This window comes from Tursiops truncatus, chromosome 1 (assembly GCF_011762595.2).
Source record: "Tursiops truncatus isolate mTurTru1 chromosome 1, mTurTru1.mat.Y, whole genome shotgun sequence".
Taxonomy (NCBI): Eukaryota; Metazoa; Chordata; class Mammalia; order Artiodactyla; family Delphinidae; genus Tursiops; species Tursiops truncatus.
The window spans coordinates 95,045,341-95,110,121 of NC_047034.1; the positions used below are offsets into that span (position 1 = coordinate 95,045,341).

General features: G+C 36.8%; 1 protein-coding gene and 1 long non-coding RNA gene across 6 annotated transcripts; one reads left to right on the top strand and one right to left on the bottom strand.

Annotated features, from left to right (window-relative positions):
- Positions 1–8,648: 8,648 nt before the first annotated feature.
- On the top strand, positions 8,649–60,084 carry DPH5 (diphthamide biosynthesis 5). Of its 3 annotated transcripts, XM_073810260.1 has the most exons (9): positions 8,649–8,787; positions 9,920–10,002; positions 23,587–23,744; positions 31,048–31,172; positions 37,946–38,054; positions 50,549–50,669; positions 55,561–55,600; positions 57,082–57,185; positions 59,160–60,084. In XM_073810260.1, exons 1-9 carry the CDS (start codon positions 8,732–8,734, stop codon positions 59,381–59,383), a joined length of 1,020 nt encoding a protein of 339 aa, XP_073666361.1. In that variant the 5' UTR covers positions 8,649–8,731; the 3' UTR covers positions 59,384–60,084. The 3 variants fall into 3 exon arrangements, with proteins under 3 accessions (XP_073666361.1, XP_033718727.1, XP_019775607.1); XM_033862836.2 differs by lacking the exons at positions 8,649–8,787; positions 9,920–10,002 and adding an exon at positions 22,615–22,822; XM_019920048.3 differs by lacking the exons at positions 8,649–8,787; positions 9,920–10,002 and adding an exon at positions 23,225–23,361.
- LOC109547435 (uncharacterized) lies at positions 8,778–23,196 on the bottom strand. 3 transcript variants are annotated; one of them, XR_002173238.2, is made up of 4 exons: positions 23,095–23,196; positions 22,757–22,804; positions 10,509–10,551; positions 8,778–9,700 (listed from the first exon to the last, which is right to left on the bottom strand). It is a non-coding gene; the product is annotated as an uncharacterized lncRNA (long non-coding RNA). The 3 variants fall into 3 exon arrangements; XR_004528053.2 differs by lacking the exon at positions 23,095–23,196 and having other exon boundaries at positions 8,778–9,673; positions 22,757–23,086; XR_012334308.1 differs by lacking the exon at positions 23,095–23,196 and having other exon boundaries at positions 22,757–23,086.
- Positions 60,085–64,781: the final 4,697 nt, after the last annotated feature.

A 64,781-nucleotide genomic window follows, 5' to 3' on the forward strand; every position in this document is an offset into this window, starting at 1 on the left:
CTTTAGGTGTAAGGTTAGAGTGTTTATTTGAGATTTTTCTTGTTTCTTGAGGTGGGCTTGTATAGCTATAAACTTCCCTCTTAGAACTGCTTTTGCTGCATCCCATAGGTTTTGGATCATTGTGTTTTCATTTTCATTTGTCTCTAGGTATTTTTTGATTTCCTCTTTGATTTCTTCAGTGATCTCTTGGTTATTTAGTAATGTATTGTTTAGCCTCCATGTGTTTGTGATGGGTTTTTTTCCCCTCTAATTGATATGTAATCTCATAGTGTTGTGGTCAGAAAAGATGCTTGATATGATTTCAATTTTCTTAAATTTACTGAGGCTTGATTTGTGACCCGAGGTGTGATCTATCCTGGAGAATGTTCTGTGAGCACTTGAGAAGGAAGTGTAATCTGCTGTTTTTGGATGGAATGTCCTATATATATCAATTAACTCTATCTGGTCTATTGTGTCAATTAAAGCTTCTATTTCCTTATTTATTTTATGTTTGGATGATCTGTCCATTGGTGTAAGTGAGGTTTTAATGTCCCCCACTATTATTGTGTTACTGTTGATTTCCTCTTTTAAAGCTGTTAGCAGTTGCCTTATGTATTGAGATGCTCCTATGTTGGGTGCATATATATTTATAATTGTTATATCTTCTTCTTGGATTGATCCCTTGATCATTATGTAGGTCCTTCATTGTGTCTTGTAACATTCTTTATTTCAAAGTCTATTTTATCTGATATGAGTATTACTACTCCAGCTTTCTTTTGATTTCCATTCGCATGGAATATCTTTTTTCATCCCCTCACTTTCAGTCTGAATGTTTCCCTAGGTCTGAAGTGGGTCTCTTGCAGACAGCATATATATAGGTCTTGTTTCTGTATCCATTCAGCAAGCCTGTGTCTTTTGGTTGGAGCATTTAATCCATTCACGTTTAAGGTAATTATAGATATGTATGTTCCTATTACCGTTTTCTTAATTGTTTTGGGTTTGTTTTTGTAGGTCCTTTTCTTCTCTTGTTTTTCCCACTTAGTGGGTTCCTTTAGCATTTGTTGTAGAGCTAGTTTGGTCGTGCTGAATTCTCTTAGCTTTTGCTTGTCTGTAAAGGTTTTAATTTCTCCATCGAATCTGAATGAGATCCTTGCTGGGTAGAGTAATCTTGATTGTAGGTTCTTCCCTTTCATCACTTTAAGTCTATCATGCCACTCCCTTCTGGCTTGTAGAGTTTCTGCTGAGAAATCAGCTGTTAACCTTATGGGAGTTCCCTTTCATGTTGTCATTTTTCCCTTGCTGCTTTCAATAATTTTTCTTTTTGTTTAATTTTTGCCAATTTGATTACTATGTGTCTCAGCATGTTTCTCCTTGGGTTTATCCTGTATGGGACTCTCTGCCCTTCCTGGACTTGGGTGGCTATTTCCTTTCCCATGTTAGGGAAGTTTTCGACTATAATCTCTTCAAATATTTTCTCGGGTCTTTTCTCTCTGTCTTCTCCTTCTGGGACCCCTATTATGCAAATGTTGTTGCATTTAATGTTGTCCCTGAGGTCTCTTAGGCTGTCTTCATTTCTTTTCATTCTTCTTTCTTTATTCTGTTCTGCAGCAGTGAATTCCACCATTCTGTCTTCCAGGTCACTTATCCGTTCTTCTGCCTCAGTTATTCTGCTATTGATTCTTTCTAGTGTAGTTTTCATTTCAGTTATTGTGTTGTTCATCTCTGTTTGTTCTTTAATTCTTCTAGATCTTTGTTAAACATTTCTTGCATCTTCTCGATCTTTGCCTCCATTCTTTTTCCAAGGTGCTGGATCACCTTCACTATCATTATTCTGAATTCTTTTTCTGGAAGGTTGCCTATCTCCACTTCATTTAGTTGTTATTCTGGGATTTTATCTTGTTCCTTCATCTGGCACATAGTCCTCTGCCTTTTCATCTTATCTGTCTTTCTGTGAATGTGTTTTTCCCCCCACAGGCTGCAGGACTGTAGTTCTTCTTGCTTCTGCTCAGTAGTTCATTTTTAATTGCTTATGGTATTGTATTCCAGTGTATGACTATCTCAATTTTTAAAAGTCCACTTGTCTTTTTATGGACATTTGGGTTGTTTCCAATTTGTAGCTATTAGGAATAAAATTGCTACAAAAACTCTTGTACAAGTCTTTTTGTGGGCATATGTAACCATTTCTCTTGGATACATACTGGAAGTCAAGTGGGTTATGTTGTAGAGTAGGTGCTTGTTTAACTGCCAAACAGGTGTCCAAAGTCCTTTTACCATTTTACATGCTACTAGCAATGTATGAGAATTCAGGTGCTCCACATCCTTGCCAACATTTGGTAGTGTTAGTTTTTAATGTTTTAGCCATTCTAATGGGTGTAAAGTTATATCTCATTGTTAATATTAATTTGCGTTTCTCTAATAACTAATTATTCTGAGTACTTTTTCCTGTGCTTACTAGCCATCAATAAATCTTCTCTGGTGAAGTATTATTCAAGTCATTTTTAAAAATTGGATTGTCTTGTTTTTGAACGGTAGCATGAAATAATAAAATACATGTTATATACATATAATGTATATTTTGATCTCTGCCCCTAGTTCCTGACACAGAGCTCTTAAAACCCTTGTAAATAGGGGTACTAGAAGAATCTTTTTTTCTAATATTTAGTCTCTGACCAGAGTTCCTGACAAAGACATACTACGAAGTTGGTAATTTCCTGAGTGATAGGAATATCTTGTTCTAATAAGGACCCTTGGTGGGCTTCTGGATGGGGACTGGTCACCAAAGATCAAGTCATAATCTTGGAACCATCAGCCCCACCCCACTCCCTTCTCTTGAATGTAATCATCAACCATGCCTATGTAATAGAGCCTCCATAAAGATCCAAAGGGAGGAGATTTGGAGAGGGTCTGGAAATGGAGTTAACAATCAGTCATGCCTATGTGTTGAGGCTCCAAAGAAACTCCAGTGGTATGAGCTTCGGAGAGTTTCTGAGTAGGTGAACACAGCTATGTGCCAGGAGGGTGGTACACACCAATTCCACAGGGATAGAAGCTCTTGTGCTTAGGACACTTCCAGACCATCTATGTATCTCTTCATATGGCTGTTCATATTTATCCTTTAACATATCTCTTATTATACAATAAGCCGGTAAACATAAGTGTTTCCCTGAGTCCTGTGAGTTGTTCTAGCAAATGATCAAATCCAAGAAGGGGGTCATGTGAACATTTGATTTGCAGCTAAGCCAGACAGACTTTGTGGATAATGCTGTGATACTGTGCTTTACAATAAGAAATACATAATTGACCTTTGTCCATTGTTCCTGGCACATTGCTTGTAAAACCTTGCAATTCCCTGTATAAGATCTGTAGGGGCATCTTTTGCTATAATATTTGGCCTTTTGTCATCGGTTCCTGAAATAGCTCCAGAGCCATAAAGGTGAAAGAAGTGTCTTGTTATTCACAAGCCCCTTTCAACTTCATCTGAATTTGTGTTAATTAGGTGACTTTTGGAAATCCCCTAAGGATGGGGACTAGTTGTGAGGGGAACTAACCATAATTAGGCAGTTGGAAGTTTCAATCCTACTGCCTGAGCTCTGGAGAGGGCAGAGGGGCTGGACTTTGGATCAATCACCAATGGCCAATGATATAATCAATTGTGCCTGTTTAATGGAGTCTCTCAGAAACTCCGCAAGCCAAGAGCATGGAAGCTCAGTACCCTTCCCGCATACCTTGCCCTATGCCTCTCTTCTTTCTGGCTGTTCCTGGGTTATATCCTTTTGTAATAATCCAGTAATCTAGTAAGTTCTATGAGCTACTCTAGCAAATTAATCAAGCCCAAAGACAAGGTGGTGATACTCTCCAACCTACAGCCACTTGGCCAGCAGCACAGGTAACAACCTGGACTTATGATTGGCATCTGAAGTGGGGGCAGTCTTGTGGGACTGAGCCCTTAACCTGTGGGTTCTGACACTATCTCCAGGTAGATAATGTCAGAACTGAGTTAAATTTGTGGGACACCTGGTAAGTATCTGCTGAGAAATGGAGAATTGTTTGGTGTTGGAAAAAACACACCAAACAGTAACCTGGAGACCTACTACTTGTCATTGGCATCTGAAGTTGGGGGCAGTCTCATGAGACTGAGCCCTTAACCTGTGGAGTCTGTGCTAACTCTGGTTAGTTTCAGAATTGAATTGAATTGTACAACACTGAGCTGGTGTTGGAGAATTTGTTGCTGTGGGAAAACTCCACACGTCTAGTGACAGAAGTAGTGTGGTTGTATTGTAAGAGCAAAGTAGAAACAGGGAGTTTCACCTCTTTGCAGGATTTATTTATCCAGATGTATGTATTTTGAATGTCTTCTCTCAATCTGTGACTTCACTTTTCATTTTCTTAATGATGTCTTTGGATGAGCAGAAGATTTTAATTTTGAAGTTTACATTTATTAATTGCTTTTAGGTTAGGGTTAGTGCTTTGGGGGACTTTTATAAGAAATTATTTTCCTGATTTGTTCTTTAGTTTAAAAAATTAACAGTTAATAAATGAGAATATATTTCAATTTTAAAGATACTAAAATTCAGTAAGATATTATTTCTCATAGTTTGCACAGTTTCATTAAGTTTCAAATGTGAACCAAAGTGGTCACAAAAAATGGCAGAGCTGAAGTAATTTAAGTTCTATTTCTTTGACTTCAAATCACTATTTCTTTTAATTCTGTTATTTAAAGGACTATGTAGTATCACATGGGTTATGAGTTGCACCTGAAGAAAGCTCGAATGATTTCTAATCAGAAATCCTAAACCAAGGGTTGACAAGCTTTTTCTGTAAAACTCCAGATAGTAAATACTTTAGGCTTTGCAGGCCATGCATAGTCTCTACTGCAATTGCTTAACTCAGCTGTCCCAGTGCAAAAGCAGCCACAGACAATATGTACATGAATGAGCATGGCTGTGTTCCAATAAAACTTTATAGACACTGAAATTTGAATTTCATGTATAATTTTCACATCATGAAATATGGTTCTCCTTTTGATTTTTTTCAACCATTTAAAAATATAAAAATCATTCTTTGCTCACAGGCTATACAAAAACAGGCAGCAGGCAGATTTGTCTTGAGATATACAGTTTGCTGATCCCTAACCAAGGGAATTAATATTCCTTGCTGTTCCCTTTTGTGGGACAGGTTTACATCTAGGCTCACCCTTACACTGAAGGTATAGCCCTTTGAGGACAGCTCTGTTTACAGCAGAGGTTTCTTATTGCTTTACTTTGGTAGGCTGCAGAGTTTGTCTCCTGCACTCAATAGTCCGAGTTGTGTAGATGAAGCTCAGGGTCAAAATGCTTTTGCATAAATCCCTGGGACAAAAGGTAGCTTGAGCACTACTTTAGCTCTCTGGGCTTCTGTATTCATTTTGCTTTTGTCCTGTGAATTTTTAAAATTTGTCAACTCAGTTATACATTTACCAATCATGTATTGCTGTTATCAGTAGGAGGGCTAGTCAGAATATTTTGCCATTCTGCAGAAACAGAGATCCTCTTCCTAGGGGTTATACTTCACTCCAGGCTAACAGCTCTTAAGAAAGAGTGTCAATACTGGTAAAATAGATTTAATGTTGTTTGGTTACTTAAGGTATCTCTAATGTAGGCAGAAACCTTAATCAAGATTTAATTCCTGTTTATAAACAAAATTTTGATGTATTATATATGGTAAAAATATTAAATTCAATCAGTAAGAAATACCAAATGGAGGAAATAAATCTTTTTCAGGGAAGATTTCTTTGTCTATTCTATCTAGTTTGTTTGATGCAGAACCTAACAAGATTTCACAGACCATCAGCTTTATAAGAAGGATCATTCAAGTTTTATTCTCTTTATACGCTCTTAACGTACACATTAGCACAATTTCTGAAACATATTCTCTAAACAAGGTGTAATCTAATTACACCTTGTGTAATCTAATTCAGAAGTAGCTCCTAATTCTGATAAATTTTTCTTGTATGGACAGCTTCTAACAGACTTTGCCAAATAGAAATTTATGCTATCACTTCAGTTTTTAAGTGACATTAAGACTTTTAACCTGTACATGAATGCCAAATTCCTTGCCCCACCCCCTTTTAAAGAACATTTAAGTTTACTCTCTTAGCAAATTTTAATTATACAATACAGTGTTATCAACTATAGTCGCCATGTTATATATTAGATCCTCAGATGTTATTATCTTATAGCTGAAAGTTTGTAACCTTTTACAACCTCTCCCTATTTCCTGCCATCCCCAGACCCTGGAAACCACTTTTCTACTCTGTTTCTATGAGTATAACTTTTTAAAAGATTATACATAAATGATACCATGTAGTATCTGTCTGTCTCCATCTGACTTATTTCATGTAGCCTAATGCCCTCAAGGTCCATCAATGTTGTCACAAATGGCAGGATTTCCTTCTTTCTCATGCCTCAATAATATTCCATTGTGTGGAATATATTCATATACACGCACACACATACACTGCATCTTCTTTATCCATTCATCTGTTGATGGACACTTAGGTTGTTTCCATATCTTGGCTATTATGAATAATGTTACAATAAACACAGGAGTGCAAATATCTGTTCAGTATTCTGTTTTCATTTCCTTCAGACCATGGTCCTTTCCTGGTATGATTAAAAGGACAGATGAATACAAATTCTAGATTATCAATATAATTTAGGTTTTGCACAAGCTTCATTTCTGGTGGCCAGACTTGTTTTAATTTTAGATGGTCTAAGACTATTGGCTAGAGAATGTGGCTGGCCTTTGTCCCCAGTTTCTGTGAGGTAGCCTCTAAATCCTTGGAATTTTTGATTGGAGTGGCTTTCTTATTCACGGTGGCTTCTAGAGTTTATACTAATGAGATGACTCAGGATGGGAGAGAGACATGCTAGAAAGAGCAATCATGTGATTAGAAAACTGGGACCTTGAGCCATATAATATCAGCACAACCTCTGGGAAGGGGTGGGGGGGATGGAGACTGAGTTCAACCTTATAGCCAACGATTTAGTCAATCATGCTCACGTAATGAAACTCCAGTAAAAACTCTGGACACTGAAGCTCAGATGCACTTCCCTGGTTAGTGATACACTAAGCATTGTCACACATCAGTGTAAGGTGGGTAGCTAACTCCATGGGGAAAGGACACAGAAACTTCACACTTTGGGCCCTCCCAGACATCACCTTATGAGTCTCTTCTTTTGGCTGGTTCTGGTTTGAATCTTCTTTGCTATAATAAAACTATAATTTACATTTAGTGCCTTCCTGAATTCTGTGAATTGTTCTAGTGAATAATCAAACCTGAGCAGGTCATGTGAACCTCCCAAATTTGTAATCAGCTGGTCAGAAGTGAGGGTAGCTGTGGGAGTTCACAAGCTTGCAGCTGGTGAATGAAATGAGGGCAGTCTTGTGGAAGATTGTGCCCTTAACCTATGAAATTTGGCCTAACTATGGGTAGAGTCAGAATTGCATTGCAAAGGCTCTACCATATTTATTGCCACTTGTATTCCTGAGCTACTTTCCCTTATCTCTAAGTTCTTTGGTTCAGAGAGGAACTGTGACCATTTTTAAAGAGTAAACTTGTTATGCATTATGTAATTTTTAAAAAAAGAACTGTAATTGTAGATAGCAGTGATTATTTCTGAAGTAAATCAGACATCAGACATTTTTATCCAACAAGCTTTTATTAAGTATATTCCATAGGTACATTCTAGTTAGCAGGATACAAAGATAATACATAATTCCTGCTGCTAGGGAGTGTAGGTCTAGGAAAGACTCAGACAAACCATTACAGTAGAATTAATCAGTGTGATAAAAGAAACATGAATAGGGAACATGGCAATGCCAAATGAGTAGGTGAGAAAGAAAAGCAGAGGCCTGGAAGAAGTGCTGTTAGGATTGAAGTTTGAGAGCTGGGCAGGGAATGGCCAGAAGGAAGGGTAAAAAGGGGAAAGAGGACAGCGTGGAAGGTGGAGAGTGGAGTGACCTCTGGGACCGGACACAAAGTTGAACTGCACATAGCAGAGGTAAGAGTTGCAGCTAGAGAGAAACACTGGGCCCAGAACATAAAATGCCTTATATGTACTACGCTAAGAAGTTTGGAGTTTATCTTAAATGTAATGGGGAAGCACTGAAGGATTTCAAGAAGGGGAATAAAATAATAAAAGATGTGTTTCAGAAAAAAAAAATTGAAGCAGTGTTATAAATAGAATAAATATCAGATGAGATTGGAATCAGTCTTAAGAAGTGATGAGGTAATTCTGGCCAAAAACAGTAGGCTTTGGAATTAGGATAGAAAGATGGAATTAGAATCAAGAGACAGTAAGCAGGTAAACTTGGCTTAGCCTCATTTGATTTTGAGGGGGGAAGCACTTAGGGAGGCATCAGGGTTTGGTCTGGATGGTGCTTCTCTTCATTAAAGGGAATCCAGGAAGAAAAGCATCCATGGTGGGAAGAGTAGGGTTCAGTTCTGTACATACTGAGATACTGTGAAACAAGTAAGTATAGCAGATATATGGCTGAATATATGAGATGGCAGCTCAGGAAGGTTACTGCAAGTGAAAATACAACCACTGTTAAAGGTTATAACTTTAACAATGATTTTGGAACTACAGGAATGAATAAGATCATCAAATTGGAGTCTGTAGAGCAAGGAAAGAATAAGATCAAGATAAGAATCCCAAGAACACCAACATTTGAGGAGTAGATGGAATCAGAATATAGAAATTGAAGAGAAATGGTGTCACAAACCAAGGAAGGATCAACAGAGCTACAGAGATCCAGCAGCAGAAGGTAACACAGGTCATTAAAGACCATGGTTTCATTGTAGAAGGGATGAAAAATCAGATAAAATGGATTAAGAAAATAGCAGGAATGAGGAATTTGAGATGACCTCTGGCTATTTTTTCAAAACATGGTGTGTGAAGGGAAGAAGTATTGGATAATAGCTAGATGGGGCAACAATTAGAGGAAGGTTGTTCTGATTATTTTTAAGATGGGTACACTCTAATATGCTGAAGGGAAAAAGCAAGCAGTGAAATTAGGAAAGAGCATAATGGATGAAGCAAGGGCTCTGTGAATGTGGGAGAAGAGATTAAGAGAAGGGGTAGAGGGATACATGTTCAACAAACAATATGAGGAATACTGTATTGAGTAGGAAAAAAAAAACAATGGTAGGGATGGCACTACAAAGAGAAAACTTAAGTTACAACTCAAACTACTTACAAGGACAGGAAATTCACTAACAATGGCTCCTATTGAGCCTGCTAATCTTTCAAAATGATACAAAATAGGCAACAATTTACATACATTCTCTACAGAGGAATGCTATGCATAATATCAGGCTCAAAGAATAAGAAGTATGTTGTGCCATGTTTCATTTTCTTGAGGAAGCCAGGAATTAACTATTTTTTAATTAATTAATTTTTGGCTGTGTTGGGTTTTGTTGCTGCGCACAGGCTTTCTCTAGCTGCAGTGAGCTGGGGCTACTCCTCGTTGCTGTGCGTGGGCTTCTCATTGTGGTGGCTTCTCTTGCTGCAGAGCACGGGCTCTAGGCGCACGGGCTTCAGTAGTTGTGGCTCACAGTCTCTAGAGCACAGGCTCAGTAGTTGTGGTGCATGGTCTTAGTTGCTCCGCAGCATGTGGGATCTTCCCGGACCAGGGCTCGAACCCGTGTCCCCTGTATTGGCAGGTGGATTTTTAACCACTGTGCCACCAGGGAAGCCCAGGAATTAACTATTGAAATAGATACATAAGTGGATATTCTGTTTCTGCTGAGTATGCAGAATGCATGGCCATATTGTTGAGGTGTATTTACAACACTTTAAACTAGTAATCACTAGTACTCATTTTTCTATGAAAAGATTCATAAAAATAGCCCACAAAAACTGACTGAACTCATCCTATAACTGAAATTTTTCAATAGGACTTTGGCAGTTTTCATGCAAACAACAACAACAAAACACTCTGAAATGATGGTGGTACTTAGCTGTTTGGAATCCTCACAAGGTGAGTCACTCATTTCTGCATACCAACCCCTCAGGGCAACTGATTCAAATTTATGTCCTGGAAACAGGCTTCAGACTGGGAACTTACAAAAATGGGACTCACAAGAATCCCATTATGCCTGTATACTGTGTGGAAGATTGCTACTTCCTTACGTCTTCCCGGAATCTAGGTAATAATACTCACTTTCCTGTATGGATTGTATGGTCATCAAGTAATCTTCAAGATGGTATCCAAAAGAAGGAATGTCCAAATTAGGAATATACATCCCCTACCTCTCCCCAAACACTAACAAAGTTGACAAAATGACACCCATATTTTTGTATGTCCGAAACAGATAAATGTAGTTAGTTTTAGCCCACTGCTAAGAAACTGGTATTCTGGGTAACCTGGAAAATCCAGTTAATATGTTTGCAAGGCTGAAGTTCATCTGCAACTAGCTGGGCTCCCTGGACAACACCCACCAATACAGTCTCCCCGAAACTGTGACATAAATAAACTCTGCTTACCTGGAGACCAGTCAAGGATCCAGAAAGAGCTTCCTTGTGTTACCTAGATATTATAAAAAGAACAGAATTAGACCAAGCTATTAGAGCAGTATCCAGTTTAATTAATCCCTTCTTCCCTCTGTTCTCCCACTGTACACTGCCTGTGCCTTTATTATAGCATGTGTATCACTGCCTATTATCATGTTATCACTATGGAACATAGCTATTTATGCTGTTTTTCCCACCTGAATATAATTTCTAGAGAGCATAGATAGTAACTTATGCTTTTCTTTTTCCCTAAGAATACAGGACACATAGCCTTACACACAACAGACACTCAATAAATATTTGCTATATTGAACCAGGCACAATTAAGGTCAGTTAGGTATTATAGGGCTTCAAATTAGTTGTGAAAGGAATTAAGCTAAATCTCTGCATGTGATGGACACTCATGAATGTGCAAGAATCTGTCAAAAATGTGATCCTCCAGATATGAGTAAGTCTAGCTCTTGGGGGCTTTTGGGGAGAAAGGCATAAAAGTATTCCAAATAATTTGCCAAAATGAGTAATAATCTCAACTCTCACTATGCCTATTTATTTCTGTGTCCAGCTGGTTACAAGTGGGAAAAAAAATCCCACAGCACATTCTGGTTTTGTTGAATTTCACAAAAAACTGGATTTCATATTTAAAATAATCAAATGTTAAGACAGCCTTAGAAAGATTAAACAAAAGTTTTTTAAGGATACATTTCTCGGTGGTTTTAACCATTACTAAAGTGAATGCAGAGTACTGTTAACTTAGATCTGAATTTATTTTTATTCTCCTGACATCTGACATAAACTTCTAAACATAAGAAACAGGTTCCAATTTGCATCAACAACAGATTTTAATCAATCCCTGTCCTCCCCTCCCCCATTTAATTATGTTCATGGTCATCCACATTGATTTATATAATCAGTGCATCTCAACTTATTTTGCCATTGAGTAGACTCAAGATTGATTATCACCTCACATACAAATCACTACAAGAGTTTACCAAATCACTTCCCTGCTTCTAGCCTCTCCCCTCAGTTCCATTAAGCATATCTACTTGATGGCTCTTGTTAAGTGGCAGTCTCACCAAGACACTCTACAAATATTCATTGAGCACCTGTTATGAGCAAAGCACTGATATAGGTGTTATAGAGCAGATAAAGACCAGTAAAACACTGTGCTTGCCCTTCAAATCTACAGTCTAACTAGAGAAGTAACATGCAATCGTAATAAAACATTAAAGGAAATCAGAAGAGGAAGAAAGGAAAAATTGCAGCTCAGGTGAGATACTATAGATGAGCAGCTTCTAAACTACAATTTAAAGGATGAGATTCCTATGGGATAAAGGAGAGGAGTGTTCCAGGTGGATGCAACAGCACTGAGCAATGAGTGGCTGTGAAAGTTGAGGCAAGTTAACCAGAAGCAATATACAAAGCAGATGAGATCAAATAATTAAAGACTACAAACACTGGGCAGGAAAATCAGCACATGCTATCTAATGAAGACCACTCTTTAAAAGTGCTATTCTATCTAGTACATAATGATATGGCATATAATATTACTTTAAAACAAAAACAAACAAAGAAATCACATAATGCAAGATTCAGGGTACCTACCCAGGCAGGGGCATAGCAGGTGAACAATAGTTTAAGAAATAGAAAACTGGTCACTGGGCCACCATGTGCAGTTGTACAGTTGTATGTAGTCTATGTGAATGGCACTTTCTAAAGTTGTTCAGTGCACGACCTGTTCAAAAGTACTCAGTAACCCTGATGGTTTCAGACAGGTGAGTAATTAACTTTGCCAGAGTCTAGCTTTGCAAAAGGGAACTCATTAATGTAGAGATGGGTCAGAGGGCAAGAAATCAAGTCTCTCAGAAGACTGAAATCAGTTGTACGGTTCAAAGTCTTGAAACAACAAGATAGAGATGCAGGTCCTTATACCTTAGGAACAAGATATAAGCAATGTATCAAGACAGTATGACTCTGAGTGTAATTTCTACGTAAGAATTCTTATAGCTTCTTTAAGAAAAGGATTGGCTCCAGAGTCTCGCACCACAATACCCCCAAACACCCCCAACTTACTGATGGAGTTTAATTGGCCATAGAACAAAGTTATTAGGAAGGAAAATATGTCATCACATCATTATTTAAGAAAAAAATGTTTAAGCCTTTATTTATTTTTATGGTTATTAATACCATGTTTGCTTCCTTTCATTACAAATCATATTTCAGCTATGTTATAATTTTTAAAAACTTTGAGCTTTAGCCTAGAAATCTGTATGTTTTCAGAGTACAAATATATTAATGGCACATTCACTTTTTGGGTGGGGGGAGGGGAGAGAACGGTCCTAAAGTGCAGTTTTACTTGGACACATAGAAACTGTGTAAAATCGGGCTTCCCTGGTGGCACAGTGGTTAAGAATCTGCCCGCCAGTGCAGAGGACACGGGTTCGAGCCCTGGTCCACGAAGATCCCACATGCCACGGAGCAACTAAACCCGTGCACCACAACTACTGAGCCTACACTCTAGGGTTTGCGAGCCACAACTACTGGGCCTGCGTGCCACAACTACTGAAGCCCACGCGCCTAGAGCCTGTGCTCCCCAACAAGAGAAGCCACCACAATGAGAAGCCCATGCACCGCAACGAAGAGTAGCCCCCACTCTAGTAGTCTAGTAGTCTAGTAGTCTCACTTCAAAGCCCAAGCTCTTTCTTACTCACAGCTTTCTACTGCTTCTACAACTGGTATTCAAGGAGTAAATAATATCTTTGATACTACTGTTAGAATTTCATCAAGTGCATATTATTTAATGAATGTCCAAAGAGGAGCAACAACCAGAAGCAAAGATAAGATTAAAATAGATCTTACTTGAGTCTGGATCCCAATAAGCAAATTATTTTCAGAAAATTTAATGGGCTTTGATAGTGAGGTGATGAAATTGCTGAAAAGAAACAATGATACTCAGCTACAGCAGAAAACTACTGTAAAACAAGCAAAAAAAACAAATAAAATAAAGTAAAATGCAAGGAAATAAGATTAGGGTGAATCATATCCCATGCCTGCCTAGGATCTAAAAAATGCAAACCAAATCTATTCCAAGAAAATTAATTTTGTGGAAATTCTGCAACGTGATATAGACAGGGGTTTAATTTTGTTTTTTTTTTCTTTTTGTTTATTTTGCGGTACGCGGGCCTCTCACTGCCGTGGCCTCTCCCGTTGCCGAGCACAGGGTCAGGACGCACAGGCTCAGCGGCCATGGCTCACGGGCCCAGCCGCTCCGTGGCATGTGGGATCTTCCCAGACCGGCACACGAACCCGTGTCCCCTGCATCGGCAGGCAGACTCCCAACCACTGCGCCACCAGGGAAGCCCAGGGGTTTAATTTTGGTTTAAAAAGTTTCTAGATTTATCATAGGAAAAAAAAACACTCTAAGTATCATAAGTGACCGTATTACTAAATCTGAATAACTCAATGTCTACACAGTTTATTAGTGTACACATTTAATAACAACTTATACGGTTTTTAAAAAATTTATATTCTGGTTATGCTAATTTCCAGGCTTAAGGAATTACTGCATTGCTCACTGTTTTATATCAGAATCTGTTAAAGGAGGGAAGGTAGGAAAAGAGTACGATGACAAAGAAACTTACTGGGGTTTAGAACCATGAAATGAAGCAAAGGCCCACAGGTGCAGAGCCCAGGTTGATTCCTGGTCTAGTATTCTTTCCATTCTAACCTGCTTATTCTACAGAACGAAGTTTCTGAATCCTGGAGTGTGTCTTAGAAATCATCTAGCTAAAAACATCAATTTCACTGAGAGCAAAACCAGTCCAGGGCTTCCCTGGTGGCGCAGTGGTTGAGAGTCCACCTGCCGATGCAGGGGACACAGGTTCGTGCCCCGGTCCGGGAGGATCCCACATGCCGCGGAGTGGCTGGGCCTGTGGGCCATGGCCGCTGAGTCTGTGCGTCCGGAGCCTGTGCTCCACAACGGGAGAGGCCACAACAGTGAGAGGCCCACGTACCGCAAAAAAAAAAAAAAAAACAGTCCAAACTCACATAGTGACTGGCAACAGAGCCAGAGTGAATGGGCATCCTGACCACAGGTATTCTCTCTGGGAATAATTATATTTAGGCACGCACAGTCATTGGTGCACACATATTCCCACTGAAAAAAAGTATCTTAGTTTATAATTGGCTTACTTACTTACAAGTACAGATTCACCACTTAAATAACATTGTGATGGGGGAAATAAATACTTATGCTTTAAAACAACAAGTAAATTTATTGTACACAAATTTACACAATGTTATATCTCAACTATACCTCAATGAGCTAGAAAAAATATTGCTTGTTTAAGTATAGCAAGGAGATTAAAAAAATGACAGTGTTTATCTTTAAAAATAAATAAACTTGCTTAGAAATGTTTTCAATTAATACTGTCTTTAAAAATACTTTCATCCAAGGTGAATTCCACACTGAGTCTTCAAGGGTAGGTAGGAGTTAGCCAGGTGAGGGAGAGAGGAAGTGGGAGTCTCAGGGGAGGACAAGAGAGGAAGCTGTTCCAGGCAAGTGTTCAGTATAAGCCAATGACAGCAAAGAAAGAAACAATATAGTGTGCATGGAGGACTTCTTACCAAGTTTGGTATCACTAGAGACTAATGTTCAGCACAAGAGATGAGGCTGGAAAATTGACTATTTAAAAGCTGAAGGTGAAATATATAAACTATAAAGGGGATCTATTTTGATTTGTAATACAATGTTCCTCCTTTCTCTTTCAAGATCACATTTTCTATTTTGTCATGAGCAAACTATATTTACCTACTTCAGTTTTTAAATCAGCTTTTTACTGAAGTATAATTTACATACAATAAAACTGATCAATTTTCAGTATACAATTCAATGAGTTTTGACAAATATACAACCACCACCACAATCAAGATATAGAGTATTTTCATCACTTCAAAAAGTTCCCTCATGCCTCTTGCAGTCAATCCTTTCTCCCATCTTTGGCCCACTGATCTTTCTGCCACTAACCTTTTACCTCTTATAGAATTTTATATAAATGGAATCATATAGTAAACAAACAAAAAACCACTTTCATCCAATACAAAAATTGATACTGTTTTAATATTAAAGAATAAACAGGGAAACAGGGACTTGCCTGGTGGTACACCTGCCAATGCAGGGGACACAGGTTTGATCCCTGGTCTGGGAAGATCCCACATGCCATGGAGCAACTAAGCCCGTGTGCCACAACTACTGAGCCTGCACTCTAGAGCCCACAAGCCACAACTACTGAGCCCATGTGCCACATCTACTGAAGCCTGCACACCTAGAGTCCATGCTCCACAACAAGAGAAGCCACTGCAATGAGAAGCCCGCGCACCACAACGAAGAGTAGCCCCTGCTCACTGCAACTAGAGAAAGCCTGTGCTCAGCAACGAAGACCCAATGCAGCCAAAAATAAATAAATAAATACATTTATTTAAAACTATTAAAGAATAAAGAAATTAAAGAATGACTCAAGAAAAAAATTACATATGAGGTGATAAACATCTTAATTATCAAGGAACTGCACACTAAAACCACAATGAGATAACAATACACACTCACCAAAATTCGAAGGACTCACCATACCAAGTATTGGCAAGGAAATGGGGGAACAGGAACTCTCATCTCTTGCTGGTGAGAATGTAAATTGTACAAACACTTTGGAAAACTGTTTGGCACCATCTACTGAAGTAAAAACACATGCATCCTATAACCTAGCAATTCCAATTCCTGGGTATATACCAAGAGAAATGAGTGCTTATGTCCAACAGAAGTCAGATACAATGATCAGAGCAGACTTATCAAACAGTACACTTAAGATTTTGTGGACTTTGCTGTATGTAAGCTATATCCCATTTCCAAGGTACTCTTTTACTTATCCATGTTGAGATCCTGAGATTCATCCATGTTGTTTTATGTAACAGTAGTTCATTTTTTTCATTGCTGTATAGTATTGTATTGTATGAATGTACCACAATTACTTTTTTAATTGTTGTTGAGTATCTAAAATTTTTAAAAATTGTTTCAAACCCAAGTGAACATCTTCTCTGCTCACCAGTAGATTTTGTTTACTATAATACTAAGAAACAAAGTCCATCTGCATGCTAGCCATCTTCTATTTTAAGTATTAACATATTGCCAAGCAACATTTATTTGGTGCCAATCAAGTTTACAGTGCTAAACTCAATTAAATGATAGAAACAAAGTTTTTCTCAGAAAGCACCTCAGAGTATAATAATAATGTTTGCTTAAGATGACCCTTTGTGAATCAATAAAATAGTCCATCTAGAGGACTGGTCTATAATGAACTATGTAATGATTTCAGAGAACTATTGTGAATGAGGAAAAGAATGAGAACCAATCTAGGTGGGAGATAAGGGCTGATTCTCATAATCTGATGGACACTGTAGATTACTATAAAATTAATTTCAAACTCCATATCTGCCAGTGTTGATTGAATCTTTACTAATTGCCTGACACTATGCTAAGTCCTTAATATGTATTCTTTCATTTATCTTCACAATAATCCTATGAGGGATGGTATTATTATCACTATTTCCACAGATGAGAAAACTGAGGTTTAGAAAGGGAATGAACTACTGAAACCACATACAAGCCCCTGTGTCCCTGTCCTTTGAAGTAAAAGGCTTTTGCTTTAGTTTCCCAGGCCTCCCTTGAGTCTCAAAAGGCTGACTCAAGAGTTAATGATTAGGAAATGTGAAGATGTGGAGACAAATAGCCATTGGGCTGGGAAACTGGTAACAGTTTAGACTATAAATCTGTCACATGGCAGAATCACCGAACTCCAAGTTCCCTAAAATATATAAAGGCCTGACACACATTCCTAAGTTGTTTTTAGAGGAAGCAGACCCCCATCAGATGTAAAAACACTGACCACACGCACATAGACCCTAGACCCATTGAAACCCAAAGGTTGATGATGCTTGAAACTTTACCTTGATGCCAACAAATCTGAGAACTATGCATGAGCTGATCATGTACCCTGCAGTCCCCTCCCTCACAGTGCCTTTAAACCCCTTCCTTGAAAGCCATTGGGGAGTTTGGGTCTTTTGAGCATGAGCTGCCTGTTCTCCTTGCTTGGCACCCTGCAATAAATGCTGCACTTCCCATCACCACAATTCATTGTCAGTAGATTGTCTTTATCGTGCGCAGGTAAGCAGATCCAAGTTTGGTTCAGTAACACTACTGAACAGAAAACACCTAAACTTAAACCAAGGTCTGAGTGACACGAAAACCTGAGTTCTTAATAATTATGCAAACTTCTCTCTGCACAGTTCTTCCCTTATGAATAAAAAATGTATTTATAATATATTACCATATGTAGATATGCACTCATTCATTCTACATACATCTATTGAGCATATGTGCCAAACACTGTTCTAGGTATTTCCTTCACATTAGTAAATCAAATGGAACAACAAATCCCTGCCCTTGTGGTGCTTATATTCTAGGACAACATGGACAATAAACGTAATAAGTAAGTAAATTATACAGTTATGTTAGAAGATGAACATGTGCTCTGGGGGAAAAGAGCAGATGAAGTGATTGGAAGTATCAGTTTTATACAGATTAGGCCTCACTGAGGAGGTAAATTTGGGGCAAAGACTTCAAGGAAGTGGAGCCAGAGCCACACAGATATCTGTGGAGGGGATGGTGGTGGTGGTAGGGAGAATAGCAGGAAGTGAGGTCAGAGAAATACAAGAGTAGTAGAGTGAGGGTGTGTGGGGGGGTTGATAGACTACTTTTAAGAACTTTGGCTTTTGAGTGAAGGGGAAACCACCCTCCTTCTCCCACCAAATCTTGGCTAATTGAGATATGTTTCCCTAAATAAATCTTAAAAGGGCAGGATGTAGTTTTTTAAGCGTAGAAAGAGTGAAACTATGTATCCCTGATTCTACCTTTTTAGCAATATTCTTTGGAGGAAGGAATTGCCAAGTATAAAAATGGGTTAGAAACGAAGAAAAAAAGTTTACACACACAAGGAAACATCTTGGGGAGTTACTTTACACAAAAATATAGGGTTGTAAGTGATTTTCTTACAATCAGTCCACATGGTTACTCTTTCAATCTATTAAGTTAGGGTTAAAAATAACAGTAAAAATTCCATATTTTTCACAGAAAATCACTATGGATATGGAGGTTTTTTTAAAAAAATATTATTGTGCATCTTACATGATCACATCATGTAAAATGTGTAGATGAGCAAGATCACTGAATAAACAATTACCTTTTTTCCCCCTGAGTAAGCAAATGCACAATAATGTAACTTCAGAACTTTTCTTGATCTTAGTAAATATAACTCTGTCTTCTGAAGCAATGCTATCTTTAATTATAACTTATTTGTGAATTGTTAGAAAATAATGACAATCAATTCAGGGTTTCTAAGCTCTACGAATATTAATCAAAATTTCCTCTAACAAAGAGGCAATCTCTGGGAACAGCTTCAGAGTAAAATAATACTCTCTATTCACAATAAGGTCAGATGGAGTTTACTCAGTAGCCCTGATATCTTCTTTTCAAAAGACACACAATGAACTCAAATAGGAAAATTGATGGATGAGTCCTTTCAGATGTAAGGTAATTACAATTTGTTCATAATGTAATGCAGTGTCTCAACTATGTGTTATCACTTTAATATAAAACTACTATATGATGTGTTTATGACAATGGAATGGAAAACCCATCAGTATTAACTTCTTATGACTATCTGCATCTCTTTTTCACATTTTATGACTACTGCTTGAAGGTCTTAGATTAGCTATAAGAAGAATTTCTGACAGTGAAGGTACTAAAAATGAGTTACTAACAAAGGTTACGAAAGCATCTTAAAGACCTTTCAGGAAAGACCTGAATGTTTACCCTCAGGGATGATTTGCTATTGTCCTACATGAAAGCAGAAATAGAAAGCAGAAAACTCTTCAGGCCCCCCATGATCCTTGTTATTCTTTACACTAAAAAGGCTTTTATCCCCCCCTTTTTTCCCCTAGAATAATGGTTCTCTATAACCATGCCCCTGTCTTCTGCTACGTATGAAATTTCATATTTGCTATGACATTAGAAATAAATATTCTATTTGCTTTCATTATCATCAAAATAATGTTACAGTGTTGATTAAAAACTAAACTGTTTTAAAGCAAAATTCTCAAGGCCCTGCTGAAATTAGATGAAGAAATGGTATCATTTAATCAGCTATATGCTTAGATATGTATGTTTTGTTAATCTGTTACCTAGATGAGGGGTTTATCTTTCACGCAAAATGCAATCATATGCGTGCTTATGTCTGTAACTCCCTTGGAAATGCAACAAAATAATAACATGGGCTGATGGCTGAGTGGGTGGATAAATGTATGATTGAAAAAATACAGCAAAATGTTAAAACTGTAGAACCTAGGAGGTCACTGTATGGACACTTACTGTAAAATTGTGTTAACTTTTCTATATATTTGAAATTTTTAACGATAAATTGTTGGGGAAAATGCAATCATACTTGAAACCTGTTTTACGTGGCAAGGGAGAAACCAAATCACACAGAATAATTCTGCAAAAAAAGATGAGACCAGTTTTTGCCGCTTATATTGAGTTGAGGAGGAAAATGACTGCCATAACGCCTTCATCAATCTACCTCCAGAAAAGTCATCCAAATTCACACTGCTATTGAGAAATGAAGGCAGGCAGAAAGCCTGGTTTGTTCAAGAATTCTATAGTGAAAGTAAGTTCCTTTAACTGAATTTTGAAAAGTAAGACTTGAAATTATTTGTGTATCTAAAAATACAATATTTCTTTACCTACTCAGAATAACTTCATTTTCAATATAGATTTCCTGAAAGGAGATAAAGTATACCTTCCTTTGGATTACTAATTATTCTTTTTGTCAATGCCCTTTCCCTATGAAGCTGTTTGAAATCACTCAAAGAAAATAAAAACAAAAACATGTTAAAAAATGACCAGTACATTGGAAAATTTACATACTAAATATGATATCATTTAATCAGCTATATGCTTAGGTATGTATGTTTTGTGCATATAAAGTATATATGATATGTGTCATAAGCCTTTCAACATAAATGACTTTCTAAAGTGTCATAAGCAAGGCATCTTTATGTTTGATAATTCTATCAATGATTTTTTGGTAGTCATCAAAAGCATATCACTCCCTGCATTTCGTAAAGACAGAAAAAGACATCATCTCAAAGAAATTGCTCAGCTAGTAGTGGATAATGACCTATTTAATAAAGATTTATTGAATACCTACCATGTGCCAGACACTGGGCTAAGGCTTAGGGATGAGAATATAAATAAAATACAGTCCCTGACTTCATGAAATTTACGGTTTGGTAAAGAAGATACACAATTACAAAACACTTAAATTGACCAATAAGTATATGTGTGGAGTGTTACTGTAAGAAAAACGAGATACCTAACCTAGCTGGGGGATCTCTGGGACTGCTTGCCGAGTTTAGTCTTAAAGAATGGGTAGCAGTGATTTAGGCAGGAGAAAATGGGAGAGGGTATTCTATGCTGAGGTGGCCGCCTGACTAAAGGCACAGAGCAGCATGTTGTGGGCACAGAACTGTACTGCTAGAGAAGAAGCTCATGGTATGTAATGGAGACAGATGAAGCTATGGAGGTAGGCAGTTGTCATATCATGGATGATCTTGTGGGATATATAAAGGAGCCTGGACTTTCTCTTGGCCTGATAAGGATTTAGAAGTGGAGTGACATTTTCAGATTGTATCTTAGCTAGATCTCCCTGGCTCCTGAGAGAAGGATGAATGTGAGGGAGACATGGTGACCAGCTGCAGGAGTGACATAATGAGGACCTGAATCAAGATTGTGATGGTAGGTATGGTTTCTACTGAGAAAGACCAGCAGATTGTCAGATTAAAATGTGAGGTGATTTCCAGGTGTCTGGATTGGATAAGAGTCAATAGATAACAAAGTCTTCCCATCAAAGTAGATAACACAGAAGGAAAAGCCAAGTTGAAAGCTGATGGATTCAGCTTTGGATGTGTTGGATTTGACATGCCTCTGGGTTATCTAGGTGATTTCCAGAAGGAAGTTAAATACAGGATGCTGAGGAGGAGGTCTGAATGGGAGGTTGAAATTTGAGTCAGCAAAACATAGAGATATTTGAAATCGTGAGACTGAATATTCAGGATTTTGTTTTTGTTTTTGATTTTAGCCATTCTAATAGGTGTGTAGTAGTAGCTCATGGTGGTTTTATTTTTTATTTCCCTAATGATGTTTTGCATCTTTTCAAATGTTTATTTGCTATTCATATAACTTCTCTGGGGATGTGTCTGCTCATAATATTTCCCCATTTAAAAAATTAATTTGTTTTCTTATTATTGTGTTTTGACAGTTCTTTGTATGTTCTCAATATAAGTCTTCTACCAGATATATGCTTTGCAAATATTTTCTCCCTGTGTGTGGTTTCAGTGTTTTCTGAAGACCATAGTTATTATTTTGTTTACGTATAATTTTTTCATTTTATCTTCTCTGCATCATGCTTTTGGTGTTGCACCTAAGAAATCTTTGCCTAAGTAAGGTCACAAATATTTTCTCCTGTTTTCCTTTGGAAGTTTCAAGTTTTTCACTTACATCTATGAGACATTTTGAGTTTATTTTTGTTTATTGAGGAATGGATTGATATAATGTGAGTGGATAGAACCAACCACTAAGAGTGTACACAATAAGAAGGCCAAAAGGTGGATGAAATTCGGGGAGAAAAGATAAGCCTAGGCTAAAGGAAGTAGAGTTGAGCAAAAAAGACACAAGGCATTGTCAGAGAAGCACAAGGAAAACTGAATAATCAACACTGTCTACTAAGATAAGCAATGGAACTTGTCTTCTGAACTTGGATGAGGTCATTAGTGACCTTAGGAAGAGCATATTCAGTCAAAACAAATCATTTTGACATTGGAACTTCATTTAACCAACCACTTTAAGAATTCCCCCTGTGGAAGCATTGGGACGAGGTCTGAAATGCCTGAGCATTCTTAAAGGTCACTTCTCGGGGCACAGGAGGGTTCCGGCCTTCCCGACACTGACGATGACTGAGACAGATTCCCGTCATGCCCCTTGGGGCACTCCAGAATGAGGTCTTGGGGACAAGCCCAAGGAATCACCGCCCCGCTGGGAAATCTGAACTAACACTCACCAACGGGTTCGCCAAGCTGGCAGCTCACGAGGAAGGCAGCTGGTGAAACTACGGCCGAATGAAAAGGCGAGGATGGGAACGTGCGCATTTGGGCAATCCCAGGGCAGACTAGGGAAACCCCTTCCACCCGCCACCCCCTAGCGCGTCTGGAGGAGGAGAGGGGGAGGGCGCGGGGCTCCTCGGGCCAACTTCGCCGCCGGCTCTCCTCGCGGGCGAAGAGCTCAGGCACTTAGCCGGTCCCAGGCTGGGGGCTTAAACATAGGGGGTCGCGGGAAGGCCTCGTCCGTTCCCAAAGATCATGCTGTGGGCACTGGTCAGACTCCCTCCGACTTGCTGACCTTTCGCCTCTCCGCCCCACCAGCCTGGGTATCATTCTTAGTCGCGGTGGGACAAGGGTGCCCAGCCAGCTGCCGGACCGAGCCATCACTTCCAGCTAGTCGTAAAGTGCCGCAAAGCGCAGCGCCGGCGCTTTACGGCACCGTAGGTGAGGCTGCAGCGTGGATCCTCGCTCCGCGCAAATCCTCCGGGTGGGCAGCTTCTTCTGGGAAACCGCGGCAGATAGGAGTTTGGGGAGGACGGTGATCCAGCTACGATTCTCTCAAAGGGTAATTGATCCTAGGTTTGTGTAACAAGAGAGAAAGTGGGTAGGGTTGTTTATAAACAGTACAGTCCTTATTTAAAAGCCTTGAAGTAAGGTTCTTAAACCTCCCTCCTTGTGACATGCCGTCCCTCCTCGTGCTATTTTGGTTTTCGTCTAAGTGTTCATCACTAGATTTTAGGCATCCTCCATGTAGCTGACACTTGATTTTCTTATTCATTTCGTCCTGCAGTCGCCCTCCCCCTGGACTTTGAAATGCTTTACATGATCGGTTTGGGCCTGGGAGATGCCAAGGACATCACAGTCAAGGGGCTGGAAGTTCTAAGACGCTGCAGTCGAGTGTATCTGGAAGCCTATACCTCAGTCCTGACTGTAGGGAAGGAAGTTCTGGTAGGTGCTTATGGCTTTCCAGCCTCCTGGGAAGAACGATATTTAACAGCTGATTTTTATTACACCAAGCTGAGCCGAATTTTTCAGGTCTGTTGGTTCAAATCCTTTAAAACACATGCCCTGCTTATTATTAAGAATCTGAGGAGTACAAGAATGGAAATAACACACTAACCAAGTGACTTGGAAAATGAAAGGGTGCTTTTTCTTACTTTACAAGCCTAATTGTGTAGCTTTCTCCATTAAATAGGAAAGTTATTTTACACTCCTGGGGATAATTATCAGAATCCCGTATTTCATGAGATAGACAAGAAATCCTTTCTGACACAGCCTTAATGAGTTGGTAATGTATTCAGGAACCAAGCTGAAAACCTCCCCCCTTTGAAGTATTTCCATAGGGAATGGTAATCGCCTTTCTGTCTGTATCATATCCAGAGAGATCTAACCTTTGAATAGACATCTCCCAGTAAGGCTTATACCTATACACTTGGATGTGTTGAGTGAGCCTGGAACTTAGTAACCGTAGAATTTGCTAGTATATCATACATTTACCTGGCTTTGGTTAAGGGCTCAGTAAATTTTGGAGGACGGGTCAAATTCAGGTTCATTGTCAAATTTCAAATACAATGTAAATTAAGATGATAAGATTGATGGACATGTTATAGGAGGAGGGAGAACATTTTAGGATTGTCTGGTCTATCAAGTCTTCCAGAGAAAAAGGTGACCTAGAGAATTTCAGGTCTTCTGGCCTCTCAGATTCACAGCCCAGAGAATTCTGAAGGTCTCAGAGTTTCTTTAAAATCTTAAAGAAGGGCTGCTACTTGATTGGCCATGTGTTGAAATAAAAGTTGTGTCTAATGAACAGCTTTGATTTGTTGGCTCCAGTTTATTAAGATGGAGCCAGAATATCCAAGCTCAAGATGATAGAAATGTTCCTCTGTAATTAGTGATAAAGGGCAATTAGAATGAACTTAAAATCTTTTTAGAGAATATAGACAAATCAGTAGTTTTATAGAATTGGACGTGGTTTTATGTCTTTGCTCTGTCACATGTTAACATGTGACCTTGGACAAGCCCTTTAACTGTAGTTTCTTACTTTGTAAAAAGAGGACAGAAATGCCTACCTTATAGGATTTTAGCATAGCGTCTGGCACAAAAGCGTTCAGAAAACATGAGTTGTTAACAGATACATTTCCAAACGTCTCTAAACCTCAATTTCTTCATTTGTCAAATGGAGATAATAATCAGTTGGAAGGCTATTAAGATTATATCATTTATTAAGATGATGTATTTGAAAGTGCTTTGCAAATTTAAGTGCTAGCTAAATGTTAATTTTGGCTGCTATGTTTTTTTTAGGTATTATTTTTTTTTTTCAAAAAACATATTTGTAGAGTTACTACGTACAGGGTCAAGATCTGGGGCTGAGCTCAACCTCACAGGTAAATTATATGTACTTTGTTAAGGTACTAGAATTCTATTCCTCAACAATAAAAAGTGCTAATATTTTTAGAACACTTATTATGCACTGTTTTAAACACTTTACATGTAGAACAGGATTATTACTCTTTAATTACTGTTCGCAGTTTTAGAGGCACTGAGAAACTTGTCCAGGGTCATACAGATAGTGAATGATAGAGCCAGAATATGGGCCAAAGCAGTCCTCAGTTGAGATCCACCACTTTTGACCATACTGTGTCTCTGTACTCTTAGGGATAGATAATAGCTTAACAAAATATAACGTCACAGAACACCTACAGAGAAGTTAGAATTCAAGTAAAGTGGTCAATCCTGGATCCCACCCGTCACAAAATTCTACTGATCTGCTCTCCGTGAGCCCCTCTGGGTCCTCAATTCATGTTCTTCCCTGAACAACTTTCCATACATCAGCCACCTTAAATGAATCCTTTCTGGAATAAAGTAAGGTATGAATAAATACAATCATGCCTTATATTGCCCAGTAAAATTTTAGAACCACTTTATCTTCAGCCGCTTTCTTCCTTTAATTTCTACCTTTTCTTTCTTTTTTAAACAAATTACTTGAAAAGTTGTTAAGATGTGATCGTACAATCTGGTCTCAATAACTGTAGATAGTTATTATACAGTGAAAAAAAGATGGGAAAATTCTGTTTTCTGCAATGAATATATGCTTCCTTTTATCACTAATTACACAAAATAATTTTTTTTTAAAAAGGGCCACATGGATGTTGCTAAAGAAATCTAGAATTTATCTGTTCTTACATTGAAAGCTATTATTTTCAAATTGCCAGATGAGTAGTATCGTTTATATATTCCCTATTATTCAGAAGTTAATTAAACTAGAGACACTGAATCCAGGAAAGACTTTTAGTTTTGGTATATACAGTTTGGATTTCTTTAGGCACTTTCTGTGGCTAAATTATTATCTTATGTGCTGATTTGATATAACGCACCTATATACGTTATACAACGAGATATAAGCTATGATCTTTGTTCTTAAGTGGGTCATGATTCATCTGTGTTTACCCAGGAAAACTTAAACAATACTGGAAGATGTAAATAACAATTCATGACAGTAGTGGAAGAGAGAAACTATAAAATTATATTGCTGACAAGAACTTGATTATTTTATTTAAGCCAACACTTTTTCACCAATTAAGTAGTAGAAGCTATCTCAAATAGCTACTAGGTATTAATTACAATTGAGGTACATGTAAGAGAGAAGGTCACTTCAGGCTGTGCTGGTCAGGGAATACTATGGAACAGATGGAATTTGAGCTATGTTTTCAAACGACACATCTCAATTGTTTTATTTTGTTTCTTTTGTTTAAATCATGGTCCAAATACAAAATGGTAATATTTGTATAGTTCTTCAGGATAAATGGAGGAAGCTGCTCATGGCCTGCGAGGACTAACTTTGGGGCCCTAGCTACCCTGCATAAAGCAGAGATCATTCATCTCTGCTTGTCTATGCCCCATTTGCAGTTCTGTGAAGTCCTGCAGTCAACTAATGTTCTGTGTCCTTGGGCAGTCATTTAAATTTTCTTTGCTCTTTTTCTTATCTGTAAAACAGGAATAAAAATAGTGCCTATGTCATAAATTGTGGTAAAGATTAAACGAATTCATATGCACAAGTTCTTAGAAGAGTGCCTGACCACAGAGTAAGCCCATTGTAAATGTATTATTACAGATATTGTTATTATAGATGATATTTGATAAGGGGAAGAGCAAGAGACAGTTATTACTATAGATAAGATTTGGTAAGGGGAAGAGAAAGAACATTCCTTGCTGAAGAAAAAATAATAGTGAGCAAAAGCAGGGAGGAGAAAAACAAATATTTGCTATAACTTGTTCTTGGGCAACACCAAAATAACTTTCATTTTCCTCTGGTGTATCTTTTCCCTCTTTTTTTCCTTCCAGTTTTATTGAGATATAATTGATATACAGCACTGTAAAAGTTTAAAGTGTATAAGTGACATAATGATTTGACTTTCTCACATCATGAAATGATTACAATAACTTTAGTGAACATTCATCATGTCATATAGATACAAAGTAAAAGAAAAAGAATTGTTTTCCTTGTGATGTGAACTCTTCGGATTTACTCTCTTAACAACTTTCATACGTAGAGTACAGCAGTGTTAATTATATTTATCATTGTTCCTTCTCCTTTCTTCCTAACATATTTCACCTTGGTATACCAGCCAACTCTGTTTCCTTGTCCTCCTATCTAACTGCTGTGGATTGAGATTGGAGGGATAGGAGAGAACAGTAAAGAACTTTGCATTGAGAAAAATGAGGCCATCATCTATGACCTTTATTAGCTTCCTATTTATCCTTACCCTAAATCTGAATCTGTCCTCCCTCCAGTCTTAGAAAATGACTTGTAAGATGAGGTTCTCTTCCTGTTCAAGTCTAATGCCATCTAGATGGGTTTTCTTTCAAACTTCTTCTCTCTGTTCCTTTGGAACCTTACTCCTGTCAATTATTCTTTCTTCTTTATGTTCGATCTATATTAATATCCTTTTGTCCTCTCAAGGGTCAAATACAGTTGACCCTTGAACAACTTGAGTTTGAACTGCACAGATCCACTTATATTTGGGTTTTTTTTTCCATAGTAAATACTACTGTACCACTTGATTCGAGGTTGGTTGAATCCACGGTTATGGAGGAATCACGGATATGGAGGGCTGACTATAGGTTATACTCAGATTTTTGACTTTGTGAAGGGTCGGCACCCCTAACCCCTGCATTCTTCAAGGATCAAGTGTATTGTCCATTCCGAAAACTCTCCTTTTTTAAACCTCTTTTCCCCATAGTTATTATTCTGTTTCTCTCTCCTTTTTCCAAAGCTTTTTGAAAAAGCAGTATACTTCTCTTGTCCCCCCATGTCCCCTTATGTCTCAAGACTCCTACAAGCTGAATTCCATTTCTCTGAAATACTTCTCTGTTTATTGAACAATTATTTAGTACCTGAGAACTCCAGAGGATAGTTTTGAATTTTTGTCTGTTTTACTTCTTTTGACATAGTTGACTATTCCTTGAAACCGACTTTCAAGACATGGCTCTCTATTGGTTTTATTCCTGCTTTTTCATTTTTCTCGGTCCCCTTTGTAAGCTCCTTATTTTTCCATTCCTACTTTAAATGTTAGTGTTTTTGTTTTCTTTTTAAGATTTTGTTCTTGCATTTGTTTCCATATGCTACTTTGAGCCTTTACTCTTCTACTTTTTGACTAAGTAATATGTTAAATAGTTTGAAACTCAAAGATACTAAAAGGTATATATACATCAAAAGATTTCTATCCCAGTTCTTCCTTCTGGAGGCAATCATTACTAATTTCTTGTGTATCCTTCCAGAAATACCCAAAAGTAATTTTAGCTGTTAGTTTTTACTTTCTTCCCTATATACAAAACCCACCAATGGAAAACTAAGAACTAATTTTGAGTTTTACCTTCATTTTCACGAGTGGAGAAGATTAGGGCTGAGATACGAAAACTGTCTAATCAATCATTGGATAATATATAGTATAAATTTAAAATCATTTGTTAAATGGTGCTGCTTGTTTTTTAAATTTTCCTTTCCTGACCCTGACTAGCTTTGATGTTCCTATAGCACATATAATGTGGTAGTTAATTCCCCGCTAGACATTATGCTCCATAGGGCAGAGGTCATGTGTGTCTCATTCACACTGTTTCCCAACATCATGCATAGAGCTCGGCATGGAGGTCGTACACAGAAATATTTTTCAAATGAGTGGTTGAACGAATACATAAATAAGTGGTTAAGATAAAAATAATGTAGTACCAGTCTATTTCTGCTTTAGCAATCTCTTCCTTTTTTTAAACATTCTTTTTAAAGAGGATCAACCTTTGATTATATTGAGGTGTTAATGTGTGTTTCTCTTTAAGGAGGATGTTTTAAAAAAAATAAATAATCTGTTGTTTCAATTAGATAATGAAATATTTCTTGGGTTAGGGTAAGTGATAAATATGAAGTGATCATGATAAAAGTCTTGAGGAGAGAGTGGGTTTTCTGTTGTTAAGTCATTTATAAAATATTGGATAGGATTAGTGCCAGCATTAACCTAGTAACATGTGACTCCTTGATTTTTAAGAAATGTTAGAAGTTCAGAAAAGAACATTGTTTCCTTCAGTTTTCAATAATCATATGTGTGTTCTCTTACATATGTGAATATAAATGTTCCACAGCTGTTTTTTGTTTGTTTTGTTTTGTTTTTTGGCTGCATTGGGTCTTTGTTGCTGCACACGGGCTTTCTCTACTTGCGGCGAGCAGGGGCTACTCTTGGTTGCAGTGTGCGGGCTTCTCATTGCGGTGGCTTCTCGTTGCAGAGCACAGTCTCTAGGCGCGCAGGCTTCAGTAGTTATGGCACGTGGACTCAGTAGTTGTGGCTTGCAGGCTCTAGAGCACAGGCTCAGTAGTTGTGGCGCATGGGCTTAGTTGCTCCACAGCATGTGGGATCTTCCCTGACCAGGGATCAAACCCGTGTCCCCTGCATTGGCAGGTGGATTCTTAACCACCACCAGGGAAGCCCCCTCTACAACTGTTAAGTTTATTGGGCTTACAAAATAAAAGTAAGTTGTATAAAAATGAAGGATTAAGAAAAAATATGTGGTACAAGTGAAAATAAAACATTTTCATCTCTGAAAACATCATTGTCATTGGGAACTTCTGGAACGTTATCTCTAAGAAGATATTCAGAGAAAAGGAAATAATCTTTTTTCACATTTGAGGAACAGATTCTAGTTAAGTATTAGGAAGTAATTATCACAGTTGAAACTGTAGCCTTTATCTTCAAATGCTTAATCATTTGTTCATTTACTCATTTGCTTGACAAATATTACTGAGTAGCAGATACTCTTCCATTACAGCAATCCTTATAACTTTTGACATATGATATAATCCTTATGACAAAAATAAACTTCTCAGCATGTAAGAAATAGTATTATTTATCTGTGCATCCACTTTTACTATATTTGAGTTATATTCAATATATTACGCCACAGGAAATCTGTTATAAGATTCATGATCTTGCATAATAGGTTGTAACCACTACCCCATGACAACTAGCACACTCTTACTTCCATGCTGCCATTCCAGTTAAGGTCACCCTCCTGGGTTTGTGCTTTAGAGTTGAACTTCTGCGGATTCGTTCACAAAGCAGTTTGTATGGAGAATTCTTATATATTTAGAATTCTTTTCTTGCTCCTGCAGCTCTGCCTTTTTTAGCAGGAACTAGGAAATACAGTTTTAAATTAGTCTTTCCTGCAATTATGCAGGAATGTTTGCTGGTTCTGTAAACAACTAAATCTTAATTTTCTACTGTTTCTCATTGAAATTATCTTCTTTTTTAGTCAAGGTCTCATAGATTTCCCAAGGAAAATTTAATCAAACCCAGCTACCATGTATGTGTATAATTATTGTTTAATATATTTATTCTGCAGTACTGTGTTTCTGAAGTCAGGCTCATGCATACATGTTCGCTATTCATCCTACAATGTTTGGCCTGGTCTATTAGACCCAAATTTAGAGGTTAATTTGAAATGCAAAGAGCCTGAGGTGTTAGGAGGTCTACCTCCTCTTGGGATATTAAGATAGCCCCAAAGACAGAGTTTAATTGCAACATGATACAGAGGCCTATCTCATTGAAGAGTTGTAGTCAATGATCTGTTTGGATGGTTGCCAAGATTTGCACAGGCCCCAGACAAAGACTGTTTTGTGTGTGTGAGAGAGGGGTGTGTGTGTGTGTGTGTGTGTGTGTGTTGAAATGGTCACCTGTGTCTCATTTTTATATTGGACTTAAATCTATAGGAAGAGTTTTATGGAAGAAAATTGATTCTCGCTGATAGAGAAGAAGTGGAACAGGAAGCAAATAATATTTTAAAGGATGCTGATATCAGTGATGTCGCATTCCTTGTAGTTGGTGATCCATTTGGGTAAGTCAAAGGAGATATTTTGAGTTTTAATTTATTTACTTTTTTAATCATTAAGAATTCTTTTATTACATTTAAAACTTTATCTTCCAGGTCCTGATAGGGGACTGTTTACCTAGGCTCTGTCTAAAATTTTGTAGTTTAAACTTTCATTGTCTTTGAGATTAATGAAGAAAATTTATTGGGGAAGGATGTCATCATGTATCGCTTACATTGATTATCAAGTGTCAACTCTAAAGTTTATATCGTTGCTTCAGCTATTTTTTTAGAAAGTCACTTAGGGCCTTCAAATAACCTAAACTAGTATATCATTATTAAATAAGTATATTACATTATCAAGAGTTGTACCTGCCATTTATTTTGCAGGTAAGTGCAAGTATCTTCTGCTTGCTTTGTCCTCGGCTTTTTTTTTCTTTTTTAATCATCTACTATTTAGCAATACTGTTGTCACTTTACTTGCCTTGAATTTATCGTTTATCAAGCCTCAGATTTCAATTTCTTATATCCACTGGGAGCTCTGTTCTTCCCCATTACTAAAAAGATGGGCTTATACTTGTCTAGTCAAGCATCATCAATCTCTAATGTCAAGCCACACAGAACAGTTCTTTTTCTCCAGCTGGTGACCCAGGATTTATGTCACAGGTTTAAGGAACATAAGGACAATTAAATCACTGTGAACCCACCACCAAGGATATTTTTCAAAACAATTACATGTGCATGTAATTGTTTTGTGCTTGTTAGTTACATGTGCATGTGTCTGTCAAAAAGAAAGTAATTTATATCAATATGAGGTGCCAGAGATTATGTATCATTATGATACTTAGTTGCAAATGGTATCCGGTCACTGATGAAGTCCAGTAAACCCATGCTACTTGAAGTGAGATTTGCAGGCTATTGCCAGCCCACAAACTTACCAGTCCATGATGAGATAACTACAGAAATTGAAAGTAGGCATTTAGAAACTTTTATAGCAATTTTACAAAATAATTTTATCTCTGCTGAAACTAATAATAAAAATTTGGAGCTTGTATTTTGTATTATTTTATTATTCTAATAGTTATTTTTTTTTGCATTTTACAAAACTAATGTTCCATGACAATTTAGAACTTAAAAAATATTGGCCTTTCACACAGTTTGAGAAGCACTGCTGTTGACTTTTGTTTTACCATGTTTTTCATATCCTTTCATTCCTTTCCTCTGTGGCAGCCACTATTCTACCTAATCCAAGCTCTCATTATACTAATTTAATATAGTAACCATTTACCTGGTCCAGGTGTAGATTCTTAACTCATTACCTATGCTGTGATCAAATTCATGTTTGTAGATCCACAATTTTAAAATCTCACCTGGGCTCAAAATTAGACTATTATTAGCTCCATCATTGGCCAGACATGAAAAATACTGTCTAGCCTGCTCTTCTACTGGTGTCCTGCCAGTCTTGTACTGAAACCCACACTCATGCCAACCAGTTTGCCCTTCCCTGATCGTCATGCTTTCTCACCATCATGCATTTGTTCAAACTGTTTTCCTCATCTGTAACGCCCTTTGCCCTGTTTCTGACTGTCAGAAACCTACTCATTTTTCAAAGCCCAACTCAAACATCACATTCTCTGTGATATAGTTCCTAATTAACCCAACCAGAAGTTATATCTCTTCCTAACTGCTGATGTTAGTTTTCATATATTACCTCACAAAGTATTTTTTTATTTGTATATTTACTCTTTAGATTTGTAGGCTGCCCTTCACATTTTTATCTCCCTAGCTTCCTTCACAATACTGGGCTTATAGTAGACATCAATTAAATATTAATTGAAAGAATTGTTAATATTTTGCCTGAGGTCATGACAAAGGAGGACCAGGTGTATTTGGACTGACATCCATTCAGCAAATATCTTTTGAGCACCTATCTCATGACAGGCATTCCTATGTGCTGGATATATATTAGATGATAACTCATGGGGTTTACAGTTTAGTAAAGGAGACTGACATTAGTTGAAGAAAAAAATAATAAATTAAAAAAATCAATAAATCTGTAAAGGAAAAAAAATAGAGACTAACAGGAACAGACTTATTTATGCAAGGTCATATGGAAAATCCTTCATGTGGAGGTGATATTCAAGCAGGTGTCTAAAAAGTAAAAGGAAAAGCAGAAGGGAAGAACATTCTAAGCAGAGGGAACAGCAAGAATGTATTCAAGTAACTGAAAGGCCAGAGTGGTTGGAGCTCAGTGAGTGAAGGAAAAAGGGACCTGAGAAGGAGTTAAATAGATAGGTGGGATCCAGACATGTAAGGCTTTGGAGGGAGTAGGGATTTTGTTTGAAGTACAGTGGTAAACTTTTAGAGGATTATAAGCAGCAAATAATCACAATCTCATTGACATTCTTAAAAGATCACTCTGAATGCTTGGGTGAATGGGTTTTAGGGAGGCAAGGGTGGCTCTGGTAGAAGAGAGAAAAAGACAAACTGGGAAAAAATTAGAAGGAAAAATGCTCGGATGTATATAATAGATGAGGAAAAGGAAAGAAGTAAGTCTTCAAGGATTCTGGCTTTAGTAACTGAGTAGTTGATGATGCCATTTTTTGAAATGATGAAAAACAGCAGGAAAAAGGGCTGGGAGAAACAAGAATTGGTTCTGGAAATGTTTTAAATTTTGGATGTCATATAGACAGTTTGATATCTGCTACTGGAGCTCAAGGGAGGATTTATCCTAGTTATATGACTTTTGAAGTCATCAGTATCTAGATGGTATTTAAAACCTGAGTAGTGGATGGAATCACATTAGGAAGGAACAAGAGCAAGAACAGAAGACCTAGGATGATCAATCCCTAGGAAACTGGCATTTCATGGTCTCTCAAGAGCAGAGGAGGAGGAAAACCGATAGAGTGTGCTGTCACAGAAGCCAAGAAAAGAGAATGTTTTAGAAAAGGAAGAGTGGTCAGCTTTGATGTACTGCTGAAAGGTTAAGTAGAAGATGAGGATAGAAAAGTGTGTGTAAACTTAAAGGCTTTATTTTATGGAGGAGTTGGTGCTTGAGCAAGGTCTGGTTTAATAGTTGAAGATTGTGGGGTAAGATTGTGGGGTAAGATGGGGGGTGGTTGGGGTGGAAGGAAGGAGGGATGGAAGGGAAACTTCAATGTAAGTGAAAAAACCGAGGCCCAGAGAAAGTGCTGTGACGCTACTCAGAATCCTTCGTGGCCTTGAATCTTTTAACAGTTTATCTACTTCTTCCTTTGGCTCCTCTTCTTTTTGACTATGGTAGAGCCAAATTGTATAACTTTGCCATTTTGTAAATGTTTTACAGTATTCGCTCTCCATGTCTTTGCTCGTGCTTTTTCCTTAAACAGACTGTTCTTCCTAGTTTTTATTTAGTGAAATAGATTCTTTAAGACCCAGCTTAGATGCCACCTCTTCCATGAATCCTCCCTTATTTTATTCAGGAGTAAGTGCTTTTTTTTTTTTTTAAACTTCTAGCCAGTTAATTTTCCCTATGTCAGTGACTAATCATATATAACCTTGTATTTGGATTTGTATAATATTTACTGTAACTGTAGTTATTTTTCATTTATCCACTGGATTACTGTTGGGATATAGTAGCTGGAGACAGGGTGGTAAGGAAGGTGTAAATTTTAATTGGGCCTTGAAGAATTAGAATTTGAATTAATTAAGTGGATAAACCAGGAAGGGAATACAGAATGCAACAAGGCACTGAAATTCTTCCATATATATATATATGACCAAAAAATTGTACTTTGTTTAATTTTAGGCCCCTTTCTACTTATTTGAATAAAAATTTCAAAAAGAAGGGAAAACTGTTTACTCAATCTTAAATTCTTTTTTCTAATTTTTAAAAATTTTCTAATATTTTTAAAATATTTAAAAATTTATTATTTTAACCATTTTTTAGTGTACAGTTCAGTGGCATTAAGAACATTCACATTATTGTGCATCCATCAGCACTGTTTATCTCCAGCAATCTTAAATTCATGGAGAAGGTAATTGAAAGTAAGTTAAGTCCGTTGGTGTAGTTCTCATCTTTGCCCTTTTAATTTAGGTTATTAAAAGGAATGTGGAAGTTAATCACATAAATAATGTAAATGACTCTAAAAATGTTCTGCATCAGTAGATCTGACTCAGTCATGTGAGAGATGACAGTCTTAAGCTTTCTGTCCCCATAAAGAGCAGTTGAACAGGGTCATCATTAAACAGATTCCTTCTGGACTTCACTGGTAGCACAGTGGTTAAGAATCTGCCTGCCAATGCAGGGATCACGGGTTCGATCCCTGGTCCGGGAAGATCCGACATGCTGCGGAGCAACTAAGCCCATGCACCACAACTGTTGAGCCTGCATGCTGCAACTACTGAAACCCATGTGCCTAGAGCCCGTGCTCCGCAACAAGCCACCGCAATGAGAGCCCATGCACTGCAGCAAAGAGTAGCCCTGACTCACTGCAACTAGAGAAAGCCCATGCAACAACGAAGACCTAACACAGCCAAAAATAAATAAATTAAAAAACAAAAAACAAGTTCTTTCTAAAGATGGTTCTGTTTTTATTCCATTCGCTATTTTAATATGCTCTGTAATATGTTCATGGTACATGCACACACATACACACACACAAATATACCTTTATTCACCTGTCTCCTATGTGCCTTAACGTGGATCATTTAATTTCTTCCATTCTGCAAATTAATGTTATTATAAAATAAAATTTAAAACGGACATACTAAGCCTTATACATACAAATTGTCACCTTTATGAATTTCATTTTATTGATTCCATTGATCACAACATTCTTTTTTTTTTAAATAATATTCTATTTTCTTTAAACCCCACATTTGTTTATTTATTTATTTTTGGCTGTGTTGGGTCTTCGCCTCTGTGTGAGGGCTTTCCCCAGCTGTGGCAAGCGGGGGCCACTCTTCATCGCGGTGCGTGGGCCTCTCACTATCACGGCCTCTCTTGTTGCGGAGCACAGGCTTCAGATGCACGGGCTCAGCAGTTCTGGGATCCTCCCAGACCAGGGCTTGAACCCGTGTCCCCTGCATTAGCAGGCAGATTCTCAACCACTGCACCACCAGGAAAGCCCAATCACAACATCTTGAATCTCCTCTTTTGAAATTGCCTTCAGAGCAATTCCAAGTATATTATTAAGAAACATTTACTATTTCTGGACATATGGCTCTATCTAGAACTATATGTGTGTGTATATAAGTATATATGATTTTAGATAGAGCCACATGCCCAGAAATAGTAATAAATTTGTCTTTACACACGGCAGTGCACACGTGTGCACACGCACGCACACACTTTCCCAGTCACTACAGTGAAACATTTTCATGAGCCACGGACCTGGAGGAATGCCCAGTATAAGGGTGTTAAGTCCATGGTTCATACAGTTCTTTTTTTTTAATGAAGCAATATAATCTAGGTAATTGTGATGATAAAATACCAATTTTATCACAGTTTTTCATAGCAGAAATCTGAAAGGCTAATTTAATCACATTTATATCAGTTTCACAAAATCAGATCACTTTGCCAGGTCATTAAATCTTCATAGTACACCAACCACATCCGGTCGTTTTAAATGAACTTGTGATAAAAAGAGAATAATTTTAAACCAGTTTTTTCTTTCTGCTCATCTATTTAAATAACTCACCAAGTAACTGATTCAGTTTTCCCTTAGCTTAGTGTTAAATAGTGAAATTCTGTTGAAAGTGATATTAAAAACTTATAACTGGCATTTATATTATTTTTTAAAAGCTTACTTTAAATCAAATTAAGGATTATTTTTATAGTAGTTTGTATTTTATGTGTGTGATTTAAAACAAACTTCCCTGGTGGGCATTCTTTAATCTGTTTCTGACTGCCTCGTGGGGTGAAAGCCCTTGATCTTCCTACTTGGTATGCATTGACCAGTTGACAGGTTCTGCTTGTTTGTATGTAGTTTCTCAAACATGCTAATGTTGCTTTCCCCAGTAGTGCCTGGAGTTTTCATCAAGGGGGAAAAATGCCTTTAATAATGCAGTTCTAAATTGATATGGGGTTAAGTTTCACAGTATCCATATTCATATTTATATGTATTCTCTCTTACCCCAATCTATCTAATTATAATCGTTAGATCTATCTCAAAAAAAGGAAGGCAGCAGGCAGAATAGGCACACCCTTACACATACTAATTATGCACAGTAACAACCAGGCTGAAAACAGTTATAAATAAAATGACTGCTAGACAGATAAAATCCAACTAGGAATATATCAGTCAGAACTCTGATCTACAGGCTGTGAAACTGTTCTGTAAATTGTGCCTTATACAGAAACAAAGCCTTCAAAATAGAGCAGAAATCAAGGAGGAAGTCTAGTGCCATAAGTTGGAACTCTGTAGCAGAAATTTTAAGAGTTTAAAGGGACCCTAAGACCAAAACATTTGAGAATTGCTACTCAGGAGTTCAGTTGCTGAGTAATATTCCACAGATGTCTTTTGCAGATGTTAACAGGAGGAAAAGAGCAAGTTAAAAGTTCCCTTTTTTCTGTAGCTGCCAAGGCTGCTTTAAGAGTGTTAAAGGTGCAGTTCAACATTGTACAGGGCCTGTGTAAACTTACACTTTTCTTGCCCAGAAACCCAGATGAAAGTGTTATGCAGGTGCCTCGAAATATTTGAGGGAAAGCAGTGTCCTTGACCCTTTGATTGACTTGAGCTCATGAAATGCTGTGGCTTTACTGTCTTAAAAAGTCAGCTGTGGTTAGTTTAATCCAACCTGATCTTTTCTCACTACAGAGCTACAACACATAGTGATCTTATTCTGAGAGCAACAAAACTGGGAATCCCTTACCGAGTTATTCACAATGCTTCCATAATGAATGCTGTAGGCTGCTGCGGTTTACAGGTAATACTACAAAAGAACGGGTTTTTTTTTATGGTATTTAGCAAAAATGTTTTAGTTTTCTACAAATTTCCATAGATTTTATTGTATTTCATGAATTATAAGACATTATTATTTTATATAAGACTATGTATTAAGTTTTTTAATACTAGATTTTTTTATAATAATTTTCCCATAGCTTAGACTTCTTTTCCCCTCACTGGAATAGATCATTGAAATTTAGCTAGAGAAAGATTTTAATTTTATATCCAAATTGTAATATACAAAAAAGGGAATATAACCAAATTAAATTGGTTAAGTATTCCTAAAACCTTTTAAAATTATTCCAAATGACTTACTCTGCATTGCTGAGACCCATGTTTTTCCACCCAGTATTGTTTTCTGTGCTATTAAGAGCACGGTGATGCAGCATTTCTTAAAATAATCCATGAAAGAGCTAAAAACCAGTGATATTAGGCTTTTAAGCCAGCTTTGCAATTATTGATATGTAAAGTTAGTTGTTTTTAACCCAGAAATCTTGGTCCTGAGGAGTTAAAGGAGCACTCCATAACTGTGTTTAATATTTTCTTCCAGGCTGCTGACATTCATTTTACAAGTTTGATATCTGTGTTCTGATGTTCACACATATATAATCCATGACAATTGTGACTGCCTGTGGCCAACAGTAGTTTTAAGACTTTATTGATTGTTAAGACACATTCCTATTTCAGATGTATTATAACAGGAAAAAATTTGCATCTTAGAATCTATGAAATAGGTATTTCCCAGTATATCTTCCTGGAATGCATAATTTAAAATAGCTGTTTACAAAGTAAGGGACAGTATGAACTGAGAACTATTGGCCTGTATTAGTTGGTTTCCTCTCTGGGAATATGAAACAGGCATTTTATTTTAATGAAATCTTAAATATTTTGATCATATATATGGAGAGTCCATTAGAAAAGTAGTCAAGAGTCTCTCAAATATTCTCAAAATCAAATAAAAGAAAAAATAGTAAAGATTTTTTGGGAATCATTTATGTATTTCTAATCTCTTGGGAAATATAAAGATAGCTTGATCCTTTCTACACAGGTATTTTAAAGGAAATATAATCCCATAAAATTTAATTAATACTTCTATGCTTTAGTGAAGCCCATGGATAAAAGCTACTATCAGTTATGAAGTACTGGCATGATTATTCTGATAAAGGCAGTTTTTAATTTTCTACACACTAATTAGATGTCCCAAATTAAAGGTGTGATACCACACAGAATAAGAGCTGCTGATTATTAGGCACAAAGAGACAACTCACAGCCAATGGATCACCTAGACTCTGAATTCAATTGCTAGTTGTATATATAGGAAATCTCAAAAAACACTTCTTCTTTTCTTTTGTTCTGAGGGTCAATAAAATGCTATTTAATTCATCCATTAAAAAAAAAAGTAGCTGTTTACAGCAAGAAGCTACATTAGCCTTGGTACCCAATGCTGTGTCTGTGGCTTTAGAGGGACCTGTATTTTCTGTATTACCTGTGAAGAGTAGCTCACTTTAATTGACTAATCCTGGCCAGGCATCCCAGAAATACTGCCTTTGGTTCTGAAGAACCAGAGAAGAAGTATAAATGATTCACCTTTCAGTATTCATTACTTCCTCTTAGTTATGACTACATCTAAATTGGCAAAGAACTTTGCTGTCTGTTTTGTCTTCTAATAAAAGGCATACTTTAAAAAAACCTTGCCAATTCAAGTCTTTTTTACACTTAAAATTTTTTCCCAACATTTCTGTGTTGGAATAAATTGAATTCTTGACTCTCAGATTCATGAGTGATTCTCAGTCCAATATTCTTTCCTCTAGACATGCTATCTTTTAATCATTTAAGAATGATTGCCATGAGAAAGGAAAAAAAGAGAGGAATAAATTTTGTGATAGACAAAAATGTGTAAATCTTAAGCTAATGGACTATATATAAGGGACTATATATATTTTTTCATATTGGTTTTAATTTTATTTCTGGTGAAGAAGGTTAGTTAGCCCCTTTCCATCATATTTTGCTCTAAATTATCTTCTAATAATCTATTGTTTAGAGTTTTTTGCTTTTTAAGTGTACTTGTTTTTAAACATCTTCATTGGAGTATAATTGCTTTACAGTGTTGTGTTAGTTTCTACTGTATAACAAAGTGAATCAGCTATATGCATATGTATATCCCCATATCCCCTCCCTCTTGCGTCTCCCTCCCACCCCTCTAGGTGGTCACAGAGCACCGAGCTGATCTCTCTGTACTATGCAGCTGCTTCCCACTAGCTTTCTAGTTTACATTTGGCAGTGTATATATGTCAATGCTACTTTCACTCCGTCCCAGCTTACCCTTCCCCCTCTCCGTGTCCTCAAGTCCATTCTCTGTGTCTGTGTCTTTGTCTTTATTCCTGTCCTGCCCCTAGGTTCATCAGAACCATTTTTTTTTTTTAGATTCCATATATATGTGTTAGCGTACGGTATTTGTTTTTCTCTTTCTGACTTTCTTCACTCTGTATGACAGACTCTAGGTCCATCCACCTCACTACAAATAACTCCATTTCATTTTCTTTATGGCTAAGTAATATTTCATTTTATAAATGTGCCACATCTTCTTTATCCATTTGTCTGTCGATGGACACTTAGGTTGCTTCCATGTCCTGGCTATTGTAAGTAGTGCTGCAATGAACATTGTGGCACATGACTCTTTTTGAATTATGGTTTTCTCAGGGTATAAGGCATAAATATTTTAAAAGATCTTTGTCTTTATTATGTAAATCTGTTATCCAGACTGGGTAAAGGTAGACTAGGGTGACCCTTTCCCTCTGATACCCACACTGATAAAGAAGTGCAGTATTATTGTTCTCATATTTAAAATGGGTGAAGGTATTTGAGAGGGAATTTACTATGAGAATTGACAGTCTCCATACATATAAGCCCCCAAGATCATATCCACATTTACATATATTATTATTATTTTAAATTTAGCTTTCTCTCAGTTTTATATGGGATTTCTCTAAGCAGCCACAAAGTACTGTTTCCCCATCTTGGTTCTGTTCCCTAATCTGGATATGAAATGACTTACTACTAATGTGAAAAACAGGAAGTACCTTTCTATTTTCTGTCTTTTGTATTTATGAAATCTCTATGGAAGTATAATTCTTGTACCACCCAAGGTATTCATATCCCAGGAGAAGGAGGTAATTATTGATTCCTTTGTATAGTTTTCTAAGATAAAAGACATAAAAAAAATAATCATATGCATAGCACACTTAAATTTTAAAATAAATGTATATGGATATCCTGCATAATGCAAAAATTTTGGCAAAGTCCCCTTATAATAGCTCGTCTTTTTCTCTTTACTCTTTGGACTAGCATTTATGGAAAAACAATAACCTATACCAGTGGTTCTCAGACTTCAGTATTCATCAGAATCACCTAAAGGGATTATTAAAGTTTCCTGGGCCTTCCCTTCAGATTTTCTGATATAGTGTATATCTGGAGTAGGGGTCTGAGAGTTTGCACTTCCAACAAGTTCTCAGGTGATGCTGAAGCTGCTGGTACAGGCACCACACTTTGAGATTCATCAACCTAGGCAGGTAAAAAATTTCTTAGAAAGTTAAAAACTGCACTGTCATTCTTTTAGCATGGCAGAATTGGAAAAGTACGTTTTAGTTCCCAGAAATACGCTTGCTAAATGTCGAGTGTTAACAGGTTACCTTGCCATGCTCTCTTGCTCAATTTTCTAAAAGGGAAGTGGGCACCCCTTTCGAAAGGCATTCTGTCATCTATGTGAAAGAGCTTTCCTATGAATTGAAAAACAGCCATCGAGTTGTTAAACAGAAGTTCTGCTTGGGTAAGGTTACAGACCTGAATGGTATATACTTTTCCAACATCTTTACCTTAGGTTAAAGAGGAGTAGTATGAAATTCCTAACCTGAGAATGGGTACAATTTTTTTAGCAATCATTTATCAGCTCCTTTTGAACTATCTTTTTTGTTTTTTTTTGTTTTCTAAAGCAGCATAGTTCAGAATCGACCACTGAGTATTTTTTATTAACTTCGTAGTTTATTAACCAACAGAAGATTCTTGATTATCAGTATCTATGAAGGTAAGTAGTTGCATAGACTAACACTTCTACACACACACAAACATACACACAAACACATACATAGCCAGTTGATATGCATTCTATTCTAGGCATGCCGTAAATATACTTCCTTACCACAAACCCCATATACCTAATGAAATTGTTGTTTTTGTTATATGGAAAGTATATTAGAGGTTGCCAAGTTAGACATCATTAAGAGGAATAGTGATGTCTTTATTCAACAAATACTGTTTTTCTTTTATTGTTTGCCTACTGAGTTTCTTTGAATATGGTGGTAAACCTGACCAAGAAGGTCTCTGCTCTCAAAGAGTTTACATTCTAGTAGGAAAAAGAGGCAATAACAAATTTAAAAAATAAAGTCAGGTAGTGGCAAGTATAAGAAATTCAAGTAGACTGCTAGTTTAGAGAGTGACTAGGTCACTACTATAGTTGGGTAGTCAGGGGAGGTCTCTCAGGGTGGTAACATTTAAGATTAGATATGAATCAAGAAGGAACAACCATATCCCAGTCAGAAGGAACAACAATATCCCAGTCAGAAGGAACAGTTTGGACAAAGACCCTAAAGCGGAGATGAGCTTGGCTTGTTAAAGGAACCAAAGGAAGGCTTGCTGGAGAGTAGTAGGCAAGGAGAGGAGTGATCTGAGGCTGGATAGGTGGGTAGGGTTGGATCACTAGGCTAATACACTGTCAGGAATTTGGATTTTATTCTAAGTGATATAGACTAACTGCCTTTAGAGGGATTTAAACAGAGCAAATACTTTATCTGGTAAGTGTTTTAAAAAGATATCTCTGGCTGGTATGTGGAGATTGAATTTCTGCCAGGGAAGACTAGAAGTGAGGAAATCAATTAGTAGGTTTATTGCAGTCTTTTAGAGAAGAGGTGATGGGGGCTTGGACTTCATGGAGAGGGTAGGGTGCAATAGACGATTAAAAGAAGTAGATACATAGGAGCAGTGTCTATTAAGAGAATTGAGATTTAGGGAGATGTAGAGAGCCATTTGTGCCTTACTGATAATCCTAGGAAAGGAAACGGACTCTGTATGCTAATGGATCCTACCATCTCACTACCACAGTTATCATGGTCCTTACCCCCATAGACTTGTCCATGGGGCTGGACCCTTCTAACACCATTGCCCAGGTGTTTTCTCATTTTGGTTGGTTATATTAACTTGTCATTTCTAGAGAAGTTGCCTCCTGTCCTAAGAACCCTGTGCCAGTCTTCGTATGCTTTCAGGACCATTATCAATCTTAGAACTGATTATGTAGAAGAATAGGATTGGGTTTGTCTTACTCCCAGACTCTCGAAGGCATGATGTTTCCCTGAAGTATCTCCTTTTTTCTTATGAACAATTGGTAGTCCCAGCATAGATAATAAGTGTATGTATGTTAAGTGAAAGAAGTGAGACATAGAAGACCACATAATTTATGATTCCATTTACATAAAGTGTCCAGAAAAAGCAAATCTATAGAGACGGAAAGCAATTAGTGGTTGGCTGAAGCTGGGGATGAGAACAGGATTAAGTATAAATGGACATAAGGGATCTGGAGTGATAAAAATTCTCTAAAACTGCATATAGTGATGGTTGCACAACTTAGATTTACTAAAAATCATTTCATGTACACTTGGAATGGGTGAATGTTATGGTATGATAATTATACCTCAATAAAGTGGTTTAGAAAAGGAATTATAAGGGGTTTTCTAGATGGACAAGAAGTTAAAAGACATTCCCAAAAGAGAGAAAGGTAGAGTTAGAGAGTCATGGAGGCACTTTGGGGCATCTGCAGGGTATTACAGAAACACAAATGAATCGATACATACATACCACAGAAACCTTGGCTATCTAGAGATAAGTTAACACAAGACTTACAATACGTATGTTGGGTAAAAACTGACTACATATTGGGAAGAATTAGTATAATGGAAAAGGTTTAGAGTTTAACTGTAAATTAAAAGGTTTTGGTTTTCTTTTTGCTCAGGTGGTAACTAAGGAGTCATCTAACTGCTCCGGATCTTAAGTTTCTTAACTACAAGGGAATGAGGTGGGAACAGGGAGGAATGTTGAACAAAACTAGTGGTTTTCAAAGTGCACCATGATTTATGAAGATGCTTTAGGGTTCTGCACATAATGAAGTAATTGACACCAAAACACAAAGAATAAATCCCTGAAGAGCCAGGTCATTATCTTTAACTCAATTGGTAGCATCAGTGATGTTCTATATAAGAATTCATTTGGAAAAAAGATTTGTCACTAAAAAGTATGAAGCATACTAAACTAGCGAAGTTCTAATATCCTGTAGTTTTGGAAGCCAAAAAGCTGGACTGTTGGGACCTCCCTGGTGGCGCAGTGGTTAAGAATCCACCTGCCAATGCAGGGGACACAGGTTTGAGCCCTGGTCTGGGAGCAACTAAGCCCCTGCACCACACGGGCTTGTGCGCCACAACTGCTGAGCCTGTGCTCTAGAGCCTGCGAGCCACAACTACTGACCCCACATGCCACAACTACTGAGCCTGCGCGTCTAAAGCCCATGCTCTGCAACAAGAGAAGCCACCACAATGAGAAGCCCGCGCACCGCAACGAAGAGCAGCCCCTGCTCTCAGCAACTGGAGAGAAAGCCCGCGTGCAACAACAAAGACCCAAATTTATTTTTGGCTAAAAATAAATAAATAACTTTTTTAAAAAAAGATTTATTAAAAAAAACAGCGGGCCTGTTTTCCAGTTTTAGGCAAAGGATACATAGACCAAGATATGTTAGATACTCAAATTTTCGTTGAGTTAATTTTAAGATTTTTTTGCATTAAAATATTAGTTATAAACATGTATACTTTAAAATCATGTTACCTGAAATTCCTAAGTAACAGATATTTCTAACACTTATTTGTATTTTGAGGATTTTTCTAGTCAAAGAAAAATCCATTTATTTGTCGAGAGCCAGGCAAGGTGGTTGTATTTAGACATTCCTGATAATGAAAAATCAGGGATTTTTCTCAGTACACAAAAGACAAGAGGAACAAGTCCTTCTTCTCTTGAAATCTTCAAGTTAGGCATTTAGCAGCTTAATCATGCAGAATCAGAATTGCTTTTATTATTGTTGCTGCTTTTGAAGAGCCACTTACAAAATAACGTTTTTTCTTGATAACAAATGACATATATACGCATAGAAAATCAGGAAAATACAGTAAGTATAAAGAAGAAAATAAAAGCATCCGTAGTCTCACCACCTGAAGGTAACCATAGTTACCATTCTGGTATGTTTTCTTTCAGTCTTTTTACTTAGCACTTACTGTGTGTACATTCTCCTGAATCTGACAGGCTAAAAAAGAATTACAGATCCTAAAATAATTTTTTTGCATGGTACTTCATTTATTGTTAGCCATTTGGGTGATAGAATATGTTAATTATTTTGTAAAAGTTTGGTGACTGAAATGATCTTGAGACATTTTTAAAGGAAAGATAAGTAAGACAGTTTGAAACCAGGTAGCAATGATTTCTGCACGAAAAACTGCATTATCAGTTGTGGCTGACTTCAGGGAAAAAGGATGTATAATTTTCTCATCATTATGAAGTGCTTCCACTTTCGCTGACTGTTGCATGAGTGACCTTGACTATTGCCATATGTTCCTCTGTTTATATAATACATATCTACTTTGGGGAAAAATGTATATTACTTTCAAAAAATAAGAACTCATTTCCTTCCTTTTTTTTAAATAACACAACACTCATTGTGATAGTCAGCATTTTTGACCTTGTAGTAGTTCTTACTGTTAGTTTTCAGAAGCGTTAAATTGCTTTCATTGTTGTCCAGGCACTATTGTAGAAATGATAAAACCTAATGAGTACAAAGAACACTTAACTGGGTAATAAAGGTATTAGAGCTCTACATTACTATGTAACCTTAGAAGAATTCATCTAATAAGTTCTCTGTTCTTTTAGTCACTTTGGAATTCTTTTTGACCACCTGTTAAATCATGAGCATGTTAAAATTTTTTTCCTTCCTTTCCATTTCCTTTTTTTAGTCACTATTTTAATAGCCACCTTCCCATCATTCTCTTCCACTTTATAGTTTTCTGCTTAAATCATAGATCTGATTGTGCCGTTCTTCTACTCAAACAATCCTGGTAAATCTCTATCCTATAAGAGTATTCAGTTGCTTGCATATGTTTATGTGCTTACCATATTATAAACTCCTTAATTTACTTATCTTCACATCTTCCATGGTACTTTATTGCAGTGCCATGCACATATAATCAATGTGTAACAAATAATGTGTAACAAATATTTGCTGAGTTGAATTGCTTATTTATTTCCCCCTCCCCACCCCCTACCCCAAGTTGAATCTTGTCTTTGGAATTGTATGCTTTAAGTTGTAATTCTTTCACTTAATTTGTATGTGGTTCTCTCATTTATATGTGAAAATATAAATCTAGCTGCTCTTCTGTCTACATAGTCATTCAGCTTTATCTGTGTACCTAGTGTATAGCCATGTGTATAATCTTTCTTACTGTTAGCAAAAGTCAGTGTTTTATCAATGTTAAGCAAAATGCATGTGAAGATTAAAAACAGCAAGTATTCTATATAAAAAACTAGTAACTCTTGATTATATGGTTTTGTAGTACATTTTTTGACAACTGCTGGCTCAGCTTTCTTTTACCTCACAGATTTAAGTGATCTGATTAGGATATACATATATAAAAGATACATGTGGGACTTGATAGAGTTCTTAGCAAGTTAAATTTTCTAATTTTTCCATATCCAGAAAAGATACTTTTTAATCTAAAAATCACAAAATATTTTCATTTCAATATAAAATACCAAAGCATTAAAATCTAATTATAAAATGGAGTTTTCATAGCACCTGTGCTTCTGAAAGAAAGGAAATACTGGCAGCGAGATGAATTAAGACTATTAAGGTCATTCAGGCAGGTGGTACTGAGAACTCAAACTAAGGTAGAGGAAAAAGAAATTAATAGTTTCTAGATAAACTGTAGAGCTAGAATTGACAGGAATTGGTACCTGGTAAGGTGTCAGGAATTAGACATACTTGTTAGAGGCAAAGTCAGGCAATACTTACTTCTAGATACTTGGTTAATGCCACTGTAAATACTGCCCAGGATTTCCCACCTCTGTTACTTTGTTCACATCATCTCATTCTTCTGCATGTTCAATTTCCCCAGGCTAAATCTTACCCATCCTTTAAGGTCCAGCTTATATCCTGTCTATTCAGAAGTTACCTTCAGGTGTGCTCTCGGTGGGGGAAATGCTGAACTCTTATACAATTTATATCTAATTTTTATTAGTATTTATTACCTCATATTTGTCTTTCTTGTGCATCTTTTCACTCTTAACTAGTGCCTTATATATAATTAAGTAAATCATTTTGAATTGAGTTTTTGTCTTCAATTGATAAAAAACATGATCCAGTATCAAGTTAGATAAACTGCTTTCCTTATAACTTACTCTAGGTTAAAACACACACAAAAAGCCTGTATTTACCTACTGTTTTTGAAAACAGTACTTTTTGTAATCTTTAAATGTAGATCTGCATCAATAATGGTTTGGGGGAAAATGATCACAAGCACAAAGGCTTACATTTTTAGGATGGTAGGTGCTTAGGCTTCTGTAATCTCAGTTCTCGTCACTGTATGATTTTGTTCCAGTTTCTTTTTGTAATTTACTGGTAAGTCCTTGAATTGTGAAACACAAAGGAATTGGCCCTTCTGTTCTTTGAGGTACTGACATCTAAATGGCGAAACTGTTTGCATAATGTTCCAGAATTCATTGAAGAAGTTTGTACCACAGCCATGGAAATGGTTACAGTCTATAAATCAGGGTCCTAGGAAGCAGTGCTTATGTGAGGTTTTCTTTAATCCCCCAAATTAGACAATTGAAAGACGCTTTTACATAAAGTGTTTCAACTAATGTTTATATGTGACTAGCATCTCAATTCTCTTTTAAATCATCTATCCCCTTATATCTGAATGAAGAATTTACCTCCATAACTATATTTTCATGACTCTTAGAATATTGAAAAGCTATTTAAAGTATTTATATATGGTTGCATATGAAATTTTCTTTAATGGTTTTCCTTTAAAGTATTTTTAATAGAGTAATGTTAATATTTTAAAATCTGATCAGAGATGCCAAAAATCCTTTTAAGAATGTAAACGATTGAACTTGTCAGAATTAAATCATAAACATAGTTTCAAATGTTTGTTAATGTTTTTGAGCTCACTCCAGTAAGGAGAGCAGTTGGATTATAGCACAACACAGCATTTTAGAACATCTTCATATCATCATTATAAACATTATCATTGTTATATTATCAAATTCCTAACATTTATTGAGTCTTTACTATGGCACTAGGCACTACATACAGTATGTCATTTAATCCTTAACAAAACACATTATTAGGTTTATAATTATTATATCCATTTTGCAAGGGAGTTCCTCCTGAAAGTCACCGAACTAGTCACCATGATCATCCAACTAGTAGGAACCAGAGCCATGACTCCAGAGCTTTTGCCTGCTATGTAAGGTATAAGTGAGACTGCATACTTCATGAGGACCGGAGCTCTGCTTTGCTTCTCACTTTATGCCTGTGCATAGCATAATGCCTGGCACATAGTGGATGATTTATAATAAATTTATTATAAAATATTTGTTGGACAGATTTGCCTCTTATAGAACAACAACAATAACAGAAGCCCTCAACAGAGCTAGGCTTAGTCCTTGTAGCTTGGGTGAATGTATTCCAGGGATCTTACATTGGCACTCTAAATACATTTATTACAGAGAAACCATGTTAGGTGTGGCTGGAAGGTTTATGACTGAATTCTGAGAGTTACATGGGTCTTTGTACACTATGAATTCAACTGCCACTGGATAGCATGGCTTCTATGGGGAAATACCTTTTCAGACAATTTTCAAATGGACTTTGGGAATAAAGCCTATTGGTAGGTAGGTTGGAGGTTGTGGCCATATGAGGAATACGATGAACCTTCCCTTGGGATCTCAAAGTCACCATTATGAATATTGGTGATAGTTTTTAAGACCTCAACATATAAAAATTGAGAAAAGTTGAGGTTCTTCAGTGATGGGGGGATGAAGGACTTTGAATGTCCTAGCTTCTCTCTTTCCTCCCTATATGCGTCTTGCAGCAGCTTCTGAAAACTGAGAAGCCTGGGGACAATAATCCCTTCTCCAGACCAGTTTCTTCATTTTTCAAATGAAGAACTTTAGACTTAAAAAAGTTAGGTGATTTCCTGAAGTCACAGAGCTGTTTCAATCACACAGCTAATTTACAGTAGAGGACTAGATGTAATTTCCAGCATTTAGTGCTTTCCAGCTCTACTAAAAATGCTTTCAGGCACTCTTTAAATTGAATAATTAAACCTTTACATAACAACTTCAGTGTTATGTTTTACCATATATTAAGTCTTTGAAAATAAAATCCTTTGTGCAGTACCTAGATAAGAACTAATATAAGCATATTATTCACAGTTTGAATAACTTTTTACATGTTATTTGATTCATACAGCCGTGTGGGTTGGAAGGGCATATGTTATCACTGTTCCTATTTTAAGGATTAAGACTTAGAAAGAATAATGTCACACAGCTAACAAGTTGAGGAACCAAAATTCAAAACTAGATTTTCTCAGCATAAGATTTGGAGTTGGACTCACTTAAGTGAGATGTGCAGTCAGCCTGGAAGCAAGTTGGAACAAAGCAAGCTTCTTGGTTGTGTGGTGGTCAGGTGGAGTGGGTGAGCCTCTTGGGGGGAAAGGAGGAGGTTTGGGAAAAGGCCTATCACTGAACTCTATAGTGAGGGAATAAACAGTGGGTAAAGTAAGGGAGTAGATTTTGGGATATGGCTGCAGTGAGTATACAGTGCATGAATTTTACTGAGACGTCATGGTAGAAAGGAGCTTTTCCTCAGACCTAGGTTTGAGTTTCTTTTTCACTACTAACTAGCTGTGTGACCTTAGGCAAGTCAGTTGATCTTGACAGTGGACTCATCTGTAAAGTGAGGATAATATTAACTTTGTGAACTGTGCTCTGACTGCTCAAAAGTCTTTTTTTTTTTTTTTTTTGGCTTCCTTCTGGTTTCTTTGTATGTCAGTATTTTTAGCAGCTACCTAGCTAAATCATGAAGTAGTTACATATGTTCCCATACTGAATGCAGAAATACTAGAAATATCCAACTGAAAGGGCATCAGAATGACACCAGCTGCTGTGGATCAAAGAGAATTTTTATTACCTTTTTTTGTGTGTGTGTGACAGTCTTGATACCCAGTCCATCTCAAGTTTGGTTCTCGCTTTTTATTTTTATTGTTGTCTATGAAATAGTAGTGAATTGTTCCATCATTAATTAATTTTAGTTTTTATTTTTTCTAGTTGTATAGGTTTGGAGAGACAGTGTCTGTTGTTTTTTGGACAGACACTTGGAGACCAGAAAGCTTTTTTGACAAAGTGAAGAAGAACAGACAAAACGGCATGCACACATTATGCTTACTAGGTAAGGTCTGTGGAGTTTCTTTAGGGTGACAATGTGGAGTTGTCATATTGTTCTCATTTTGATTTTGTGTGAAGGTGAAACTGTTCTGTGGGATACAGGCTAGCTACTCTGCATGGCATGCTCTCCCCCGTACTCTGTGGAGAAATGAATTTTCTGTTCCAAATACGACATGGCTACTCCTACATACGTGCCATAGTTCGTGCTGCTGCCTACTTACGCCCTAATAGATCCTCGCCAGCATTCCATCTTTTACCCATTGGTCCAGTAAGACCCTGTTCTGGTCAATTTACAGCAATTCAGTAGACGTATTGAGCATTTATTCTTACCACGTTCCATCCTGTCTTCCTTATGGTGTCCTTTGAATACTGCAGTATTAATGCTATCAGAATCACAGAATTATAGATCTGAAAGAGACTCTTGACATCATCTTACTGAAGCCCTATTTTACAGATGAAATTGAGGCCCAGAGATATTGAATCATTTTCCCACTGTCACCCAGATTATTAGTTGCAGAATTCGTAGAATCCAAATAGCCTGTTATTCACAGCTCTTTTCACTGTATTATGCTGCCAAATTCTGTTTCCTACCTAGTGTGGAAGTGGCTGGGATCACTGTCTTTGTACACTAAGCTGGTGGTACTGATAGAGCTTCAGAAGGGATGGGCTGCGTTTGTCAGCAGAGGTACTGGAATTGTACTGATTCACATTTGCTATCAGTTCCTATTCTACAGTGTGTATTGTAAAAATGCTATAACCAGAGCTTTAATCTGTGGCTAGTCAACAGAAAAGAAATAACTGGCATCTTTGATAACTTTGAAATGACACTTATACTTGGGATCAGAAGACAAAATCTGAGTGCTACTATATACTAGCTAGAGAATATTGTCAACAGTCCTTACCTTTGCCTTCATTTTTATCAAATAGGAATAATCTTTTCTTGCCTCATGGAAGTGTTTAGAGCAGTACTTCTCAATTTGTGGTGAAGGACCAAATTTTTGTTCTTTTATTTGTATGTGTGTGTGTGTGTGTGTAGATATGTGTGTATATACACACATACATAAAATAAATATATGTAAAAATACATATATTTATTTACTTTTAAGTTTCTAATCTTTTGTGTCAAAGTCAAATTACTGTAGGTGTTTGTAAACACTTATTCTTACTCCTGTAGTTTTTTTTTTTTATCATTTATTGGGAACAGAATTCTCACATAGTGGCATCAGTCCTTGGATCATACATTGAATTGCACTGTTTTAGTGATACTGTGTGTGAAGTCACAGCAGAAGAATGTCTGCCACATAGCACAGAATCAGGGCAAAGAATGAACCCATGGTTTTGGCCTCTGTAGTAAGTACAGATATTCAGAACATTAGAAAAGACTTCTATTTGCCAAAGGCATTTAGGTTATTTGTATAATATAGACAGTTCTCTATTATTCAATGATATATAATTTGTACATTATCAGAACCTCAATCAATATGTCTCTTTTAAAAGAGAAGACTGTAGAAAAGTTTTACTAATGGTTAGCATTTCTTATAGGGTAGAAATCAGAAATTATCCAGCAGGGGTTAGCAAACTAGCACCCGTGGATCAAATCTAGCCTACTGCCTGTTTTATAAATAAAGTTTAATTAGAACACAGCCATGCTACTTTATTTATGTATTATCTGTGGCTGCTTTCATGCTCCACTGGCAGTGATAAGTAATTTTGACAGAGACCTTGTGGCCCTCAGAACCTAAAATATTTACTACGTACGTCTTTACAGAACACGTTTACTGACTCCTGATCTAAAGTGAAATTCTGCCTAATCGGATGTGGTACACCCTGTATCCCCCAGTGATTCTCTTTCCCATTACCTTGTATTATTTCTTTTAAGTCTTACCATCCATCTGAATTATTTTATTAACTTGTTGGTTTTCTTCCCTACTTCATAAGAGCAGGGACTTAAGTCTTGCTAGCTCATTCAGTTCCAGCTAGAATACATTCCTTTTACTCCATTAACATTGACATCTAATTAATTCTAGATCTAGATCAGGCCATGCATGCTTCTCTAACATTTTTTTGGCTTATGCCTATATCCCACAATTAACTGGTATAATAATGTTTTCTTATTTTAATTTATTATCAGGGCAGTTTAGTAATTCATTATTAATTAGCTTTATAGTTTTGTGTTTAGATTTTCCATGTGGAAAGATACTAGTTTTCCTTTTTTTGTAGTTCCTACTGGCAGGCCAACTGTAACACACTTGTTAATTCATGTGGAATATGCCATTAGATATATCCATGTTATCTTAAACTTAGATCCAATTAAGGCCAGCAGTATGGTAGAAAGTCAAACTAGAAGGATGTGAGAAGGACAGCTGTTAAATGGACTTTTATTAAAGGCAGATGTAGAAGTATATGCAACTGAGGGATAAAAAATAAGGATTCATTGGAACTCAGGTACTAAAAAGCGTGTGTGTGTGTGTGTGTGTGTGTGTGTGTGTGTGTGTGTGTGTGTTTTATACAACAGAACTGAGGTTTTAAAACAGAACGGGGAGAAAAGTAGTCTTAAGAGGCAAGCTACCTGATAACATCTTCATGTATCATAAAAAATGGGGGAAAGGAGGAAAAATAGGATTTATCTTTTGGAAACTTTGGAAGGACAGAAAATCAGTTTACAGTATTTATTGAGTATTTACTCTATGCCCAATGTGGAGTTAGGTTCTTCTGGAACACTAAGGAAGTATTAGACATGGGTTCTGCCCTCAGGGTTTTGAAATCTAGTTGGAACTAATGTGCTGTGTACATGAAAGTTTATAGAACAGTTAAGTTCTATTGTATGGAGAGGCAGGAAGGACAGACCAGAACTTTGGCTCTTGAACTCTCTCTAAGAGCTGCCTCTTTTCTTGGCTTTCCTGGGAAAAGACAAACAACGTTAAACAATATATCTTCCTTGCTCCATTAACAAAAACAGGAACAAGGTGTGAAGTATAAGATATCATGATTCCAAATTCTCAAACCATAGATCTCATCATTTAATCACCTGGAATTCTCATTATTCAAATTAGTACCTATTTATTGAATGCCTGCTATGGGCCATGCCCTGTAGGGATTATGTCATGGTATGAAACCATAGAGAATTTAAAATTTACTTGGAAGGATAAGACTGCTATATATAATGTAATTAGAGATTAATAAAATACAGCATTAATTGTATGGCTATTTCAGAGGACAAAGAGCATTTAAGAGGAAGTCAGTAAAGGCTTTCTGAAGGAGCTGGGACTTTTATTCTACTTAAAGGGTAGATAGTTTAAGATGGGCTGGTGGTAGTAGAGCCATGTGAACAAATTTATTCAGTAGAATTTATGGAGTATCTACTAGGTACTTTGCATTATGCTAGGTGCTGGTACTAAGATGAATAGGAGAAGCTTACATTCCAGCAAGTAGAAGTAGAAAGGAATAATTATGGCCTGTGCGAAGACAAGGGAAAAGTATCAAGATAGGTCTGGCTTGAGATTAGTTCACTAATGCAGTCTTATGTTCAATTAAAAAGCATTTGCCTGTAAAAATTCTTCCCAGCCCTCTTAATTTTTAAAATCAAATTCTGTAGAGCATATCAGCAAAAAAGTAAAACTACTGAAGATATTAAATTAAAAACTTAAGTATGACAACATTTCAGAAGCTCAAGGTGAATACATTAATAAATGTGTTTAATTTTTAAAAAATATTACAACTACTGCGTAAAGGAGCTCAAAGTCGACTTATATATCATTAATTGTATTGCAGGCCATATTTCAATAATAGATATACATTTTTTTCCTATATGTGCCAGACAACTGGAAATATTAAATAATTAATGTTATTTCGAACCTGAAAAATATATTCACTGCTGGTTCCAAGAACATTTAGAAATACATGTAGGGATTATCTCTGGAGTATTTTCCAAGCAAATACTTAGTATCCTTTATGAGAAAAACTTTTATAATCACTTGGGAAAGCTGTAGAAGTCTATCAGAAAGACCCCTCAGTTGCACTATATTTATTTTTGCAAAAACAAACTTTGACTGAACCATTTGTTTTCAGCATGTAGAACAGGAAGCAGCTGTCGCTCTTGCTGTTGTGTGCTGAGTTCCTGTGAGGATGTAGAGTGATTCTGCTTTTTTACCTTCTACCGAATTGTTTAGCTGAGCATCAGTGATTAAAAAGCGTAAAGGATCAAATCTTTGTGATGCTTGCATTGTCAAGCTTTATTAGAGCAAAGACTGCGTGGGTTTTGGCCGCTGTGGTAGCCCTGTACCTGGCTACCAGTCAGTGCTCAGGAAATCCCAATTAAAGTATGAATACTTGGTATTAAAGTATTCATAAGTTATTAGGCATGTCTTACCATTCACAAGAAAGCAAAAGTCTCTTTTCAAAATGTGGTAAGAATTTTCTTTTATGTATGTTACATGCATTGAAGCTTATATTCTAGTGCCTGAAAAATAGGTAAGAAGAGGAACATAACAAGACTTTTCAGTTGGTTCTATGCAGTTACCACCTAATAGAAATGAACACAAAAATTTTGATTAGCTGTTTGGTAGTGTATATGCCAATATTTATCTAACTCTTTCCTGTGTCTTCTTTTCCAAGAGGAAATTCGATCCTTTCAGGATGATCTCAGGGCCAACTTCATGTTTGTTTTCTAACTAATGACGTTTACACAACCACAAGCTTCCCTTCTTCCTCATATTTCCTTTAAAAAGTGGCCAGATACAAGTGTGAGGACCGATTGTCATAGACTCAATCAAATTAGCATTTTGGAGACTTGAGAATAATGTCTACCACAAACTTAGGTGACTCAGTTGAAGTTTACACGTAGGATTTTGGATAAAGTAGTTAATTAAAAGAGAACTATTTTTTACTTCCTACAGACATCAAAGTAAAGGAGCAGTCTTTGGAAAATCTAATCAAGTAAGTTCTTATTCTGAGAATGCTTACATCTACTTTAATTCCGTGAACAATAAGTTCTACTTAAATAACATGAGTTCTAAAGATTGTTGAAAATCAGTTTTCAGTAATAGTGCAAAATTAAATACTTTCAATCTTATGAAATGATAAGCAGTGTGATAGATAGAGTGGAAATAGCAATAGATTTCTTGGGTCAGTACTGAGAGCAGTGGTTGGCACCCGATAGGCACTCAGTAAATATTTGTGGAATGAGTTAATTGGGAGTCAGAAGACACAGGTTTGAGTCTTGAGTTGGCCTCTGGGCAAGTTATGTGCTCTTGGGCAAGTTACTTCCATTTCTGAGCTGTATTTTCTTCATTTGTATAATGCGAGTACTAACCCCTTTTGCCTATAGATGCAGTGTCCCATACAGTAGCTGCTACCCACGTGTAACTAATGGGCACTTTAAACATGTATGGCTAATGTAACTGAGGAACTGAATTTATAATTTAATTTTAATTAAGTTAAAACATACTCAACTTAGTTAATAGAAAACATTTAAGTATATTTAGAACAATTCAGTATGTAAATCTACTTTTACAACCATGAATTTTATGAAATCTAAATACAGACCAAGTATTTCCAATGAAAATTTAACATTTGAATTAAGATGTGCTAATATATAAAATACATTCCAGATTTCAAAAACTTAGTACAAAAACAATCTTTAATAATTTTTATAGGAATAAATGTTGAAATATAACATTCTGGATCTATTGGGTTAAATAAACATACTAAAGTTAATTTTTTCTTTTTTTTTACTTTTATTAATGTAGAGACTATAGAAAATTTTAAATTCTGTTTACTGCTTGCTTTATATTCCTCTTGGAGAGTGCTGACTTATAGAATTGTTCTGAGAGTCAGTTAAATAATCTATATGAACTGTTTTGTAAACTGCAAAAGCAGTGTTTTTATTTTGATCATTGGGCAAATGTGGTAGGCTTTTGAGGCATATGGAAGTAAACATCTTATCCTCTAAGATTTTGAGATATTTATCTCTTTAGTTTACTTTTTTTTAGAGGAAGATGTGAAAAGAGGGATATGTGGTTTAAACGTGGTAATAAAAATGAACACTATAGAACCTGATTAAACTAAGGTATAGAACAAATTTCCACTTATTTTGAATTATTTTTGCCTGAAGTATCACTTTGAATAAAAGTAACTTTGATCTAAACATTACCTTTTAAGTTGTGGACTTTTATTTCTGCCAGCATTTCAGTGAGATGAGAGAGCATTTGAAGTAGAACAATGAAAAAAGCATAAGAAACTTAAGATAAATGATCACTGTATCCGTGCTTTAATGTATACTTAAAGTGGGTAACAAGTGACCGCTTCAAACATAATGTAGACTATGGTAATTGAGTATACCTGGGGGAGTAACTGTGTTAAAATGTATTGTATAATTTCATGGCTAAGAACAGTGGCATCTAGTTTTACACTTACAGGGGAAGAAAGATCTATGAACCTCCTCATTATATGAGTGTAAACCAAGCAGCCCAGCAACTTCTGGAGATTGTTCAGAATCAGCGAATACGAGGAGAAGAACCAGGTACTGAAGAACCTTAAAAGGGCTCTCGTATTCCCCTACTGTTACACCGAGATGTGTATGTAACGTCTGACATACACACACATATATATACCAACACCACTGAAGTGAGAGTCAGTGTGTTTGCATTGCATTTTTCCATGTCACTTTTTTTCAACATTACCTTAAATCTCATAAGCTGAATGTTCTACTGAAAAATAATGGAGTTCCTTCTAGTAAAATTAATATCATTCTAGAAAGTAAGGATTTTTTACAAATTAACTATAAATCAGCTTTTATGTAAATATGTTAACATATAAATATTTTGGTAAAATACAGAACTTCCATTTTAGCCCAAGTCTATGGTAAACTCTGTCCTGTAAAAGTATACTTATTCTACTTTTTCTCATTTTCAACAATGAGACCAGGTATAGTTTTCTTCAGGATAAAGACAAGAGAATTTATCCTTATATTCCTAATATCTAGACATAGTATTAATAGATGTGGTATATCATAAAATGTTCACTGTCAGTAGGTTTTTATTGAGACGTTCTTAAATGAATCTGTCATTATATTCTGTTGTAAGGTGCTGACTGGCTTTGAGCACCTATTTCTTGATAGAAAAGATACATGAAGAGATTCTTGAATAACATTGGCCTCAGTAGGCCTTGTTAAAGTCATGAAACAAATAATCTGCAAGGGTGCTCTATATCCATACCTATGCACAGAGTTCCTTACATGCCTGCTTGTCCTTGTAGAAATCATTTGCCCCATTTTGACCATTTTTCAATCAGGACAGCTTTCCCAACTAAACAAAACCACAAGAGCGTCAGCCCTTCAGCTGTCAGGCCAGAGTGAATAATACTAAAGTTCACTAATGTTGGTCATTTTGAACTTAAAAGCATAAGGGGGCTTCCCTGGTGGCACAGTTGTTGAGAGTCCGCCTGCCGATGCAGGGGACATGGGTTCGTGCCCCGGTCCGGGAAGATCCCACATGCCGGGGAGTGGCTGGGCCCGTGAGCCGTGGCTGCTGAGCCTGTGCGTCTGTCCGGAGCCTGTGCTCCACAATGGGAGCGGCCACAACAGTGAGAGGCCCGCGTACCGCAAAAAAAAAAAAAAGCATAAGGAATGTCATAATGCCTATTATTTGTTAAGGGCTATGTAGTTTACTAAGTACTTTCATATCTGTTATCTTAGTCCTTAAACCACCATTTATGACAGATAGTATTCCACTAAAAAAAAAAAAAGAAAAAAACTGAAGTTTGTCACATAGTTAGGTGGCCAAGCACAGACTCAAATCTGTGTATTTAGCTTATAATCCCCTGGTTTTTCCAGTATATCTTGGCCAGTGTAATATATCTCAAACGTTTTATTTAAAATATAAGCATGTAATAAACATTGTTCACTCGGAACTTAAAGACAAACACTATGCAATAGAGTATGGATACAGGAATTATTCAAGTCCTAAAAATTTTTTTATTTATTTATTTTTTTTGCGGTATGCGGGCCTCTCACTGCTGTGGCCTCTCCCGCCGTGGAGCACAGGCTCCGGACACGCAGGCCCAGCGGCCATGGCTCACGGGCCCAGCCGCTCCGCGGCATGTGGGATCTTCCAGGACCGGGGCACGAACCCGTGTCCCCTGCATCGGCAGGCGGACTCTCAACCACTGCGCCACCAGGGAAGCCCTCAAGTCCTAAAAATTTAAACTAAGGTAGGTCTTAGGAATTCTGAAAGGATAAAGTTAGGCAGTACTACTTTACTTTATATGTCAGGTAGTGCAAATAATTTAGAAAAGCCTTAGATAAATCAGTAGATAATGAGTGCTACTGATCTATCTACTGATTATCAGTAGATAATCAGTCCATAATGAGTGACTAAGGAGATGTAATATATTTGGGTCTTCTTTAAATGTACTTTGGTACTAGTGTTAGTTTGAATGGATTCAGGATAATGCATTTGCTGAATTGAATGGTGGTATCTTTTTCTTTTTTTAATAGCAGTCACCGAGGAGACACTCTGTGTTGGCTTAGCCAGGGTTGGAGCTGAAGACCAGAAAATTGCAGCAGGCACTTTGCAGCAAATGTGTACTGTGGACTTGGGAGGACCATTACATTCCTTGATTATCACAGGAGGCAGCTTGCATCCACTGGAGATGGAGATGCTAAGTCTGTTTTCCATCCCAGAAAAGAGCTCAGAATCCCAAAGCATTGATGGACTCTGAACATAGGCATTTTATTGTTAGATGTTAATTTCAGTTATATATGCACATACACATATTTGTATAACAAATCAAACAGGTCTTTTGGTTTACCTAGTATGTATAAAACGAGTGACCAAGAAGAAAGATGCTGACTCAACAGTGCTTGGTTTCCTTTGGCAATGAGTTTTTTCCCTATGATGTCATCAGTTTTTGCTGCTATTTTGGCAGTTTTTCAGGATGTACATACATGGAGCAGACCATGCTGGAAAACTTAGAGATAGACATCCATCGACAGAACCATTTAAAAGCAATTTTTGTTTATGAAATCAGTTGATACAAGGTGGAACTTTCTTCTTTCTTAAAAAGTCAGATGTCCTGACTGCAAGATAAGTTGTCCTGACAGCATTTGGTATTAATGCATATAAACAGAGGTGGGAAGAATAAGTCCCCACCCAACAGTCCTACTTACTTAAAGCTCAGCTGAGCACATGCCACAACATGACATCCTTTTGAATTGCCTTGTCTTGTTTAGCTGACGTCCTAATTATGTGCCTCATATTCTGCTGTATTTTGGAGGTTATATAATTGTTGAATTATAAATGTTCAGCCAGCCATGTACAGTTGCTGTTTGGTTTTAAGTAGCATCTTTCACATCCAAGCTGACAAATGGAAAACTTGCTGACTACAAAATAAAATCTTTAAAAATTTACGTTTGAAAACAACAGTGGATTGGTCAAGATTTATCATATCTCTTAACAGTTAATATGCGTCTGTATGTATGCAAGTAGCCACATTCTTCTTCCTAGTTGTAAATCACACTCCATTTATTATGTTTCATGACTATGAAGTCTCATACTTTTGTCAGTTTATAACAGAAATAGCTTTGCTACATGTTAGTTTAGTTGGTCTAACTCTGAGTACCATTGACCCTTGAACACAGGTTTGAACTGTGTAGGTCTGCATATACGCAGATTTTTTTTTCACTAAATACATACTGCAGTACTACACAATCCATGGTTGGTTGAATCCTCAGATGGTTGAATCCATGGATGTGGAACCAGGGATGTTTTCAACTGCATGGAGGGTCAGTATCCCTAACCCCAACATTGTTCAAGGTCAGTCAGTTGTGTTTTCATGGCCTCATCAACTTATCTGAACTCTTTGTTCAGTAGATTCATAGGAAGTTGAGCAACTACTTCCCTACTTTCTGAAAGCATCAACTAAGAAGAGATTATTTTGAGTTGTTTCATTTCATTTGAGATAAAAGATATTTTAATATATGTGAAACATTCTGTTTTCACTATGTTGGATGAAAAAGAGGAGAGAAACAAGGGCATTTAAGTACCAGTTCTGTATTGTTTTTTTCTAAGGTGTTAAATTAAACAAGAATTATAAAGTGAAGCCCTTCTGGTTTTGGTAGTGGTGGAATAGCTTGTAATGTACAAACCCTCCCAATTATAAACTCTGGAAAAATGTAATAAATAACTGTCTAAAGGCACTGGGGAGTGACCAGAAGCAGCCTGAGAACTATGCTTATATGACTTTTCCCTCAGGGCATTCACCAGTCTGTCTGGTGAGGGGGTGGCTAGAACTGAAGAGGAAGTTGCAGTCTTAATGACTTGAGGTATTGGAGGAATTGGGGGCTGCTTGAGGAGCTGTAAATTGAAGGAGGAAATTCTAGAAATGAAGGTGGCACTGATGGAGGAGACTTCCAATCTGCATATGATTTCCTCTTAAGTCTTTTGACTAACTCCTGCATTGTGCATGTGCAGGGAAGATTCTAGTGAACCAGGTGGAAAGCCATAGCTGGAAGGCTGAAAAAGCTGAGCAGAGATTGTTGCTCTCAGTTGCAAGAGAAAACAGAGTTTGAATCCCAACAAGCTAGAAGGCTTGGTAAGTACCGTAGGCTTTCCCTCAAATCCCTAGAATGGTTGTGTATTATCAGAAAAGGCTGTGCCCAGCACTAAGGATTTGTGCTAAAACTAAAGACAAAATCTTTAACATAATGTAAAATCAAGCTTCCATAAAATCAAGGTGATTAGCCAATAATTTAACTGCCTGCTAGAACAAAGCTTATTACTTCCAGAGCATAACAAAATGAATCAATCTATCAGTAATGCCTAGAATACTATAAAATATTATGAGGCATGCAATGAAACAGGAAAATATGACTTATGGTCAAAAAGAGAAAAGCACACAGTAAAATGAGATCCCAACATAATCCAGATATTGGAATTCGCAGACAAGGATTTCAAAGCAGCTATTAGAACTATGTTTGAGGATGAAAAGAAAAAGTGGTTGTAATGAATTAATATAAATGGTACGCTCAGCAGAGAATTGGAAACAAACAAAAATCCCCGAACGGTTGGACTTAACAACAGAGTGCAGATGATAGATGAATAGAAATTATTGATATCTATCTGAGGAATAAAGAAAAAAGGTTAGAGGGAGGGAAAAAAAAGCACAGAACCTCAGTGCCATGTGGGGCAATATCAAGCAGTCCAACAAAGATGTAACTGGATCCCCAGAAGAAGAACAGAAAGGAAATAGGGTAGAAAAAGTACGAGTAGGTAAAGGCCAAAATTTACCCAAGTTTGGTGAAACTATGAATATACAGATCCAATAAATTTAGTGAACTCCAAGCAGAATAAATGTAGAGAAAACCACTCCTAACACATCATAGTTAAAACTGATGAAAACCAAAGATAAGAGAGAATCTTAAAAGCCACCAAAAGTGGTATTGGGCAACCCACCAGGGAATAACAAAAACTGACTACTTCTCATCAGAAATAGTGGAGGTCATAAGACAATGGAAAGACAAAATCTTTACACAAATTCAAAAGCAAAACAAAACTCTTTATCAATCCAGTGTTCTATATCCAGTAAAAATTTCCTTCAAAAATAAAGGCAAAATAAAGCAATCTTCATGAAAACAGAATTTGTCACTAGCAGACCTGCACTACGAGGAAAGCCGAGGGAGAATTTTTGGGCTGAAGGTAAATGACATCAGCTAGAAGGAAGGAAATAGTAAGTATGTAAGTATAAATGACTATCAGGTTTTCTTTGCTTCATGTTTTTAAAAGACAACTGACAACATAGCATTGTGGCATATATGTAGCTGTAAAATATATGCAAACAATAACACAAGTTGCAGGGGGTAAAGGGAATTATACAGTTGCATAATTATAATTATGCAGGTTGTTACATTTTATTTGAAGTAGTAGAATACTAACTGTAAGTAGACTGATAAGGTAAGGGTATGTATTATAATCCCTTGTCAACTACTATCAAAAAAATACACATGGAAGAAGTAAAAAAAAAAATTAAGGAATTAAAATTGAATACTGAAAGATACATGGTTAACCAAAAGAGGGCAGGAAAGGAGGAAATAAAGGTCAAAAAACAGGACAAAGAGAAAACAAATAGTAGAATGGTAGAGTTAAATTCAAACAAACAAACCAATAATTGCTTAAATGTAAATTAGGTAGTCTGATGAAAAGGACTAGATTTTTTTTTTTAAAGGCTCAACTAAATGTCTCTAAGCATTAAACTTGAAATATAAAGACAGGATGAAAGTAGAAGAATGGCGAAAAAATAGACCATACAAACAGTAAGCATAAGAAAACAAGGGGCTCTATTAACATAAAACAAAACGGACTTCAAAAGAAGGAGTATACTGGAGATGAAAGACTTTTCATAAAGAGGAAAGGGGCAGTTCATGAAGAAGACATATCCTAAATGTGTATGCATTGAATACCAGCTTGAAAATACATGAGGCAAAAATTGACAGAACTGAGGGACGATATAGACAAATCTACAAAGTTGGGGATTCTAACAATCCTCTCTCAGCAACTGATAGAAGTAAACAAAACCAGTAAAAATATTGATTGGACAGCACCAACAATTTGGGTCAAACTGATCACAACAGCTAACAGTGGTAGACTAGACATTATTTTCAAGCACATATGAAACATTCACCAAAGTAGACCATATGCTTGGCCATTGACCACAATGGAATTAAATTTTAAATTGCTGACAAAAAGATGTCTATAAAAGTCCCAAATATTTGGAGATAAAACAGTATTTACTTTGAATAAAAACAGAAACATAAAATGTGAAAATTTGTGGGATGCAGACCTTCGAAATTTATGCAGGTGCAGTGCTTAGAAATTTATTGCTTTAGAATAGAAAAGAAAGTTTTAAAATCAATAATGTTTTCATTTTAGAAAGCTAGAAAAAGAAAAGCGTATTAAGCACTAACTAGAAGGAAGCAAATACTGAACATAAGAGCAGAAATTGGTGAAATAGGAAATGGACAAACAGTAAAGAAAATTAAAGCCAATAGAATGTCAGAATTTTTAAAGGCTAACAGTAGTGAAAGCTACCAGGATATGGAGTAATTGAAAATCTCAGTATTGGTAGGAATATAAATCGGCACAACTACTTTGGAAAATAACTGGCAGTTTCTTATAAATTAAACATACACTTGCCCCCTGAACTAGCAAAACCAGTCCTACGTATTGACTCAAAAGAAATGAAGGGCTTCCCTGGTGGCACAGTGGTTGTGAGTCCGCCTGCCGATGCAGGGGATGCGGGTTCGTGCCCCGGTCCGAGAGGATCCCGCATGCCGCGGAGCGGCTGGGCCCATGGGCCACGGCCGCTGGGCCTGTGCGTCCTGAGCCTGTGCTCCGCAACGGGAGAGGACAAAACAGTGAGAGGCCCACGTACCGCAAAAAAAAAAAAAAAAAGGAAAACATACTGACAAAAAATAGTCTGTGAATGTTTATAACTTTGTATATTTATTCATTTATAGCCCCAAACTGGAACCAAGCCATGTGTCCATTACAAGAGAATGCATTTAAAAATTGTGTGTTTTACGATGGAATATTACTTGGCCATAAAACAGAATGAGCTATTGACTCACACACAGACATGAGTGAATTTCAAAAACATGTTAGGTGAAAGAAACCAGACACAAAATTGTACTGTACACTTCCATCTATATGAAGTACAGCAACAGGCAAAACTAATTAAAAGAAAACAGTGGTTACTTATGGAGAGAGTGAAGAGTGACTGAAAGGGGACAGAAACGAACCAGGGTCATGAAAAGTTTCTGTATCTTGATGGGGTTTTGGTTGTATGGGTATAAACATTTACCAAAATTCACTCAGTTATATAGATTCAGGATCTGTGCATTTCTCTGTGTTAGGATTACCAGATAACACAGGGTATGCATTTAAATTGAATTTCAGATAAACAATGAATAATTTTTTTAAATACAAATATGTCCCATTCAATATTTGGGACACATTTATACTAAAAAAAAAAAAAAGATTATTTGTTTGAAATTGAAATTGAATTGAGTGCCTGTGTTTTTATTTGCTAAATCTGGTAACTCTAATCTGTATGGAATTTAACC

Coding starts and splice junctions, on each gene's coding strand:
- DPH5 (XM_073810260.1), top strand. CDS start 8,732: ATGGTGTCACAAACCAAGGAAGGATCAACAGAGCTACAGAGATCCAGC. Junction 8,788..9,919: donor CAGAGATCCAGCAGCAGAAG/GTAACACAGGTC, acceptor ATTTTTCAATAG/GACTTTGGCAGTTTTCATGC. Junction 55,601..57,081: donor TCTTTGGAAAATCTAATCAA/GTAAGTTCTTAT, acceptor TTACACTTACAG/GGGAAGAAAGATCTATGAAC.